This window comes from Pseudonaja textilis, chromosome 10 (genome assembly GCF_049901715.1).
Source record: "Pseudonaja textilis isolate UNSWEBS1 chromosome 10, rPseTex1.2, whole genome shotgun sequence".
NCBI classification, from domain to species: domain Eukaryota; kingdom Metazoa; phylum Chordata; class Lepidosauria; order Squamata; family Elapidae; genus Pseudonaja; species Pseudonaja textilis.
In genome coordinates, this window is record NC_141999.1 from 16471412 (window position 1) to 16525117 (window position 53706).

The following is a 53706-nucleotide window of genomic DNA, read 5'->3' on the forward strand; positions in this document are numbered from 1 at the left end:
ACCAAGGACAGTTGGAACTGTGAACTCTTGAGCTGCTTATATTCTCTTGACCAACCTCCATTTATTTATCTTCCTGCCTCCATGAACCATGCATCAATCAATCAATTAATCAATCAGTCCAACAGCAGGGAAGCTGCCCCCGAAATCGAGGGCAGGAAGGACCTATATTAAGGTCCGAGCCCACTTCGCTCGGCGACTATCCTCCGCCCCGGGGACCTTTTCCGCTTTCTGGGAAGCCAAGCGCGCAATTACATGCGGGCAGTTTCAAACCGGCGTTTTGCGCCCACCCTGCCCGCGCGGCGCTACCCCGTCAGTTCCCGCTGCGGTCGGCTTGCAGGGGGGCGGGGGCGGCATTGGGAGGGGGGCAAGCTGGGCCGGGTGGGCGAGAGGGAGACCCCACCCCGGCGGGGGAAGCTGATTTTCACCCAATATTGGACCCTTCTTCAAGATATCGGGGTGGCTCCTGCTCTGCAACCGAAAGTAGGCGGATCCGGGATGGACCCGTTGGGAGAGCGGGGTGGGGTGGGGTGGGGGTAAACCCGAAGGGAGCCCCCCCCGCAAGAGGAGGAGGCAGAGAAGGGGATTCCCACCCCAACCCGCGAACGGCAACGGCCAAGGGAAGCGGCGGCGGCGGGCGATCTCTCCGCGGTCTCCCAGCCCCGCCTCCCAACGCCAGGCAACGGCGGGCTGCCACCTTCGCCCTCCGCACAGCCCCCGCTGCCCCCCACCGAGGGGTACCGAGGTTCTCCCGCCCTCGCAGCCACTCCACACACACCTCAAGGCCCGCCCGGGAACGTCCTTTTCCTCCCCACCCCCTCCCAGGCTTACCTGACAGAACCCTCGGCAATAGGCGCTGGAAGAGGCCGCCCCCGCCGCCTCCTGCTCGCGCAGCTCCGCCTGCAACTGCCCCAGCCGGGAGCGGAGGCCAGCGGCCAGCCGCTGCATCTCCGGCGGCAGGGCCGCGTCAACCTCGGCGTCCGCCATCTGCACCCGGCCCCACTGCGCGTAGGCAACGGATCACGTGACCCCCTCCAGTCGCTGACCACATCGGCGGGGACGCGTCACGTGACTTTCAGCCGGCCCCGCCCTCCTCGGGCCCCGCCCATCGGGAACCCGCCAGCGGGTAGGTCTCATTGGCCGCTGCTCGCTCTCGAAACCGTGACGTAAACACATCGCGCGGGGCGTTCCCTTTCCTTGGAGCGGCGGGGCGGGGCTCCTGCTTCAGGGCGATGGTTCGGGAAGCCTGGGCCGTGGGGCTGCAGCAAAAGGGTCTAATGCGATCCACCGTTTTATTTTATTTTTTAATTTGTTTTAATGTTTGTGGGTTGGTTTTTTTTACCATTTGGAATAGGTTAAGCTATGATTTCTGATCCGGATGTGGTATACGGTAATTAGTGTGTGTGTGTATATTTATACACACACACACTAATACATATGTGTGTGTGTGTGTGTATGTATGTATGTATATATACACACACACACACACACACACACACACACACACACACACACACTAATTACTAGATAGATAAACACACATAAATGGAACTGTACAAAAATATTTTTATTTTTCAAATAAGTGTTTCAACTTTAAGGCTTTAACTACAGCCTTATTTTTTGCCTTTTTCTACTACCAATTGTTTTAAGTTTTTAGGAGAATGTGTTTTTTTTTGCTGATTTCTGAAAATCTTTGCTATTGAGTAATTTAAAAATAAAACCTTTTGCCCAAGGATCTCTACCAGGTGTGTCAGAGTAGTACCAGCCAGGATCGGAACCCTAATCTATATAAAAGAAAGTCGCTGTAACCACTGGACTATCCTACTATATTATTCTAGGTAACAGAAGCAAAAGTATTTAGAAAACCCTTTTAAAATGCAAGGCAAAGCAAAAGTTTTTAGAAAACCCTTTTAAAATGCAAGAGAATAAAATATCAAATGTTTAATATAAGTATATACTGTTTCCTATGCCAAAGTATTTCATAATGATTTACAATTAAAATAGTAAAATAAACAATACATTAAAATGATATGAAACAATATTTAGTAAATAAAATATTTATTAAAACACTGGAGAGGGCAAATGTTCTTAAAATATTCATAACAGGAAGGCCTGAATGAAGAGATGGATTTTTAACAGGTAACTAAAAAATTATATAGCAAACACCTTCCAAATTTCAGAAGGGAGATAATTCCACATTAGTAGTACATAACAAACACTACCAATGAAATACTAGCAAAACTATTTTTAAATAAATATTTAAAAAAAACCTCTTTCTACATGGTATTAAGAATATAATACATATATTAAGAATATATGTGTATTGCATAGTTCTGAAATTTGTTTTTGGCAGCAAGTCTAGAAGCAGATCATGTTAAGCCATGATAGTTTATTTTGTTGCAGAAGGGAGGGAGCATAGGATGTTTCTTAATTTGAGTGATAGCTTTAGTTTATTGTATGAATCAACCACTGAATGTTAATCTTGTGGACAGACAGTTAATCATAAATTTTAAATCAAATTTATAGGATTTAAAAAAATAAGAATAATTAGGGCGGAAGAAATAATAATTAACTCAAAGCCAGAATAAAGGCCTAACCCTTCCTGTGTTGAGATCCTGAAGCTGATTCATGCAATGAGAGGATCTCTTACCACTTTACCTAAAAACAGCAGGGGGCAGGGGGGAATGAATTTCCCCATAAATACAATTTTGCTGGACCTTATTTATGAGTATTTTCTCGTTTTCCTAATGATGCAGGCTCAATATGGTATGCAAAATGAGAAAACATGTTCCAGGCTGATTCCAAGCTTCGAGTTTCAAGTCACTCATGAAACAATCTTAAGCCTCATATTCCATTCCTATATTTTTATTCTGAAACCAGGCCATCACCCAGCTAATCCTCTCTTTACCTTCTGACTCACTGAAGTGCTTTGTAGTAATGGTTCAGTGAGAAGGGTTTGATGCAATCCAATAGGAAAATTGAAAGCTTTAGGGTAGTCAATACAGAGATGTATTCATTCCTTTGTTAACTATGCACTTTTGAACAGTGGCAGCAGGCATTACATTAAATTTCCTTTGTTGGTTGCTTTGCCATGTTATCACGGAATAGTTCCTGAACAGCGTTGTTCCTGATCTTCATGGGAAAGGGTGCTGTAGCTAACATTGCTACAGGTGTATGTCAGTCATTTTGGAACAATACAAGAAATGTAGCAGTAAGTGATCTGTAAACACCTATAAAATGGTCCGGCTTAAGAAAACATTGAATAAAAAATTAAGACCAAATTAAAATGTGGCTATAAAACAGCCTGACTTGAACCCATAAGTGTACAGTAATCCAATCTATGTTTGATTATAAGTGAAATAATAGCTAAAATTACATAAAATGTAATATCTAGTTACAGTTAGAGTTACAATTACAGAAAAACCTTGGTGGCACAGTGGTTAGAGTGCAGTTACTGCAGGCTACTTCTGCTGCCTGCCGGCTGCCTGCAGTTTGGCAATTCAAATCTCACCAGGCTCAGGGTTGACCCCAGCCTTCCATCCTTCCGAGGTGTTAATGAGAACCCAAATTGTTGTGGGGTAATAGGCTGACTCTAAACCGCTTAGAGAGGACTGTAAAGCACTGTAAAGCAGTATATAAGTCTAAGTGCTATTGCTACATAAACTGTATGTAGTAGGAATTTGAGCTGTCAAGATCCGGTGGATTTTTCATACTGCTGTGCAAAATCTAGCTGTACGTACTGAAGTGTATATACACTTCATTGCACTCCTTGGCCAGTGTGTATACTTATACCAGGGATCCCCAAACATGGCAACTTTAAGACTTGTGACCTTCAACTACCATAGCTGGCTGAGGAATTCTGGGAGTTGAAGTCCAAAAGGTTTAAAGTTGCCAAGTTTGGAGACCTCTGACTTATACACATATATAAACATTTTATACACATCACAAAAAATAACACTTTAAAGAGTTTAAAAGAAAAGGAAATTAATAGGAAAATTTTAAGTATTACAGAAATGCAGTTTTATTGATGGTGCTTATTGCCTCATTCTTGTAGCAGCAAGACAAAATTTGGCTACATTATAGTTGAGAGTGGTCTTATTTTCTGCTGAATTTATGTTTAAATTTTTTACCCCCAGGCCTCCTTCCCACTTTAAAAAACAATGGAGGAGCTTTTGTATGTAATATTTATGGATATTTGTTGTATTAAAATTTAAAATTTACACAATTGTGGAGTATTTATTGAATCATGTAAAAATAACAATGTAGTATTAAAACCTCTAGATTAGGGAGGTTCAATCTTGGCAATTTTAAGACTTCTGGACTTCAATATCTTGGCTGGGGAATTCTGAGATTGAAGTCCACAAATCTTAAAGTTGCCAAGGTTGGATACCCTTTTACTAGATATTAATGTAAATGAAATATTGGGAAAATAGTATTTTTAACAAATGAAAAATAATACGTGACATTGTTTTAAATGTTTCCAAATACCTTCAATATCTGGCAAATAATTTTGATTTTGCAAACCTCTCAAATGGGCTTGGGGGATCCCCAAATGTCCTCAAACCATAGTTATGGTAGCTAGATGCTCCTATGGTTGCCTCTTTCTAGAAATTCCTTTATGAGGGGCTGAATTAGTTCCTCACAGGTTCAAGTAGAAATGACAGTGCAACTGGATGTAATAACAAATGGTAGTTCACCTCTAAGGAGAACCTGGGCCTAGGCTGAGGGTGAGAAATCACTGTATCTGATGGTCAGAAGGGGGACAAACCTGGTTCAAATTTCTGTAAAAGGAGCAACAAAGAAATAGATTTTCTGTGGTTTTCAGAATCAGAGACACAGCCTGTCAGACATGACTATTTGATAACTGCCATCCCAAACTGCAAATGGGAGAAATGTGACATTGAGCAAGTGATGGCTAGGTGTTTCTAGCTGTGAGCCAGTAGCACGGTGCCTCAAAAGGGAGAGGCAACAAATTCAGAACAATTTATGTTCAAAGCAGTTTTTAAGGAAACTGAAAAATTCTGCTATTTTAGAAACCAGACAGTAGTTTGAATCTCAGTAAGGAGAAGACAACTCTTACTTGTCAAAGAGCAATAGTAACATACATGTAACAAAATCCTTAGTTTCAGCATCAGCCAAACATTTCTTGACGATGCTTGACTTCTTTTGAACAAGAGGCTGATCTGAAACTGAACTCAGAAGGGAGGCATGGAGACTCCTACATGAATCATCTACCCCTGGTAGAAATTATTCTGCAGGGAAAAAAATATACACAAAAGAATTCTGAATTACCTTTCAACTTTCCCCTTCAAGTTAGTCAATTTTCTGCTTGCGGGGGGAAACAATCGCCAAATTCGGAGAGTTCAGAGGACCCAATGAATTTTTGTTGTCTGGGGACAGTTTTGTGTTGTTCATTTTATTGATTGTATTTTTGTATTGATCAACGATCAAAATAAAGCTCTGTTATTTGTCATACGCTTTATTTATTTTATTTATATTTCATATTTCTTAAGCCTCCCACCTCCCTCAAGAGATTTTCTCAATAAATCATAGGTGAGCCAACCAAGGTTTTAGTTGGTTTAGCGCAACTGATGAGCCTGGTTACTGTTGACTTTCTAGATCAGGGGTCTCCAACCCTGGCAACTTAAAGATTTATGGACTTCAACTCCCAGAATTCATCAGCCAGCAAAAAGTTGAACTGCCTGTAGAGGTGATGTGTGAAGATGGGGAACAACAAGAAGACAAGGAAACGGGTCATCTACCACTCCAGCCTTGAACTCCTTTCCATGAAGGATGTGACTAGAGGCCACCCTTAACCTCATGGCTGCAATCACCACTTTGGGAACAGCAGCACTGCACAGAAAGCAACCTTCCTCACAACTTCCTCCCTCCAGATGTGTGGGCTTCTCCACAATTCCCAGCCAAGAGCAGCAAAGGCTGAACAAGGAGGAAGGGGCCTGAAGCCCAACACACCTAAGAAGGCAAGGGAAGGACAGCACAGAAGGTGGTTCCTGCCCTTTTAGTACAAACACACGGACAGAAACCACCAAACGCAGCTGGGAATCCAATGACGTTTGCAAGATGGCTGCCCACGAATCATCACCCTTGCCCATCCTGCCGGAACTCATGGTCCAGCAACTGGGATAGGAGCACACTGCTTCCCAACTCCCTGATCTATGCAATTCATTCTTAAGAATCTTTTTTTTTTAAAGAAATCCCATCCCACCTGACCAGGAAAATGAGGACATAAAAAGAGGGAGTTCAGAAGTCTATTGTCCTCCCAATCCAGCTTGCTTTCCTTGAGTTCTCCTCTGCTTCTAATCCAGCCTCTGGCTTTTCCCCCTCCAACAAAGCCTTCTGCAGGCGGTTGGTTTTGCCAATGGCCAGCTTAGGGAGTCCACGGTTGAGTCCCTCCAGCAGCACACAAGCTTTGCAAAGGGGCTGGCTAGAGAAGTAACCGCACCGCCGGCAAGTGCCCTGAATGGGCAAGCAAACATCCTTGCGGATAGCCAGACGCTCCCCCGAGTGCACCAGGTCAGCCACTGAGCTGGGCCTGATAGCCTCTAGGTCTTTCAGCAGGGCGCGGACATGGCCCCGGTAGGCGTTGGGGGCATACACGCACTCGGTGCTGAAGTAGTCCAAGCCTTGGAAGTAGGCATAGAGCACAATCTCTTTTTCATAAGCGTGCTTCAGTGGCTTACAGCGAGGCAGGGTTCCTTCGCCACCCGTCAGGATTTCGGCACAGCGTTGAAGCCGGCCAACGTCACCCCGCAGGAAATTCATCAAGATTGTCTCGGCCACGTCGTCAGCGTTATGACCTAGGAAGCAAAGAGAAGTGTAATAGGGGGGATGAAATGGAGCAAATGGGCCAGGGGTTTCCAAACTTGGCAACTTTAAGACTTGTAAGCTTCAACTCCCAGAATTCTATGCTGGCTGGAGAATTATGGGAGTAGAAGTCCACAAGTCTTAAAGTTGCCAAGTTTGGGGACCCCTGAAATAGGCTTTGGGGTTTTCTTTTACGGAGTCATCAAATAAGTTAGTAAAGTACAATAGAACAAAATTTGGGAAAAACAAAAACAAAACAAAACAAAAAAAAACAGAAAATCAAAAACCAACTCCCCTCCCGCTCCCTGACCAGGGCAGATCACACTGGCCACCTGATGGGCTCCATCCTCTCTGGGTTCCCCAGGCCCGCTGGCAAAACCAGGTCTTCGGTGACTTTTGGAAGAGACCTAGAGTGGGGGGCCATTCTAATCTCTGGGGGAATGATGTTCGGGAGAGATGGAGCCACCATGGAGAAGGCCCTTCTTCTCGGTCCCACCAGGTGTATCTCCCTCAGAGGTGAGACTCGCATCATTCCCTGCCTCCTTGCTCTAATGGCGCGGGTGGATGTGATTGACAAGAGATGTTTCCTTAGATAACCCAGACCCAAACCATGAAGGGCTTTAAAGGGGATAACCAGCACCTTGAATTGCATCTGGATTGAATTGAACTGCACAACGCTACCAAAGTTAACGTTCCCCATTATTATCCTTCCAAAAGCTTTAGGGCAGAAGAGGTCTTCAAACTTGACAGCTTGAAGATTTGTGGACTTCAACTCCCAGAATTCCTCCTCCAGACATGTTAGCTCAGAAATTCTGGGAGTTGAAGTCCACAAGCCTTAAACTTGCTAAGTTTGAAGACCCTTGACTTAACAGGTCTTTAAAAAACAGGGAAGGGGGCAAAACTCCCCTAGCAACTCCCTTAGCAACAGAAAGGTTGGGCTCCACTGTGATCGTAAATCGAGGACTACCTAACATTGATTTCCACCGGCGTTTTTGTACCCTTGTCCGCTACCACCGTCCCCGGGCTCAAGCCCTCCTTATACCTGTGGCGATCTTGTCCGCCCCTAAGAGAACGGCGCCCCGGTCCAGCGCCTGCCTCCGGAAGACGCCGCAGAAGGTGCAGTTGTTCTTGGCGCCGGTGTGCTGGACGATGCGGTCCATGCTCCAGCCGTAAAGCTCCCGGTAGGAGACCACGTGCAAGGGCAGGCCCAGGCGGCCCCGGTTGCGCTGGACGGCGGCCAGCGAGTCGTCCCGGTAGCCCGCGATGCCCTCGTCCACGGAGAGCAGCAGGAGGCGCAGGCCGTAGCCGTGGCGCTGGTTCAGCAGGCGCAGCACGTGCGCTAGCACCGTGGAATCCTTCCCGCCCGACGCCCCGATGGCCACCGTCTCGCCCGGCTGGAAAAGCCGCGCCGACACGATGGTGTCGTGCACCTCCGCTTCGAAGGCGGCCGCGAAGCAGCTCCGGCACAGCGCCTGGCCGGTTTTGGGGCGACGGAGCGCGGCGCGCTGAGCCCCGCAGCTCCCGCAAAGGACGGGCCCCGGCGGCGGCGGCGGCATCTCGCCAGCCGGAAGAAATGGGCCCCGGCTGCCCGGCTGGTTGACGCCCGCGAGGCAAGGACGGACTACGACTCCCGGCATGCTCCGCTTTTCCCGCTGCCCTTGGTTCTCACGGTGCTCAGAACTTTGCTCAGAACTTAAGTTCCCACGAGGGGCTGAGTTGATGCACCGTCCGTCCCAGCTGTTGGGGTTCGCGCACCGTGGTGGTTGGGGGCTGCTGGCCGTGTGGTTGGCAAGACGGCTTACTGAAGGTCCCTCCCCACCCGCCCAGAAAACCGGGGTTAAATCGATCGGCCTAGATGATCTCCAAGGTCCCTTCCAACTCTGATGTTCTATGTTTTCCAGCCCGGGGATCCTAACAGACAATGAACCAATGGAACAAGCTTGCTTTCAGACGTTGTGGGTGCTTCGCCTCTGGAGCTTTTTTAAGAAACGCCTGGACAGCCACTTGTCTGAAAGCATAGGATGGTCCTGCTCGAGCAGGGGGCTGGACTAGAAGACCTCCAAGGGCCCTTCCAGCTCTGTTCTGATTCTGGGGTTAAGTTGGAATGGGTAAACCGAGCACTACATGCCTCCTAGGAACAGCTGATCCATTAGAACAGGTTAATGAAAGTGTAGTCCCAGGAGTACACTTAATAATACAAGAGAGCCAGTTTGGGGTAGAAACAAGGATGCTGCAAGTTCTTTTGTTGTAGGCATTTTTTACTGAGTTACCAAGTATTACAAAATACAAAATACAAAAGTAAATAGAAGAGCAGTAGGGGGGAAGAGGAGTGAGGAAAGAAAAAGAAGCATTTACTTTTGACTCTCTTTGTTGCAGTAAAATAGGCATCAACATCATATCACAACTTTTTGCTGTTCCATAATAGTATAAACAAGCCATTTCTGTAAAGATCTATCAGTCTAATCTGTAAAACTCAAAGTCAGACTTTTATTCTTTTCCACATCTAGCACAAAGTTCAGAAGCGGTTTCCACATGGAAACAAAAGTATTTATGTTCTTTTCCTTAAATCAAAGTAGTCAGATTTTTCTATTTCAGCCAACTCTCATCAACTTCTGCAACGGGAGGCTGAGTTCTAATCTTACCTTAGGCATAAAGCCATCTGGGTAACTTTGGGCCAGGCACCCTGTCTCAACCCTAGGAAGAAGGCAAGAGCAAACCACTTCAGAAAGAAGTCTGAAAACTGCAGGCATTCCCATGTAGTTAACACTGATTCAAAGGCACCCATATACAGGCTTAATACAGCCCAGACTATGTCCTCTTTATCCAGGATGCGTTTAAGTACTTCTTTATTTATTGGAGATTTAAAGTTGTCCCGCTTTGAAAAGCCTCTGGATGGCTGTTGATGTTGCTATTGTTCAGTCACTGTGTTTGACTCTTCGTGATCCCGTGGACTATAGCACACTAGGCTTCCCTGTCCTCTCGTCTCCTGAAGTTTGTCCAAATTCACGTTCATTACATTGATGACACTAACCACCTTGTCCTCTGCCCTTACCTTTTGCCTTCCATCTTTCCCAACATCAAGATCTCCTCCAATGAGTCCCCTCTTCTCATTAGGCAGCCAAAATATTTGAGCTGCAGCTTCACGATCTGTCCTTCCAAAAAAACAGTGAAGGCTGATTTCCTTTAGGATTGACCAAAGTGATCTTCTTGCAGTCAAGAGTCTTCTCCAACACCACAATTCGAAAGCGCTCTGGACTGTATATTTCATATACAACATTTAAAAACATGGTTAGAAACATAATAAAAACAAGACAATATTAAAAAAACCTCCATAAACAATAACCCTAGGCCAGGAAACAGTCTTAAAAGATTTCTGGAGCACATGGAGAGTGATATTTCTGGCACTCTGGTTTTAAAAACTGCATCATTCTCAGCTCATTCAGCTGCTTTGTTTCTGCAGTAACTATGGTGTGCAATTATGACTTTGGTTCTTAAAAGCAAATTGTAAAATGCTGCCAATTTTCTCCCTAGTGATTTCTGAACTCTCCTAAGCACTGCTTAACTAGAGTATTGTTGTGATTTAACAGTAAGCACCATCACAAAGATAAGAGAGCCAGTTTGGTCTAGTAGTTAAGGCCCCAGGCTATAAGCTAGGAAACTCTTGAGTTCTAGTCCTGCCTTAAGCACGAAAACTAAGCCAGTCACTTTCTTTCAGGCCAACTCACCTCACAGGGTTGTTGTTATGGAGAAAAAATAGGATGAAAGAGTATTAGGTATGTTTGCCACTTTGAATTATTTGATAAAAATGGAGGTTGGAGAAGTATAAATAAAATAAGTTGGGTGATACTATTAATCCCAGCCAAAACCTTTTGCCCATCTAATGCTTCATTCGGATGATGAGACACTGCCACAAGGGGGCAGACTCATCTTAAGCATCTTCTGGAACATGGACTTCTCAGAAGATTATGGAACCTCTCACCTTTGCTGAACACTTAATGATTTTATTTACTTATTTATTTTATTTTGTCAAGTGATTATAAGATAACAGGTATAAGTATAAACATAGTTATGAATACATGAAATGGATACAAATAAGAAAAAAAGAAACAATACCAATCATACCTACTGTCTCTGTCCTATTGCTTCTTTTTTTTAATTTATACATATCCATTTCATGTATTCATAACTATGTTTATACTTATACCTGTTATCTTGTAAGCGATTGACAAATCAAATAAATAAATAAATAGGACAGGGACAGTAGGCACATTGGTGCGCTTATGCACACCCCCTACAGACCACTTAGGAAAGGGGTGAGGTCAATAGTAGACAGTCTAAGATTAAAGTTTTTGGGGTTTGGGGAAGAAACCACAGAGTCAGGTAGAGTATTCCAGACATTGACCACTCTGTTGCTGAAGTCGTATTTCCTGCAATCAAGTTTGGTGCGGTTTACCTTGAGTTTGCATCTATTGTGTGCTCTTGTATTGTTATGGTTGAAGCTGAAGTATTCATTGACAGGTAGGACATTGCAATGTATAATTTTATGTACTATATTTAGATCAGACCGAAGGTGACGTAGTTCTAGATTTTCTAGGTCTAGAATTTCAAGTCTGGTGGCATAAGGTATTCTACAACAAGTAGAGGAGTGGAGAACTCTTCTTGTGAAATATTTCTGGACTTTCTCCACTGTATTAATTCTGATGACCCAACAACAGATTAGGTGACATTGGGGAAGAGACCCCTGTGACATCCAATGTTTGTGCTCTGTCTAGCTCTGGTTTGCACTTGCCCTGTCATGGTTGTTTAACCTATAGCAAGGGTCTCCAAACTTGGCAACTTTAAGACTTGTGGACTTCAACTTCTAGAATTCCTCAGCCAGCCATGCTCTCTAGGGAATTCTGGGAGTTGAAGTCCCCAATTGTTAAAGTTGCCAAGTTTGGAGGGCCCCTGACCTATAGAAATGTATTATGTAGGAAAGTAGATGGGCTCAGCTGCAAAATCTGCTTCCTGTTATTTTTCCATCATTCTTTGCCTGGGTTCAGAAGAATTTAATTTCCTGTCTTCTTTGCAACTGCATTCCCAAAGAGGCCCAGGGAAACCATTCTGATCAAATAACTTTTCTATTTTTTTTCTCAAGTACTGTGATGTTGGAAAAGGAGAGCTAGTTTATTCAATTTCTGGAAAAATTTAAATATAACAAAACAAGGAAATTAAGAAGGAATAAATGGGAAGGGGAAAATACAAAGTGAAAAGAAAAAAAAAGGTAACGTCTAACTTTCTTCAATACAGTTACAGATGTAAAACAATCTTTTGATCTAAAATTCAATATTGTTTGGTATTGCTATAATCTGAAACAATTCAAACAACCAGACCTCAACATATAGCATTTATTTCAGCATCAAGCAAGAAATCCAAAAGTGGTTTCCATGTAGAACAGGGGTGTCAAACTCACAGCCCATGGGCTGGATGCCTCACATGCTGGCCCCTCCCCCTCCCGGTTTAGCGAAGGGGGAAAAAGTCCTGATACGCCAGGGGACGATGCTGTGATGTGAGTTTGACACTCCTGATGTAGAAAGAAAGCTAAACAAAGTATTTTATTTCATTAAGGTAATTTCATTAAGATAGTAACATTGCAGTCTCAACTTTTTATTTTTACATACTCATATATGCTAGCCATTTCTATAACAAGAAGCTTATCTAATCAGCAAAACCCAAGTTTCATTTTTTCCCCATCTCAAGCATAAAGTCCAGAAGCTGTTTCCAAGCAGAAACAAAATTGGGCATGTTCTTGTCTTTGTTTAAAGCAGTCAATTTAGGCATCGCTGCTAGTTCCATCTGTTTTTCTAGCCATTCATCCATTGTGGAAAGTAAAGTATCTTTCCATTTTTGTGCATAAAGTATTCTTGCTGCTGACAACAATACAGATATGATATTGCTTAACTAACACCCTCAGTGTCTCCTGCCAATAGCCATATTTGCCTGGTCTTTCAGTACATCCTGATGGACAATACATCCTTGTTGGTAAAGTGCGGGCATTTCCCTTTCTGTGATTCTCTACAATTGTCAGCACTGTATAGAAGGTGTCACGTGAACATAACTTTCTCTCCTACAGCCTTAAATATTTCCTATTTGATCAATTTTAAAATTTAAAATGACAGGTGCTGCAAGTACCCTACAAATTTGGCACGTCTGTTATGTATTTCTTTAGTCCCTTAAGTAAAATAAATAAAATTTGATCCTGACATTTCCTTATATTGAATTCTTGTTCCTGTTCTTCCGGATTTCTGGCCTGGGAAATGTGTCTCTTATTCTCACCTCAGGAGATAATATTATTCTCACCTTTACACTTCTAACTATCCTTGTTCTTTAGCTACTTTGGGATACTTCGATCTCTAAATGAAGGAAGGAAACAAAAAAAAAAGTTTCTCCAGAACTTCCACAAAACTTGGGAAAGGTTGCATTCTGGGGAATCTTAAGAAAGAAATCTATTTTTAAAGAATTGTACATAAGCACTGCAGGTAGTCTTCAACTTATGACCACAATTGAGCCCAAAATTTTCATTGCTAAGCAAGGCAGTTGTTAAGTGAGTTTTGCCCCATTTTATGCCCTTTCTCGCCATAATTGTTAAGCTAATTACTGCATTTGTTAAGTTAGTAGCACCTTTGTTAAGTGAATCTGGCTTCCCCATAGACTTCACTTGTCAGAAGATCAAAAAAGAGGATCACACTGCAACCAACATAAGTATGAACCAGTTGCCAAGCATCTGAATTTTGATCACACGACCATGGGGATGCTCCAGTGGTCATCAGTATGAAAAATGGTCATAAGTAACTTTTTTTCAGTGCTGTTGTATCTTCAAATGGACACTAAACAGATAACAGATAATCAGAGTTGGAAGGGACCTTGTACGTCATCTAGTCCAACCCCCTGCCCAAGCGGGAGGCCCTACACCATTTCTGACAAATGGCAGCCCAATCTCTTCTTGAAAGTCTCAACTGATGGCTCTCCCATAACTTCCGAGGGCAACTTCTGTTCCATTGGCTGATTGTTCTCACTGTCAGAAAGTTTCTCCTTATTTCCTGATTAAATTTCTCCTTGTTCAGTTTCCGTCCATTGTTCCTTGTCTGGGCTTCAGGTGCTTTAGAAAATAGCTTGACCCCCTCCTCTATGTGGCAGCCCCTCAAACATTGGGACATTGCTATCGTGTCTCCCCTGGTCCTTCTCTTTACTAGACTAGCCATGACCAGTTCCTGTAGCCATTCTTCATATGTTTTGGTCTCCAGTCCCCTAATCATCCTGGTTCCTCTTCTCTGTACTTTTTCTAGAGTCTCAACATCTTTTTTATAGTCTGGTGACCAAAACTGGATGCAGTACTCTAGATGTGGTCTTACTAAGTCTTTATAGAGTGGTATTAGTACCTCACTTGATGTTGATTGTATCCCTCTGTTAATGCAATTTAGGATTGCATTAGCTTTTTTGACTGCTGCTGCACACTGCTGGCTCATATTTAGCTGGTTGTCACTAAGACTCCAAGATCCCTCTCACAGTTACTGCTGTTAAGTCTGGTTTCACCCAGTCTATATGCGTACTTTTGGTTTTTCTTGCCTAAGTGTAGAACTTTACTTTTCTCTACATTGAAGTTCATTTTGTTAAATACGAATGGTTGTAAATTGAGGACTAGCTGTACGCCCTTTAAAACTCTTCAAATTCTCTTGTCCAGTTCTGGAAGGCAGTTATGAACATTCCATGCCTATGCAGTCCTTAAGAATATGTCAGAATTAAAAGCTTTGATATCCTCTGATGGAAAATTATGTAGCAGAAATTCACCAGACAACTCTGGGCTAATTAATTTAATTTAATTAATCCAACCAGGGGACAATCACTCATTCAAGGATCCTGTATCTCAGTGTCTGATATGCTCTTTCTTAAGACAGCATTTCCCCCCAACAACATGAATTTTGTTGTCACCAATGTGGGTTTGTTTTAGTTCATTATACTGAGCTACATGCATTCCAGACCAGCAGTTTCGTGGCAATTTCTACCACTTATAAAGTGTTCTTAAAAGTTGTAGATCTAGTTTTGTAACATTCCATCATTGTTATTTTTGACCAGATGGCAATGGGAAATCCTGATATATTGTTTTCAACTTCCTTCTCTTTCAAGGTGAGGCTGAGGTTTTTGGGATAGGTGAAGGAGGACAGCATGGTTTCTAGCACTTTTAATAAACTGAACTACATCTTAGAATTTAAAATATAATTTGTTGGTTTTATTTATTTATTAAATATTTATGCCACCCATCTCCCCTTTAAGGTGGCTCTGGGTAACTTACATATGAAAGATAAAAGGAAAAATAATTAACATTAAAACTGCAAATTACAATTTTAGAACTATATGGTATGCAGTTTGCAACATACCTTGGTATGTTTAACCTGATCAGCTACAAATCTGTGATTTGCTACAGTACCTTAACCATTAATTAATTCTGTGCTTGGATATTCTGCAAGCAGGTTAAATGTCTGTGTAAATTCAGCCCTATTGCTTTGAATGATGTGTGCCATCCATCATGCTTCTTCTGGTTGATATAGTTCATCTGGAATTGCCGTAGTGGAAAAAGTGACTTTAAGTGACTCAACTTCAAGCTAATCCCAGATCTCTAATTAAACATTAAGTAGTGCAGAAAGGAACATTTCAGTTTAATCAGGAACACTGTCACGTTTACCCAACGTTTAATGGTGCAAACATAAAAATGTTTACACAGAAATAAATCTTGCTAATATCAAAGGCTGGTAGTGCCAATCCAATTGTTAAAAATATGAGTTATGTTTTATAAAGGTTTGCCTTTACCATCACATCCTGATCACATATCATTTGAAGCAAAAAATAAAAAAGATATTTGCTTATACTTGAGCCCTTTCTAGGCTATATTAACTTCTCAACATCTACTGGGGAGGCACCAACACCTCAGAGTAATACATTTTGTATTACAAGTATGTGCTCTGCTCCTGAAAAAGAACCTTTATTGAAATTTAAACTGCTGGGAAAGTTGTACAGAGTTTAGGCCCCTTAGTAGGCTTAATAATAATTTTAATTATGTAGCAGCAAAGCCCTTGATGACTTAAATGCACACATTGGGGGCTGAGAAATTTATTTTTTATTTATTAAAGAAATATATATGCCTGCCTAACTAACAGTGATTCCAGTGGCTCACAGCAATAAAATCTCAAATTAAAAAAAACAATACCCACCCTCCACTGCCTTGGCGACAACGTTCCAACAAACCATTTGATGCGCTCCATATCCACCTGGGATCCTCCAGGCCTGCTGGCAAAACTTCATGACCTTTTAGAAGAGCATCAAGGTGAAGGCCAGTCTTGTCTCCACAGGGATGATGTTCCATAGGGAGGAAGCCATGACAGAAAAGACCCTTCTTCTTGATCCCACTAGATCAGAGGTGGGCAATCATGGCCCCTTCATGACTTGTGGACTTCAACTCCCAGAATTCTTGAGCCAGCATGGCTTCTTGTTGTTGTTAGTCACCAAGTCATGTCCAACCCATCGTGGCCCCAGGGACAACGTTCCTCCAGGCCTTCCTGTCCTCTACCATCCTCCAGAGTCCATTTAAGCTCACACCAACTGCTTCAGTGACTCCATCCAGCCACCTCCTTCTCTGCCATCCCCTTCTTCTTCTTTTGTCCTCAATCTTCCCCAGCATTAGCCTCTTCTGCAGCGAGCCCTTCCTTCCTTCATATTAGGTGGCCAAAGTCTTTTGAGTTTCCTCTTCAGGATTTGGCCTTCTAAAGAGCAGTCAGGGTTGATCTCCTCTAGGACTGACTGGTTGGATCGCCTTGCAGTCCAAGGGACTCACATAGGAGTCTTCTCCAGCACCATAGTTCAAAGGCCTCAATTCAGCCTTCCTTATGGTCCAGCTTTCACAGCCATACATTGCAACTGGGAAAACCCGAGTCTGACACCCCCGATCTAGTGAAATGGTAAATGGTATAGCATGGCTGGCTCAGGAATTCTGGGAATTGAAGACAAACAAGTCATAAAAGGACCATCGTTCCCTACCCCTGCACTAAGAATCCGACTAGAGCTGGAAGGGACCTTAAAGTTCTTCTAGTCCAGCCCCTTGCTTAAGCAGGACAACCTATACCATTTCACTAGATCAGGGGTGTCAAACTCGCATTGTCACATCATCACATGATGTGTTGCGACTTTTTTCCTCTTTGCTAAAGTGGAAGTGGGCGTGGCCAGCGTGTAACGCATCCAGCCCATGAGCTGCAGGTTTGACACCCCTGGACTAGATGGACGTCCTTGCTGGAGGGATCCATAAGATACCCTGTCTCCCTAATCTGATGGATTGATAGATGTACTTGGGTTTTATTGAAGTTTAAAAACAGTTTAGTTTAAAAACAGTTTAGTGGAATAATGAAGGTGCTGGCCCAGAAACCAGGAAATCATGTGTTCTAGGCCCCGCCTGGAGGAAAAATGGGATTAACTAAATAAAATAAATCTGCACTTGATATGCCATCTTAAATGAGTCCTGAAGGTGTTCTGAGGGCTACAGCCATTCTCCATTCCAAGTAACTTTTTCTGGCCAGATTTGGCTTCAATTTTTTTTAAAACAAATAGGAAGGCTCTGATATCCAGATCCAAAGCAAATGATAGCAAGAGTCATTTTTCTGCTGTGGCATTTGCGGATAGATAAGAAACCAAAAAGGCGAAAGATGTTGATATCTTGCCAATTGTTATGCATTGATTGTTTGGTTTAATAAGTGGGTTAGAATTGGGATAAGTTATCTTTCTCAAAACAAAGATTAAATAAACGTCAGCTGTATGACTTTGAGCCAATTCCCCTCACAGCCCTGCCTCCACCTCACACAGTTTTTGTTGTGGGGAAAAAAATAGGAAGAGGAAGGAATATTAGGTACAGTATGTTTACCACCGTGTGCAATTTATAAAAAGTAATAAAAGTGGGATAAACACTAATTCAAAAGCAGCCAATGAACTCCATCTTCTGAAGTAATTTACTGAGGATTATCAATGTCTCATATTCCCAGGATGTACAGCTGTAGAGTTGTAATTGCAGGAATGTTCCTATCTTGGATGGCAAACCTCAGATAAAGAATGTTTACAAGCAAATACAACTCAGGCAAACGAAGTCACTAATCTAAAGGAGGATTAGAGAGAGGAAGTAAACATATGTTAGACTTTAACTAGAGATAATTAATTGTGTTAATTACTATTATGCTAAACAGCAATGAAAGTTAAGCAGTAACCAAAGTTAACCAATGTTGGAGGATTACTAAAAATGTGTATAAATGCAAGACTAGACTCCAATAAAGTTCATCATGATTCAGTTGATCATGATCAAACACCTCGACTGCCTCGTCATTACAACATACAGCTAGTCCTCAGTTTACAGGAGTTTGTTTAGTGATCATTCAAAGTCACAAGGGTGCTGAAAAAAGGGACCTACGATCATTTTTCACACTAATGACGGTTGCAGGATTCCCATGGTTACGTGCACAAAATTCAGAGGCTTGGCAACTGACTCTCTTTTATGACAGTTGCAGTGTCCCAGAGTTATGCAATCACCTTTTGCAACCTTCTGACTAACCAGCGGGGAAACCAGATTCACTTCACAACCAGAGTTAGTATTCAGCAGGTTCTGATCAGTTCTGGAGAATCGGTAGTGGAGTAGTTCGGAGAGCTGGCAAATCCCACCTCTGACTGACCCGCCCCCATCTATTCTCTGCCTCCTGAGTCCAAGCTGAACAGCTGGCTCTTCTTTGGTTGCCCTGCACAGGAGAATGGAGCTGGAAAGCAGGCTAGTGGGGTGGGGAGGGAATGCAGATTTTGCAGTATATCCTTCCCCTGCCACCTAGCCACGCCCACCAAGCCACACCCACAGAACCGGTAGTAAAAAAATTTGAATCCCACCACTGTTCACAACCATATTAAAAACTGTAGTATTATAGATGAACTGTAATTCACTTAGCAACTGTGGCAAGAAACATCATAAAATGGGGCTAAACTCACTTAATGTCACTTAATGTCTCGCTCAACAACATAAATTTTGGACTCAGTTGTAGTCATAAGTCGAGGACTACCTGTATTGCTTTTCCTTTAAATCTAGTGTGAAAACTGACCAGCAGAATCTGCTTTGATTAATATTGGAATCTTTTGAGATCCTCTAACTCATACATAGGTTGTGTTTGCCCAACATTTTCTTGGGTTTATGCAATATGCTAAGCCCTAAACAAACCTTGCAATTTCCTGCTGAGTTTGTTCAGAAAACTTCCGGATTAATAGAAAAGAATGTTCATTATTCTGGATTGAACTGTAGAGTCCAGGGTGTGCTCCAATTGCTTGCAGATGTTTTATTACCCAACTAGATTATATCATCAGTGGTGTTACCTAGCCAGGTAATGAAAAGTCTGCAAGCAAACCCAAAGGTGCTTTTTTCAGGAGGCTGCAAGCAAACAAATCTCACATAATAGAATAGAATAACAGAGTTGGAAGGGACCTTGGAGGTCTTCTAGTCCAACCCGCTGCTTAGGCAGGAAACCCTACACCTCTTCAGGCAAACGGTTATCCAACTTCTTTTTAAAAAGCTTCCAGTGTTGGAGCATTTACAATTTCTGGAGACAAATTGTTCCACTGATTAATTGTTCTGTCAGGACATTTCTCCTTAATTCTAAATTGCTTCTCTCCTTGATTAGTTTCCACCCGTTGCTTCTTGTCCTGCTCTGCCCCTTTGAACAGACAGGCGAACCCATTCACTCAAGCTAGTAAATCAAGATTTTGGGGAGAGGCTTGGTTTCACCCCATTGCTCGGCCAACACACCACAGGTAAACCATAATCCTCAAAGCAGAGAGACGGAGGCACTAACTAACTAACCCCGCTTCCCGCCCCCACCCGGCCAGCGGCCCCGCCCTCTTTCCCGGGTTTTGTGAATTTGCCACCACTCTACGCCCAATGACGTCAGAGCGTTCGGGCTCCGATTGGCCGGCCTGGGCGCGCCTCCGCCCCCCTCTCTCGCGTGGCCCGCCCCTTTTTCTCGCCTCGGAGGGCGATTGGTCGAGGCGTGCGATTCAAGCCCCCCCCCCAACCCCCGTTTGCGTTCGGAGGCGGGGAGAGGGGCGGGGGCGAGGGCGGGTCTTGAGGCGCGCCGTTGCTCCGGCGCCGCCTCGCCTTCTCTGGGCTTCGGAGCGTCGCCTCTCAGACCGTTGTCGCGAGGGCCGCCCACTCCGTCAGTTGACGATCGCGGAGCCGCCGGCGGGAGCGGCGACCCAGAGGCGGCGCGGGGGGACCCAGCAGCAGCAGCAGGAGGCAGCGAGCAGCGCCGGATCTTCCCAAGGGGAGGCGTCGCTCCGGCTGTAAGTGCGGGCTTCCTCGCAAGGAAACCCCCGGGCCGTCGGAAGGGGCTGGTCTCTCGGCTGTTGCGGCCGCGCGGCGCCGGATGGAGGACGGGGGATTCTTCGGAAGGCGATAGCCGGGGGTAGCGGCGCCGACTTTCCCCGGGATTCACCACCCCGACTGGCCGCGCTTGTGCAACAGGCTGAACAGGAGCCCACCCACTCAACCCATCCATCGCCGCGCTGGGTTCGCACGAGCATCCTCCAGACACGCGTGTCCGGCTTCTTGGCGTGTTGTGAGAACCCGCCGACGCGCGCGTGTGTGTGGGGGGGGGTCCTTTAGGCTTCTCTCCGCCTTTTCCCCTCTCAACCCGTGTCCCGTCCCTCCCCGAGAGAGCGGAAGGTCCCGGCACCCTCCCGTCGTCTCCCAACCCCACAAGTCGTGGGGAAGAAACCTCTCCCTCGTTGGGGAGCGGGGATTAAAAAGGGTGGGTTGATTATCCCCCCCTCGCAAGTATTCATTTCCTACCCTCTTTAAGCGAACATAGGGCAGATGCTTTTGGCCGGAGGAAGAATTGGACTTTTGGGGGAAAATGGGCTACTTTCCCAATTAAGGAAGAGAATAATAATAATAATAATATTTTTTAAATGTAGAATTGTGGTGGGGATCTAGTGATGTGGAGACATATGAGTTCTCAGCTTATTTTTTTTAAAAAAGAAAGAAAAAATCGGTACCAGTAGAAGAAGAAGAAAAACGAAGAAAAATTGTTGCTGGCAATCCTAAGAGGAGGAAATTGGTCAAAGTTGGCAGGTTTCTCTCTTGTTGCTTATTATGGGATGGCGACACCTGCAGATTTCTGTACAGTGGTAGGTTTTTTTTAAAGATGTGGCATTGTTCTTTCTTCTTCTAAACTACTTGTAAACCTAGAGAGAGAAGAAAAAAGAAACAACAATTTGACACCTTTGATGTGTTGTGTTCACAAATGGTACGGGTGGAAAAGAGGAAGGAGAGTGGCATCTTCCTAAGGGATTGATAATCCGCATTCACACAATATGTTCACCCAGCTTTTCCCACACTGGGCCTCTTTTAGTTGTACAGATTTCATCTCTTGGAATTTTTTTTTGCTGTGGTTGTGATGGACAGGGAGTTAGAAACAAAGCCAGACGGATGGTGTGCTGGCCTAGAGACACCAGGAGATGGGTGAGTTCTAGTCCTATTTTAGGCATGAAAGTTAGCTTAGTCACACTGGTCCAGTCGCTCTCAGCCCAACCCACCTCCCAGGAGTGTTGTGTGGAAACTAGGAAGAGGAAGGGAAAGCAATAAAGGCAGGACAATCTAATTGCAATCTAATGGCATGTATTTGAAGACTTCCCAGATAGCAGAAGACAATGCTATCAATTTAACCTAGGTAGCTAAAGGTATGCAAGATTTATTTTAAGAAAAAATTTAGGTACTAAACTACATATTAAACAGATACAAAACTGTATTTGCTGGCAGCACTGATACATGCTACAAACTGAAAAATCGTATTTCAATGTATGAATCCAACCAGGATTTATAATCATGAAAGCTGCACTTGGGGCTCCCTAAGACTTGGATTTTTCCTTTCCGATTCAAGGGAAATCATTGATCCTTACCTCAAATATTATGAAATGCTTGCATCTTATCTATTGCACAGGTAGGACTCATATTTTAGGGTACCTCTTCCATCCACTGGAAACATGTTTGCTCTGGAAAGGTAGTTCTGAAACACCATAAATGGAAAAGCCGTTCCATCCTTACTGGCTGTTGGCTATGGAAGTTGAAGCCCCTATGTTGGCAGGTCTGGTATAGAAAGTATGTGAAAGCTTTTATGTCATGCAGAATCGTAATATGGGTTGCTTGTTTGGGATTTTATGTGTTCAGTCACCAAAACAATTGTTGCTTATTCCACAATTATAGGTAATACACAAAACTTGCACAATGAGTCATCCAGTTTCTGAGCCTTGTTGGGAATTTTTAATACAAGATAGATTGTAACCTTTCATTTTTTACCTAAGCATCCAAGATTTCCAGATTATATAAATGTTCTTCATAATTGAAGAGCTTTTTTGGCTCATTCAAATCCTCCTTAAATGAATGCATCTTTTTCTTGTTTTATCTTGGAGGTTTTCAGCAAAGACAGTCTTGACTTTTCTTACAGTATATTTCAAACTTGAATGTTTAGTACTTTTCAAGGCTGAAATCCTATGCTGTAAGGTAAAAGAAAATAGATTTTTGTTTCTTGTAAGCCTTCATTTGTATATTATTAGAGGCTGCAGATTGCCATTCCTTTTGCGAATAGAATAGAATAGGTAGCAATAGGTAGCAATAGGTAGCAATAGATAACAATAGAATATATAGTAATAGCACTTAGACATATATATTGCTTTATGGTGCTTTACAGCAGCCTCTAAGCGATTTACAGATTCAGCATATTTCCTCCAACAATCTGGCTTCTCATTTTACTGACCTCGGAAGGATGGAAAGCTGAGTGGGTCAGGATCGAACTGCTAGCAGTCAGCAGATTTCGCCTGCAATTCTGCATTGTAACCAGTGCACCATCACGACTAATGAGAATAAGAATAGAATTCTTTATTGGCCAAATGAGATTGGACATGCAAGGAATTTGTCTCCGATGCATAAGCTCTCAAAGTACATGCAAACAACAAGGTAATACAATCATAAGTTACCAATAGGAGAAGGTAATAGGAAGGATGGGAAGGATAATAGCATTACAGCCCTACTACATGAGTAAATATCTGTAGGCATAAGTCTGCTGTGGGAGTTGGGTGATGGCATGGGGGAAAAATCTGTCTTTGTGTCTGGCAGTTTTGGCATGCAATGCCCTGTAGCCTCATCCCTAGGGGAGGAGTTGAGACGGTTTATGTCCAGGATGTGAGGGTGGTCTGTAGACATTTTCTGAGCCCTCTTTCTATCTCGTGCAGTATACAAGTCCTCAGTGGAAGGCAGGTTGGTTGCAGTTGTTTTTTTCTGCAGTCCTAACTGTCAGTTGGCGGTTTGTAAGGTACAACATTCTTTACATGCATTCTGTAATGCTCAGTTATTTCCCTTTTGTCTGCCAATTCTTAATATTGGCTTTTGGATGGAGCTTTTCTGAACAACATAAAAACTAATTTCTCAGAGATTTTTGTCTGTATGGATGCAGTCCATGCCTAGGACTCTCACCCAACATAAGCCCCCATAGATCCAATAAGGCAGTGATATTCCAATTGGATCATGGCTTGCATTATAGCAGTTTATTTTGTAATTCTAAGTAGAAGAAGTGTGTATATACTGGAGTGGGGTTTCCATGTCAGTTGTGAGTTACTCTTGCAGCTAAGCTGTTTGTTGTCATGCTGGTTCGTAAGTACAGATAATCTGTGACTTACGACTGACTGTTCATTTAGCCAAACGTTTAAAATTACACTGGGGCTGAAAAACAATAATGGCGTAGGACCCATCTTCAAAGCTTACGACTGTTGCAGTGTCTCTGCAGTAATTTGATAACAATCCAGGCACTTGGCAAATGGTTGCATTTATGACAGTGGGAGCACCCTGGAATCACGTGGTTGCCAATTGTGGCCCTCCTAGTCAGCAATGGGGAAGCCAGCAGGGAAGCATCTAAATTGGCATCATGTGATGCCTTGCTTCATGACCACAGCAAAAATATCGTAAAATCGGGTACAATTTCATGTGATGTCTTGCTTAACAATCACAATGTTTACCTACTGACGAATTAGCTGATCAATTACCAGTCAACGACTGCCTGTATCCCAGTGAACAGTTTATAGGTATTATAGAAGTATGAAAAGAGGCTGTTTTGCAAATATATTTTTTTTGTTTCTTTACATTTCCTCCCCTTCTCCCCCCCTCCAAATTTGTTTCATTGTAAGAAGGAAATATGTTGGTTAATTTTAGACTTGAGTCTGTGGGCAGAGAACTATCACTCTTGGTTTTACTGTGCAGCACCTCATAATTTTAGATGCTTTATAAATAAAATAGCATGATGGCTTCAGCTGTTGGGCTTGAAAGGGTTTTTTTTTTTTTTGGTCTGATCGTTCAGGCTTCCTAACCTTCAACCTGACCAGATTGTTAAAATAAAGGGGGGATAAAACAACAGCAAAAAGAAAATGTCAGGGATGGGGAGAGAATAATATTTCTTTTTCTGACTTTCTCCTGAAGTCTTGGAAGTAATTTCCCTGCTTTGTTTCTTCTAAAGTATCCCGTTAAGAGTGACCTCAAAGTCAGTAAAAGGCAAAAATTTCACAAACTGGGCTTAATTGATTACTTCACTGGTTCTCATCCTGTGGAGCCCTGGGACGTTTTGAAGGTTTGAAATCTTGTTATGATTTAAATCTCAAGCCTTGGGGTGTTTGTGGCCATGGTCGGTGGCCACAAAAGGCATTTAAAGGAGTGAAAAAAGTGAGTTATGACCATTTTTCACACTTAACAACCATAGCAGCATCCCCAGGGTTACATGATCAAAATTTGGACGCTTGGCAACTAGTTCATGCTTATGACAGTCGCAGTGTCCTGGGATTATGTGATTCCCCTTTGCGACCAGATTCACTTAAAAACCGTGTGACTAACTTAACAATAGTGGTGGTTCACTTAACAGCTGTGGCAAGAAAGATCGTAAAATGAGGCAAAACTCGCTGAATAAATGTCCTGCTTAGCAACAGAAATTTCAGGCTCCATTGTGGTTGTAAGTCGAGGACTACCTGTAATTCCTGGATAGCTCCTTGATACTGGGAACAGCACAGAAGCTGTTTGCCGTTGCCTTCTTTCTAATGCAGGTTTTGTTTTGTTTTTCATGTACCAAACTAAGACGCAGGTCTGGGATTTTGAGATAGCGTTTAATCTCCCATCCAAATGCAAGTGAAGTCTGAGCCCTCCTTAGAGTCAGCCTTCCCTCCTTGCTGGGGAGAAAACCACAGAAGTGTGCATTTCACTTATGAACTCTGGACTGGCAAACTTTCCAAAAGCTAAGGTTTATAAGCTTGATGGTCCGAAGTTCAGAAGCAAGATGCACACTCCCGTGGTTTTCTCCCAACAGTTGTATTTTAATGACTGCTTCTGTTGGAACAATTTTACACTCCGCCTGTTTTTAATGGCGGTAAACTGCCTCAAAGTTTATTCTGAACAGAAAGGCAAGGATGTAAATTCAGTAATTAATTTTAAAAAAAGTAACTCTGAACATAGACTTTGTGTTTTGTGGTGGTGGCCATGGCAGCAGATGAGTTTTGCTCCATTAATTTCAGTCTTTCCTCTGTTCTCTCGTCTGTTTACCTTTGAAAGTTACCAAAGTCTGTGGCCATTGCCATTCCTGATGATAGCAAATTGCATTGGATATAACTTTTGCATTGCACGAAGAAACACATATGTAATTTGTTTTGCATCTCTAACCAATCATTTTTCTTTGGGTGATTCTGAATGGTTATTATAGTAACAGGAAATTCTCTCTAGCTTCCTTCAATTCTATTTCAGAATAGAATAGAATAGAATAGAATAGAATAGAATAGAATAGAATAGAATAGAATAGAATAGAATAGAATAGAATAGAATTCTTTTACTGGCAAAGTGTGATTGGACACACAAGGAATCTGTCTTGGTGTGTATGCTCTCAGTGTACATAAAAGAAAGCCACTATCTTATTCCCTTTTCCCAAGGAAAAGTAAGACACATTTTAGCATTCCCCGCATAAAAATCTATTTTAACACTTGGATCAGCTTGGTTAATCATTTTCTGTATGGTTTCTAATCTCTGAACCAGGATAGACAAAACTTAGGTTCGATTGTGAAGTCCCTTTGTTCTGGTGAGCATGTGCATGTCCGTACATATACTTTTTAATAGCTAACTCAGATTTATGGTCTTTTTTTCTTCTGTGCAGATTGCAACAGTTCTTTTCCACAGATACACAAACAAAACTGTGTTTCATTACTATTTCATTGCTGTGCTTTAGGACCAGAGCCCAGGAGAGAGAAATGGAAGGAAAGCAGTTTTTAACTAAAATTTAAGGGGAAGAAAACCAAGGGGAATTGGTTGACAGGAATTCATCTTTAGAAATTTGGAGGAGTGTTCCTTTGTTTAGCACTATTTAAATAAAGCCTGGAATGCCATTGCATTCCGCTCCTGTATGAACAGAATAACAAAGTTGGAAGGGACCTTGGAGGTTTTCCACCCACCCTGTACCACTGATGGTGAACCTACGGCATGTGTGCCACAGGTGGCACGCAGAGCTATTTGTGCGGGCCATGCCAAACTTACCTGCACTGCACACGTGTGTGCCTCCCAGCTGATTTTCGGCTCGTTTGAGGCCATTTTCGCCCTCCTGGATGCTCAAGGGAAGCCTTTGCAGCCTTGGGAGGCTGAAAAACGGGCCTTCTGGAAATACCAGAAGTGCCGAAATGGGCCTGTTTTCAGCCTCTTGCGGCTCCAGTGGGGCGAAAATGGCCTCAAAAATCAGCTGGGACGTGTACACATGCGCAGTGCAGGTAAGGGGGGGCGAGGTTGTTGCATGTGCATGTGCAGGGGGCATTGCATTGTGGGTGGGTGTGCTTAGATGATCTCTAAGATAGCTTCTCCTGTAACATCTAAAGGACTTGGCAGAATGAAGGGTGAAATGAATTACGTTGTAGAACAAAAATTACATGATCCCAACACAGGCACCATGGCCTCATGTTTTAAGAGAATGAGTAAGGGTGTACTTGAGAGCATGGGGTATATGAAGTGGTAGGATTCAACTGTTACAATCAAATCAAATACAAATAGGAAGAGAATGAAATAGGAAGAGACTGTTGCTCCTGTAAAGAGCTTAAGAAACTATTAGAAAGCAAGCCTTCCTTTTTCCTTAACAATTTCCATGATGATATTAATTGTCCCTATTTACTATGGCAACTTCCTATTTTGAATGAATGGCACACAAGCAATGTTATCTTGAGTTAGCCTGTTCAGAAATAATCGTGAGGATGTCACCCTTGTTTGTAAAGATGGATTGTTGAGCAAGAGTCCTTTTTGACTCTTCTTAGAAACCATACAGATTTTAAAGATTGGAAGACTTTAAAATGACCTCTGGATAACTCTTAAGGGACTTTGGAGTGGCTTTTTCTAGATTATATTTAGAATATAATTTGGGGTCACTTACTACAGGTATAGTACATGCCTTCTGAGTGTTGTGTGGGGACTGGATTCTAAAAAGGAGTGGTTATTTTATTTTGGTTAAAATTGCAGCGAATTTACCATATTATTTACTCTGCAATCATATTTGTATACTTTCTCCTGTTACATTAAAAATGACAGTTCAGTGTGTGTCAACAAATGATTTGGGGATTCATACTGTGTTAACTATGGTTCTTATTTATCCTAGCTTGAAGTTTTGAATTTTTTTGGTTCCTTAACCCTATTCAATTATTCATAATTAATGATGTATGGAAATTATAACCACTGACAGGTTTTTAAATCTCCTGTATGTTTATCTCTTGTATATTTATTTACCTTTTAAAATTCTCGTCATTTTTTTGATCTGTAAAAAAAAGTAAAACTTTTACATGAAAAAAACAAGCAAATGCAAAATTACATTGCAGCCACTTTTAAAGAAGTGGAGTCTCTCTAAAAGCCTTTCAGAGTTGCATGCTCTTCTGGGAGAATTTTAAAAAAAAGTTCCTAGAAGAATTCACGGATTCAGATGAAGCCACTGGATTGTCTTTTGAAAGCATTAAATCAAGATCAGTGGACTTCAAAAAAAAAGTGCATTACACATATCCTTGAATATAAGTTGTCAAAATGTATTGGATGTTGTTTGCAAGCTGGGCCTTTCTTTCTTTCTTTCTTTCTTCCTTCCTTCCTTCCTTCCTTCCTTCCTTCCTTCTTTCTTTCCTTCCTTCCTTCCTTCCTTCCTTCCTCCCTCCCTCCCTCCCTCCCTCCCTCCCTTCGTTTTAAAAAAAAAACCCTTCTTTGAGATCAGATAGCCCTTTAAGAAAAACTAGATCCAAGAGTGGAATCTTGGTAACCTATCGTTGTCTAAGCAACGTTGTTGTATAATCTAAGCAAAGTCTGCTCTGGGGGATTGGAGTTAATGAGCCATTGCTTAACTCTCCTATGGCTTTTGTGTTTTTCCCTAGAGAATAATAAGTAAAATAGGCAGCCAAGAATTAGTCTAGGAGCTACAGAAAAGCTTCCAAGTAATGGTTGGGTTCTTGAGAAGGATTTTCTTGTTTTGTTGTTCGAGTTGAGTTGAGTATCACTCCATCCGTGTTATTGTAGTGAATGCCGGGCTCATCTTCAGGGGGAAAAAAATTGGGAACATTTAGCAAATGATACGAGCTGGTTCAGAGAACTGTTATCTGTTGGAGAAAGTGACATCTGGTATTGACTAAGTTCTACCCTTCTTCTGAAGGCACTACACATTCTGGACGTGTTTCCCCACTCCTCCCCCCCCCCTCCTCCCTCCCTTCCATCCACCCACCCTTCCGATTTCCTGGTTTTGCTCTGCACCAGCAGCGTTCCATTTCCTGTTTAAATTGGCTGAATACTATTGGCTCGAAAGGGCTATATATTACTCTGAGTAAATGCCAACTTTTCCCGGTCTGCCTTAGGGGGTTGCTAGTCTGGCTGCATGCCCCAGTTCTAAGTTGTCCCATCTTTTTAGTGTCCTCTGATTCACGGCAGAAACTCTATTGAAATTGGAATCAGACAAATCCTGCACTCCAGGAAATGAGGTTTTACCATAGTTCTGCTGAATAAACAAAGCTGCCCTTAATGTGAGTCAGGCTGCCATATACATTTGCTTAATAAATAAATGTATATATTTTTATATATGTTGGCACAGTATTTTTTTAAAAAGATTTCTCAGGTGGCCACGTAGCCGAGGAATTAACAAGCTGGATAGGTCCCGTTTCTCTCTGAAGACCAGCAATTTCAGGTATTATTATTTTTTTGGTACAGTATTGCTTTATCCTTAATGTGAAGCGCTTCTAATTTCTGAATGAACTGATGGGAGACTTGGAAAAATGCTGTCCTCAAATTAAAGAGCCAAGGTGCTTCTTCAGGTGTGAACTGAAAGGTTGATTCATGGCAGTCTCTCTGCCCAATATGGACTCCAGGAAACTTTGCCCTGTATCCCAGAAGGCACCTAACTTTAGACATGAATGCAGAGCTGTAAGTTAAGAATTGGACCCTTCTGTGTTCAGCCGTAAGGAACCACAGCAATATACTTTCCAGGTTTTGCAATCTTAAGCTGGCTGGGATGTGTGATGACTTGGGGTATGACACAAAAGCAACGAAGTCACAAAAGTAGGTAAAGTCCCCTTAATACCTCCAACTTGGCCCCCAATGTCCAGTTATCATCAGCTGGAGAAAAAACTCTCCCAAGGGCAGTTTTTAAAAGGAAGAAATTCAGTCCAAACCCAAAGTACATCTAAATTATAAATGAAAACCAACACAAATCATGCTGCAGCAATTAATGAGACAGGGCAGGATAAGGAATTGCAGACTTCAAAAGATAATGAAACACACACAGTTGGGAGGACACCATAACCCAGATAAGATTTGACAAGCAAAGATAATTCATGCTTTGCTTCCAGCAAAGTGCTGTACGCAAATGCCCCTTTTAAATCCTGTTTTCCCAGCTGCAGTTAATGAAGGAAATCAGAGCCCTTTTCTCCCCTGTAACTCACGTTGCTCCCTTCTCCATTCCTCCCTGCGTGCCCTAGGATGAAGAGGAAGTGGGCCTGGGTCTTCCTCTGAATGCCCAGCCAGACTGTGCCCTTCCCCAGTTTCCTCCACAGCCACCGGAGCCACACTCCCACTCCCTGTCAGCTGCTCAACCTCCCCCTCAGAATCAGATTCCAACAGAGGCATGACAGGATGCAACTGATAAAGTTGGCTAAAAATGCCAGGTTGATTTCATTCGATGGTAGTCAGTAAGGCAGTTTATGGTGCACATTAATTGTTAGAGGGGGAAAAATCCCCTCAGTCTTGTCAATGCAGAGTGTTTCCTTGAAAGTCATCTCAGCTTTGAAATGGGGACTGCTTAGAGTAGAGTTGGGGTCTCTGTTTAGGGTTCTTTTTGTCTTCTGAACATTAAAAGTCAGAGAATGGGGTCAACCTATTCTCCAGAGCACCTGAAGGCAGGACAAGTAGAAATGGGATAGAAACTAATCAAAGAGGGAACCAACCTAGAACTAAGGAGACATTTCCTGACAATTAGAACTATTAATCAGTGAAAAGATTTGGCTCCAGAAGCTGTGGGTGCTTCATCACTGGAAGCTTTTAAGAAGAAATTGGACAACTATTTGTCTGAAATGGTATAGGGCAGTGGTGGCTAGCCTTTTTGGACTCCTGTGCCAAAAATTGTGTGTGTGTGTGTGTGTGTGCACAGAAGTGCCAGCACCCAGAAGGCAATGCGCCCCCCACTCCTTGCGCATGCATGCACAATCCCCCCTGCCGTCCCCTTATCTGCACTGTACCTCCTAGCTGATTTTCGGCCTGTTTGAGGCCTTTTTCAGCCTCCCAGAGGCTTGAGGACAGCTTCTGCAGCCTTTGCAGGCTGAAAAATAGGCCCATTTCGTCACTTCCGGTATTATAGGAAGTGATGAAACTGGCCTATTTTTTCAGCCTGCAAAGGCTGCAGAAGCTGTCCTCAAGCCTCTGGGAGGCCGAAAATCACCTGGGAGACATGCACATGCGCAGTAAGGTAAGTTTACCTGTGGCTTGCATGCCGGCACAAATAGCTTTGCATGCCACCTGTGATGTATGCCATAGGTTCACCATCACAGGTATAGGGTTTTCTGCCTGAGCAGGGGGTTGGACTAGAAGACCTCCAAGGTCCCTTCCAACTCTGTTATTCTATTGTTCTATTGGCATTGGGTGATATGGTCTTAATAGAAACTCTATATATATATTGACTATTCATCAGGGAATTCAGATGATTCTTTGCATTCCTAGATTTCCTCCTTTATATTATTGAGGATACTTGCATCTCCTTTTCAAAACATGGAAAGCTATTTAGGTTTTTAAGAAGTAGATATATGGGTATTTCTGCATGTTGTGAGGGAAATGTTTTACTGGATAACTAGCATTACCTGACTGGGCTTTATAAGAATAAATGTCTAGGATGTAGCTCAGTGAAAACCCATGACGTTCAGGTCTTCTGTAAACCCAAAATAATATTTACTAAGGTCTCAATGACAATTTGCCCATCTCTTAAAAGTAGCTACGTTACTTTTTATTTGTAGAAACTGTTTTCTTCATTACAGATAAAAAAATTCATCTACAGTAGATGAAGAGATCTTCAGGAACGGTTGTTATTTTTACAAATGGTGCAGATATTGATGTACCAACTTTCTAAGGGATTAATTATATGCTGTTTATTCTTCCCCGTTATTTGTAAACAGACATGGACAGGTTAATTAAACCGAAACACTATTTACACTAGTTTACAGATCCATGTTCGTGTTGCAACTCTTGCATGTAGTTCTTACCCATATGTTTACATGTGGATTTTTTTTTAAATAAAGTTTTATTTGGGTTTTCACACATACAAAATACAAGTAAAATATCTTTTTTGAAAATAGCATGGTCCCAGGTTGAACTTCTTTATACAGATACAAAACTCAATTTCATGCTCCTTTTTGTATTCTATTCCATATCTTATATTATTTTACATTTTCTATATAGTAAATAGTTTTTCCCCTCTTTTAATTTTCTCAATTTTATTTTGATGATCTCATCTCAATTCAAATCATTATATTTATACTTTTGTCTGTTCTATTTCAATTTCATATTATCATTTCTCATTAAACAAATTTTCTCCTGTAGTTACTAATTGGAGTATGACGCCTTTATATCTTTTAATTACATCCAACTCTTATTTAAACTTCAATATATACCTTAAGTTTATGACCTTCAATATAATACATAATACATAACTTCCAATCGAATTCTGCTTGGTACATTCTTATAATACACACTATATTCTTTAAAAAAAAAGAAAGATTGTAAATATATGTAATTATAAACCCTCATTCCATTCCAGTTCAGTTCTATCATTAATAATCATTAAAATCTTAACATCTTTAATGCTACTTTTCAATTAAACATCATACTTCCTTAAAAACATATATAATCTCCATAATTAATTTTTCCCTTATTTCTCTTCACATATGTTCTATAAATCATTAAATATACCTTTTGTTACATTTATTTTTTGATTACATATGGATTTAAGGCACATCTATGCAATGCTTCCTGTGTGTTTTACTTTCTTGTTTGTTGGTAGATTGGATGGTTTCATTCTCGCCTGCTGGATGTATGAAATAGTTCCTTGGTAGGGGCAGAATTGTAGGGAATATCTTTTTTTAACAACCGGAGGGCAGCATTTGGGTTTGCAAAATCATTATTATTGTTAGTTGCACAATCAGCCAAATACTCAGACTGGATTTGGCATTTTTATCTACCTATCAAGTAGAGTCTTTGGAGATGTTCAGTCATCCAAGTCATGGTTGTCCCAGAGGTGCTTTTTCAAGGGGCATCTGGGCTTTGTTTTTCCTTGAAGAGTTTCGTTTCTCATCCAAGAAGCTTCCTCAGTTCTGACTGAATGATGGAGAATGGAAGGATTTATATTCCTTGCAGTCATCTGGTCATTTGCACTCCTTTTGGGACTACCTGTCAAGTCCTTTCAAAAGACCTGGGATAGGGAGATATTGTTTGGTGGTGTTAAAAGGGATCATTGCAGGATGTAAGCTGTTCCAAGTAAAATTTTTGCTTTTTGCAATTGACTGGTTTTTTTTCAATGCCAAAGATATTCAAGTGGTACTCCAAATTTCTTAGGATTGCAGCCAAAATGTATTGGTACTATCTTTGCTTTCTTTTGCCACAATCATTCTACTTCTATTTGCAGGTCTTTGACAAGTTGTGATTTTTATCTTGTATTCTGCTGTCTCCAGGTTCTGTCACACCACTGTTCAGACTTTTTTGCCTTTCTGGTCAACAGTTGTTAAGTCTGGGGTGTTATGTGGCAAGTGCCTATCCGTTTGAATTCTAAAGGAGACAGATGCTATTTCTTGCAGATATTCTAATTGACCATTGTTGTAACCTTGTCATACTGTTGTTCATAGTCATTACTGCCAATATGTTCATAAAACCGGAATTGTATGACCAACCAACTCAAACTGGCATTCAATTGGTAAAGAGTGAATGAATCAGCTATTAATCTACACAAGCTCATACAGAAATCAGAAGGAGTCTGGCAGCACCTTTTCAAACTGACAAATTTTATTAAAAGCCATAGTGGTTGGTGAACTGCTCACTTCATTAACTTCAGGGCCATGGAACTGTAGTTTTTAATAAATAACCTTTAATAAACTCTATTACAGTAGTTTGAAAAGATGCCACAGGACTCCCGATTTTTGATGACCATAGAGTAATGTGTCCCCCTACAAAACTGCTGGAGATATGAACCACATACAAACCGTGAGTGTATATGCATAGGTTACTTCCCAGCTACCACTTAGTTGATCTCCCTGCCTCCTCCCACTCTCAATGGTTTAGGAAGTCTTGCCAAGCAGAAATAAAGGCCTTTCATAGTGAAAGAGTAACCTTAAAACATTCCTATGGGGATTAGCCAAATCCCAAGCAGAACAGCCTTTTCCATAAGAATTAGATTGAATTGCATACCATCAAAGAAACATGATCATTAAAAAAATTACAAGAAGGATACTCTTGGCCTAGCCTTTGGGAGCTGGGTCCTTCAGATCTTGTTTCTCTTCTAGTGGAGGGAGAAATGGATCAGGCGCTGCTCCAGCGGGTGAAAAATCTCTTATTTTGCAATTTTCATTCCTTAAGGATGATGTGTTTGAACCGGGAAGGACTATCTGTCAAATAGTTTTGGTTTTACACTTTTGAGTTCATCCTTTCTTGCTCACTGATTAAAGAAGGCTGTCAGGATTGGGCAATCACTGTTTTTTTTAACCCCCAGGGGAAAACTTTATCCCTAAACTTTATGCCCCTTATTAGTCTTTTCCCAATATTACCTCTACTTGGAGACTCAGAATGTGAGTTCAAGGAATAAGATCTCCTTAACAGGGCTGGCCTATGTTCTGGACACTTTTTTTGATGGCGGTTGGATTGATGTTCTTGTGGAGAGCCCAGGAAGAAGCGGGCAAAGGGGTTGGCTTTGGGGATTTTCAAGGAGTTTTAGATATTGTGACCGTTCTACCTGGTGGCTGCATGTTTAGAGAGCAGGGGAAGAAGGTTGGGGAGATAAATGCAGATTAGGAAGGTCAGCATGAACACAGGTCCATGAAGCAATTTCTCAAGCCTTTGTCTTAACTTGGGTAGCAGACCTATTGGGACTTTATTAATTTATTACCAGTTAATGAGCTATATCTTGTTCTATTGATCAGTTTTATTTCACAAAGACCAACACGTTTCCTCAATTTTATGAGGCCATTGTAAATTCCACACCAAAGTCCAACATGGGCCTTGACTAATCGGTTTTGGGTGTGATATTATAGGATGAGAAGTTTTCGGGGAGCTTGGAGTAATAGAGGAATTCAGTGCCACAAATATTGGATTTCATTCCTCCATGTGAAGGAAGGAACACAGTTTATTGCTTTCATGAGCCAAAGGATTGAAGTCTTCAAAATAAAAAAATATTTTCTTCTGTTCTGTTCTGAAAGAGGAAGAAGTTGCTTTCTCCAACTTGAAGGTTTTCTCCCCCGGTGTCTCTTTTTCTGAATCTCAGGGTTTCTCTTAGGTATGTTCTGTTTCAGTGATAGCACTTGAGATCATCTTCATCGAACATTGATCAGTTTAAATGACTTAAGGGAGCCTTTGTCTTTTCTAATGTCAGCATTCCAACTAACAAACTCCAAACCAATAAACTCCGAGGCAGGCATTTTCTCAAAGTTCCATTTTATGAGAGTTGTCACATTGGCACATCTGGGAAAACCCAAATCTGAGAGTCCCGGGTTGTCCCTTCCCCATAGAAATTCAAAGATCCATCCTCTGCATCCATCAGTCCATCACGTGGTCCAATCAAACATTGCCCCAACTGGAGACATTCCCCTGGACACTCCTCTCCAGGTGCAGGGCAACATGTCCTTAACTTCTAAGAAAGAATGTTGTTGAACATTCAACAGTCCAACTCTCTATGAATCCCCCCTCCCAAATTCCCAGGCACTAAATGTGGCAGCCTCAAAGCTTCTAAGTGAAATATGGCTTCCGAGGCTGACATCTTTATTAGCAGCCCAGACTTGGGTAGCATTATTTGATTTGTATCTATTCCTCGCTGGCTTTGCTGATCAGCACTACCTTACTTGCATCCTGTTCCTCTCTCTGCTTTTGAAAGTGTGGATTAGGGATTTCACTGTGCTGTAGACAGGAAGCTATGTCAGGGCACAGAGCAAAGTTGAATAGACTGTGCAAAAAAGCTGGATGCTCAACATTTTGCATTTCAATACCCGGCTACAACCTTCCATTCCTTTTTCTGGGGCATGAACCAAGATTACATGTAGGAGAAAAGAGAGAGGGGGAGAGAGAGAGGGAGAGGGAGAGAGAGGGAAAGGGAGAGGGAGAGAGACAGAGAGAGTGATCCACATCCCTGCAGGATCTCTACTGATCTTTTTCACCTAACATTTTTGTTATTAGTTGGGAAGTCATGTCCGACCCACTGCAACTTCATAGATAACGTTCCTCCAGGCCTTCCTGTCCTCTACCAACAGTTAGGCTCCAAAAATTACTCATTAATTACCCCACTTCAAGTACTGGAGTTGCCGTTTCCAAAAGGAACTCTGTGAAAGTGGAATTTATTTTGGATTATTGTTCCAAATGACTTGACACATGACATAGGCAGATAAAAGTTTATCTCGACTGTTAATGAATGAAAAGCTATTCTTTCCTAATTGGCAATAAGATGAAAAGCTGTTTTGCAATACATATACAGTAAATACATCCCTAATATAGAAGCAAATAATTTTCTGTATTTGCATACCAACTATAAAGTCAGTTTATGCTTTTTTTTTCTGGTTATGAAGGAAATCATGTATTTGCATATTAATGCTGGAACATTTTTTTTTAAAAAAAAAAAGACTAAAAGCAGACAAAGGTGTAACATTCTGCAGAAGTCTAGCTTGGGATAGCATTGCAATTTTTGAAGATGAAAAAAGGATCTTGTTGGAATTAAAGAAGTTTCTTCGTATGCTAAGTTCCTTACTAAGTTTGGAACGCAGCTGCTTTCTTACTAGAGGCTTAGAGTCAGGAATTGTGTGAGAGATCTCCAAACAGCTGACAAGCTTTCTATAGCAAACTCTTACTACAGGTAATATTCTTCCTAAGGGAACAAGCCTTTTAGACATACTCATTCTTTTTGTTCCCCACATAATCCTGTGACGTCTTACTCAGAAATCTTTCGTGCCATTTCCTTGTTCCTTCTTAGTTGTTGCAAACTGGGCATGGTGTCAGGACACCTATTGTGTCCAGCAGGGTAGGTGTAACCATGCAATCCTAGTGGGTCTCTTTGAACAGAAAAACAACACTGATGCTTGCAGCCAAGGAATTTGTCCTCCTTCCGTGTTGCAATCCAGTCCTTTGAGTAGAAACCTTGTCGTTTCCCTGGACTCCTGCAACTGGGCAAGCAAGGATTGTAGTCAAGAGCTTCGTATGGAAGGGTTGATCCTAAAGAACCCGAACTGCAACTAGGGGAAATCCAGAAGCAAACAAGTGTAGACTGCGCAAAGTAGGGTGCTAGGAAATATGACCCCCAAAGAACCAAGGTTTTCTGTTCCTTGGCCATTTAGCATCCCTTCCCCTCTTCGGTGCACATATTCAGGGGTGGGACTGCTGGGGGTTTGCAGGGGTTCGGGAGAACCCCTAGCTTAAGATTCTGTGCAGTTTGGAGAACCCCCCAAATCCCACTCCTGGCTGGCCCCAACTCAGCCCTCCCCTCCCAGGAGCCCCCACATGGCCCGTTTTGGATGCAGGTAAGTGCAGGGCGTGTGTGGAGGCTCAGGGAGGGTGAAAAACGGGCCTCCCGGAAGTTCAGGAAGGCCGGAAATGGGCCTGTTTCCAACTTCCAGAGAGCCTCCGGAGCCCAGGGAGGCCATTTTCCCCCTCTTGGAGGCTCGAGGAAAGCCTCGGGAGCCCGGGGAGGGCAAAAACACCTCCCCCCCGCTGTGATGCAGGAGGCTGACCAGCCCACGCCCACCATAGCCACGCCCACCCAGCAACCGGGCAGAGAACCCATTGCTAAAATTTGTGAAGCCCACCCCTGTACATGTTTGCAATCATGTGTTTGTCTGTCCATTTCCACCCTCCTCTCTTTTCCTGTGGGCATTTGGCATTTGACAAAGCAAAAAAGACACTTCAGCCACGTGCCTCCTTCCCTCAAGCGTGCTCTGAGGAGATTTCATCTCATCGGTAACATAATATTGCTGTTTTAAGGATGGACTGGGATTGCAGCAGGAACCCCAAGGATAGGAAGCGCAGAATAAAGGACTTTTTATGGTTGAAGTCCAACTGAAGTCGTTATCTGATACGAATCCAACTGTTTTAATTAGGGCCAATTAAAGAAGACAATGAAATGATCAAATCTCCATAAATTTTCTCCTAAGAAAAATTAATTGGTAAGTGGAAGGAGGGAATCTGTTTTTGGGTAATGTGAGCATGTACTGTGGTCTATTATCTTCTGACTGGAGGCTTTCCGGTTGTTTGAGGAGCGGGTGCCTCTCATAACAGATGCTTAATTACAATATGTCACCATCCATCCTCATTTTAGCCATTGTCTATCCACTGCAGGATAGCAATAGTAATAGCACTTATATACAGCTTCACAGTGCTTTACAGCCCTCTCTAAGCGATTTACAGAGTCAGCCTATTGCCCCAACAATCTGGGTCTTCATTTTACCCACCTCGGAAGGATGGAAGCCTGATTCAACCCTGAGCCTGGGGAGATTCGAACTGCCAAATTGCAGTCAGACGGCAGCCAGCAGAAGGAGCCTGCAGTACTGCACTCTAACCACTGTGCCACCACGGCTCTTATGAAGGCGTCTTCCACATGTTTCCAACCAATATGGTCCTAAGCTTTCCTTTGCCAATTGGGCCCACAATACCTGCTGATGTTGTTGATCCATCTTGTTTTAGGTATCTTTTGGGGATGCTTTTTATCAATCCTGCATAGCTTTTTCTCCGGTAATATCACTCTACTAACCAGAGCATATAAAACATTTGCTGGACCAATACTTGAATACAGCTCATCAGTCTGGAACCCACATTACATATCTGATATTAATACAATTGAGAAAGTCCAGAAATATTTTACGAGAAGAATCCTCCACTCCTCTACTTGTTGTAGAATACCTTATGCCACCAGACTTGAAATTTTAGACCTAGACAACTTAGAACTATGCTGCCTTCGGTTCGATCTAGGTATAGTATATAAAATTATATATTGCAATGTCCTACCTATCAATGTATACTTCAGCTTCAACCAAAACAGTACAAGAGCACTAAATAGATACAAACTAAAGATAAACCGCACCAAACTTGATTGCAGGAAATACGACTTCAGCAACAGAGTAGTCAATGTCTAGAATACTCTACCTGACTTGGTAGTTTCTTCCCCAAACCCCAAAAACTTTAACCTTAGACTGTCTACTATTGACCTCACCCATTTCCTAAGAGATCTGTAGCGGGCCTGCATAAGCGCACCAAAACATGTCTACCATCCCTGTCCTATTGTTTCTTTTTTTTCTTATTTGTATCTATTTCATATATTGATAACCATGTTTATACTTATACTTGTTATCTAATAATTGTTTGACAAAATAAATAAATCAATAAATAAAATAAGTGGGATCCATTCTATGACTGCCTTGGTCCACCTGCCCTCAGTTCTTCTTGCTATGTGACCAACCCATTTCCATTTCCATTCTTTTACTCTCTTGATGATACCATATACTTTTGTTTGTCCTCTAATCCATGTGCAGGTCTTTCTAGCTTGTCTTGTGATGCCGAGCATGTATCTTTCCGTGGCTCTTTTGAGGCCACTCGTAGCTTTTGTATTGATTGTGAGGTTAATGTCCACGTTTCACCAACATATGTCAGAGCAGACAGCACACACTGATCGAAAACTTTTCAGGCAGAGGGGGAGGCTGTTCTTGAAAATTATGCTTAGCTTGTTGAATGCCTCATGGACCCACACAAACTCCTTCGCCTCGTCAAGGCTCCAATCATACAAGGAGAATTAATATAAAGAGAGAGAGAGAGTGATAGATAGAAAGAGAGATAGAGAGATTAAATTCGATAGATTCGATAGATATAGATTATATATATATATATATACATATGTGTGTGTGTGTGTGTGTTTTCTTAAGTTTTCGCGGGTACTTACATGTATGGCATTCAGCTTCGTTTGGGTATTTTCGCACGTCATTGTAGTTGTGCTTTTAAAGTTGTAGCAACGTTTTGGCAGAATCTCATCTGCCATCATCAGGCTTCTGTATAGGCTTCTATTTATATATATATATATATATATATATATATATATATATATATATATATATATATATATATATATATATATATATATATATGGGATCTTTGGTTGTTCGGGTTTTCTCCCGCGTAAGATTCGAAGTATCTAGGCAACGTTTCGATGAAGTCTCATTCATCATCTTCAGGCTTCTGTCTCGGCTCTGTGCTTTTCAGAGTAATGTGAGATTGCAGCTGCTTCCTCCTTTTAACTGCCAGTGGGGTGGGACTTGATTGGGTGGGGGCTTGGCTGTGTTCTGATTGGGTGGGGGTGTGTTCTCATTGGTAGGGGGTTTGGTTGTGTTCTGATTGGTTGGGGGTTAGCCGTGTTCTGATTGGTTGGAGCGTGTTCTGTTCAGGTGGGGGCTTGGCTGTGCTCGGTTAGTCTTAGTTGCTGGGGATTTGAGCTGGTGAGTTGTGATCTTGCTGTTTGGCTTCTAGTTCGTGGTCCTGTTGCATCTTCATAGTGGGTGTCGGTTTGCTTCATGTATGGCTCGGAGGGGTTTGAAGTGGGTAGTGATGCAGCTGTAGTGCAGCTTATGGTCCATGGTCGTGTCTCATCTTCTGAGTGGGTGAGAGTCTGTTTTCTACATGGAAGTGTGGTGGTGGCATCTTGTGTGGCTCTCATGGGTGTGGGTCTGGTGTCCTTCTTCATGTTAGGTACTCGTCTGTTCATGAGGGCGGGTTTCCAAATGGCTGGAAGGCGGGAAGTGTCATCTCGTTTGTTCATGCTGTGTGGGCGTTTTTCTATCTCTATGGCTTCTCTGATTATTCTGCTGTTGAAGTGTTCGGTTTTGGCGATAGTTCTGGTGTTTTTAAAATCAATTTCATGTCCTGTGGCTTTGAGGTGTTGGACCAGGGAAGAGGTCGTTTCTTCTTTTTGATTGAGTTCTTATGTTCTTCAATGCGTGCATTTATTCTTCTGTTAGTTTGTCCAATGTATGTGGTAGGGCAGGCAGTGCAGGGGATTTCGTATACTCCTTGGTTTTCTAATTCGATTTTGTCTTTGGGGTTTCTTAGGATGGTGGATATTTTTCTGTTTGTGCAGAATGCTGTTTTGATGTTGTGTTTTTGGAGGATCTTGCTGATTTTGTCTGTAGTGCCTTTTATATATGGGAGGAGGGCTTTGCCGTTTTCTTGTTCTCTGTCTTGGATTTTGGTTGGGGTTTCTTTTTGGATTAGGTGGGTAATCTTCTTTCTTTGGAATCCATTGGCTGTAAGTACGTTGGTGAGAGTGTGTAGTTCAGTTTTTGGTGTTGTTCATCGGCTAAGCATTTTGTTCTGGAGATGAGTGTCTTGGCTACGGAATTGATCTGTGCTGGGTGGTGGTGTGAGAGTGCATGTAGATAGCGGTTAGTGTGTGTTTTCTTCTGGTAGATGGTGTGTCCTAGGAGCCATTGGATCTTTTGTATACCAAGACATCTAGGAAGGGAAGTTGGTTGTTGGCTTCTGTTTCCATGGTGAATTGTATTTTGGGGTGTAGGCTGTTGAGGTGTGTGAGGAAGTTGTTCAGTTTTTCTTTCCCATGTGGCCAGATTATGAAGGTGTCATCTACGTATCTGAGCCAGAGTTTGGGTTTGTGGTCGTATTTTTCTAGAGCTTGTGTTTCAAAGTGTTCCATGTAGAGGTTAGCGATGACAGGTGAGAGGGGTGATCCCATGGGTGCTCCTTCTATTTGTTTGTATTTTTGTCCATTGTAGGTGAAGTATGTATTGGATAGGCAGTGGTTGGTTAGATCTAGGATGTGCCATATCCCTCTTCACCCAAGTGCCAATAAAAGAAGCCTTGACAGCCATCCAAAACAAATACAACCCCCCCAAGCACATCCTAGATCTAACCAACCACTGCCTATCAATACATACTTCACCTACAATGGACAAAAATACAAACAAATAGAAGGAGCACCCATGGGATCACCCTCTCACCTGTCATCGCTAACCTCTACATGGAACACTTTGAAACACAAGCTCTAGAAAAATACGACCACAAACCCAAACTCTGGCTCAGATACGTAGATGACACCTTCATAATCTGGCCACATGGGAAAGAAAAACTGAACAACTTCCTCACACACCTCAACAGCCTACACCCCAAAATACAATTCACCATGGAAACAGAAGCCAACAACCAACTTCCTTCCTAGATGTCTTGGTATACAAAAGATCCAATGGCTCCCTAGGACACACCATCTACCAGAAGAAAACACACACTAACCGCTATCTACATGCACTCTCACACCACCACCCAGCACAGATCAATTCCGTAGCCAAGACACTCATCTCCAGAACAAAATGCTTAGCCGATGAACAACACCAAAAAACTGAACTACACACTCTCACCAACGTACTTACAGCCAATGGATTCCAAAGAAAGAAGATTACCCACCTAATCCAAAAGAAACCCCAACCAAAATCCAAGACAGAGAACAAGAAAGCGGCAAAGCCCTCCTCCCATATATAAAAGGCACTACAGACAAAATCAGCAAGATCCTCCAAAAACACAACATCAAAACAGCATTCTGCACAAACAGAAAAATATCCACCATCCTAAGAAACCCCAAAGACAAAATCGAATTAGAAAACCAAGGAGTATACGAAATCCCCTGCACTGCCTGCCCTACCACATACATTGGACAAACTAACAGAAGAATAAATGCACGCATTGAAGAACATAAGAACTCAATCAAAAAAGAAGAAAGCGACCTCTTCCCTGGTCCAACACCTCAAAGCCACAGGACATGAAATTGATTTTAAAAACACCAGAACTATCGCCAAACCGAACACTTCAACAGCAGAATAATCAGAGAAGCCATAGAGATAGAAAAGCGCCACACAGCATGAACAAACGAGATGACACTTCCCGCCTTCCAGCCATTTGGAAACCCGCCCTCATGAACAGACGAGTACCTAACATGAAGAAGGACACCAGACCCACACCCATGAGAGCCACACAAGATGCCACCACCACACTTCCATGTAGAAAACAGACTCTCACCCACTCAGAAGATGAGACACGACCATGGACCATAAGCTGCACTACAGCTGCATCACTACCCACTTCAAACCCCTCCGAGCCATACATGAAGCAAACCGACACCCACTATGAAGATGCAACAGGACCACGAACTAGAAGCCAAACAGCAAGATCACAACTCACCAGCTCAAATCCCCAGCAACTAAGACTAACCGGAGCACAGCCAAGCCCCCACCTGAACAGAACACGCCTCCAACCAATCAGAACACGGCTAACCCCCAACCAATCAGAACACAACCAAACCCCTACCAATGAGAACACACCCCCACCCAATCAGAACACAGCCAAGCCCCCACCCAATCAAGTCCCACCCCCACTGGCAGTTAAAAGGAGGAAGCAGCTGCAATCTCACATTACTCTGAAAAGCACAGAGCCGGAGACAGAAGCCTGAAGATGATGAATGAGACTTCATCGAAACGTTGCCTAGATACTTCGAATCTTACGCGGGAGAAAACCCGAACAACCAAAGATCCACATACAAATACCCGCGAGAACCTCAGAAAACACACACACACACACACACACACACACACACACACACACACACACATATATATATATATATATATATATATAGAGAGAGAGAGAGAGAGAGAGAGAGAGAGAGAGAGAGAGATGGATATGTATGTGTATACAGTATATATGTATGTATATGTATATTTTTGTGTATGTGTCAGAGATGGTATTCAGCAGGTTCTGACCAGTTCTGGAGAATCGGTTGCGTAAATTTTGAGTGGTTTGGAGAACCGGCCAATACCACTTATGATTGGCCCCACCCCCATCTCTTCTCCGCCTCCCATTGAGTCCCAGCTGATTGGCTGGGTCTCCTTTGGTTGCCCTGCACAGGAGAACGGAGCTGGAAAGCAGGTTAGTGGGGTGGGAAAAGAATGGAGATTTTACAGTATCCTGCTGCCACGCCCACCAAGCCACACCCACAGAACTTGTAGTAAAAAAAAATTGAATCCCACCATTGGTATGTGTATATGTATATGTTTGTGTGTGTGTGTGTGTGTGTGTGTGTGTGTATGAATAATTCATATATATTTAAATCTGAGAGTGCTTCAGTAGGAAGCAACCTTTACTTTCTTCAAACGTGGATGCATTTTTAACGGGCGATTCACTTAATTCACTCTTTTCCTCTCCCAACAGGTTGGTTTTTCCTCCGCCTTCCCAATTGCTGCCCCCGCATTTCAGCCCAGGGACGCCATGGACAGATGATCTTGGCTCTGCGCCGCCATGCTACAGATGCGTGGCCGCTACCTGCTCCTTTTCCTGGGAGTGCAGCTGGTGGTGATGGCCCTGCTGTACCGTGAGGGCTACCGGAAGCGCGTGGCTTATTTCTTAGGGATTTTTTGCAAAGGGGGCACTTGGACTATGCCGGATGGCTTCCCCAACGCGTCACTGCCAGGGGATGTCTACGCTAACCTCAGCCTGATTGCTCGGCCTCCTCTGCCCCCCGAGGAACTTCCTTACTGCCCCGAAGTCTCACCTTTTCTTGGTAAGTGAGCCAAAAATTCTGCAATGTTCAGTTCTCGTGACCTTCGGACCTAGAATTTTTGTTGCGAGGCTTAAAGTTTGTGGGCAAACAGAAAACTCCAGCTTCCTTGAAAATGAGCCATAGTCCTCGACTATACTCGGGGCTGGCTAAGTTTAAAGGTTGCTTTGTTGAAAGAGCAGCTATGGGGGTTGGATAAGAAAAAGGTGGAGGGAGAGGCAGGTGCCACAGCCAATATAAGAAGACCACGAGAAGCCTGCACAGGAACCGCCCTGTTGGAATTACTCATGTCAAGATCTGTGTAAACAGACTCCCCGCATCCTTCTACGCTCCCTGCCTCGGACCCAGGTTATTTTTCAGGCACAGAGTACAATATTGGAAATCCTTGTTTAAAAGGAAAAAAAAAAGAGCCCAAACGCTCATATGTTAACGCTGGGCCACTTCCTTGAGTTTGCTTGTCATGCCCTTGCTAAAGTGGGACTCTGATGGAGAGGAGGAACAGCGGTAGGGAATGGAGGTGTGCCTTTGGATGTTGTGGAGGAGGCTGGGGAAGGGCAGAGGCCAGAGGAAGAACCAGGCCCATCCCCTCTGCATCCTAGAACATGCAGGGAGGAACAGAGAAGGAAACAACTTGGCTTATGAGAGAGGAAGCGGCCATGATCCCCCTCATTGGTTGCAGCTGGGGAGAATAGTATATAAGAGAGATGGTTAAAACACAGCATTGCCAGAAGCAAAGCACCCATCCCCTATCCATCCTAGGGCAGGCAGGGAGGAGAGGATAAGGGAGAGATGTCGTCTACTCGGGAGGAGAGGGCCTTGGTCCTCTTCATGGGATGCAGGTGTGACAAAACTGAATAAGAGTTTGGACCTGCATACTGGCAAACACTGGAAACAAAGTGTGTTTTATTTTGGGCTGAAGTTATCTTGGTTGGCGTCCTTCCAACAGACTCTGCCTTGTTATCTCCTTGCAGCTGGTAATTACTTATCCTGGTCTGTTGTGGAATTTCCTTCATTGTAGTTTGTTTTGTGTTTTTATTTCACCTCTATCTGCTCATTAAGTTCGGACTGTATTGCTTTCTTTTGAAGACTATTTTTGAATACGTTTTATCTCCAATTGAGAATTATTGAACAGTGAGGCCAAGTTGGAGGCATTAAAGGACATTTATTTACATTTTGGAATTTTGTTACATTTGTGTTACACTCCGGGTCATCACACTGCTGGTTCAAAGAGAGGATAGTAAACCTCACCCTGCTGCAGCCTGACACATTTTCTTCCTTGGTGTGTTGGCTAGGAATTCTGGGAGTTGAAGTCCAGTTGCAAGTTTGGAAAACGCTGCTCTAATTCACTGATTTATGGGGCAGTAGGAGAGAAACGGACTAATCCATCTCTGCTCGCGTGCAGGAGGGCCCATTCGAGTGACACTTCCCCTCGGATTGACGCTTGAAGCAGTCCTACGGAGGAATCCCTATGTGACCAAAGGGGGGCGTTACCACCCCCCCGACTGTGACGCCACTCACAAAACGGCTGTCATCATTCCTCACCGTAACCGGGAGCAACACCTCAAGTACCTGCTGTATTATTTGCACCCTTTCCTGCAACGACAGCAGCTCAGTTATGGCATCTATATCATCCATCAGGTATGGCATGGGTTCAGAGGTGAAGCCGGGAACAAACTCTCCTACGTTTGTCAGCAGAGTTCTTGAAAGGAGACAAACGTTTGGAGACGAAAGCAAGTAAATGGAGAGCAGGGATATGGAGTAGGTGGAGCCATCACCATTTTTCCTGCTGTGGAAAACTGGCAGTCGCAGTCTCCAGTTCAATGTGTGGGCTACACCTGTGACCCAGGATTCTGTGCCTCAATCAATGTCCACCAGACATTCTCACCTAGTAATAGGGAGGAGGACCATTACCAAGAGTAGCAAAAGCACTTAGGCTTATATACCATTTCATAGTGCTTTACAGCCCTCTAAGCCAAGGGTCTTCAAACTTGGCAAGTTGAAGACTTGTGGACTTCAACTTCCAGAATTCCTGAGCTAACATGACTGGAGGTGGAATTCTGGGAGTTGAAGTCCCGAAGCCTTAAAGTCTGTCAAGTTTGAAGACCTCTGCTCTAAGCAAGTCAGTCAGACAGAGTCAGTCTCTTACCCCCCAACGATCTGGGTCCTCATTTTTACCAACCTCAGAAGGATGGAAGGCTGACTCTACCTCGAGCCGGTCGGGATAGAAATGCCAAAGCTGTTGGCAGCCAGCAGTCAGCAGAAGTAGCCTGCAATACTGCATTCTAACCACTGTGCCAGCACTGATCTAAGATTCCTTCGTGCTGGGCACAGAGGAAGTATGAAAAGGAGATTAGTAACTCGGCTTTAATTTTGCTAGGTCAGTGTTTCTCAACTTTGGCAGCTTTATAATATTAGCTGGAGAATTCTAGGAGCTGAAGCCCTTATATCTTAAAGCTGCCAAGGCTGAGAAGCACAAGTTGATCTGGAAAGGCTTTCCACCCTACTAGCCATAAATATTGTTCTAGAAATCCAACTACTTCCTGAATTTTCAGCCTTGAAGGACTTGACAGTTGGAAATAAGAGTTCACACAAAGCTGCTTGTATAAGATTAGGCTGCAATGAGAGGTAATAGCAGAAGATTGCAGGAGTTACTCCTCTGAACCCCAAAGTGTATGATGCTTTTCTGCTCTGCAGAACTTTTAACAACTTAGTTGTTAAAAAAAAACTAGAACCAAACAAAGATTCCAAGGGAAATCAGGAATCAGAATTAAGATTACACATCCAAATTTTAAATAAAGGAGAACTGAGACTAGGAACTGAAAAACAAGGTGTGACCAGTATCTAGTACAGTGGTACGTCGGTACTCAATGTTAATTTGTTCTGGGAGACACAACGAGTACCGACAATGAGGAGTAGCAAAAAAAAAAAATTCCCATAAGGAATAATGTGGTGAGTCACAAGGAACTGAAGACAGAGCTTAAATATGGCCGATGGATATGTGACTGATCCGATCTGATGCAAAGCCTATTGGCTGTTGGACTAGATGCACGATTCAATCCCTCTTAAGGAAACCCCATTAATCTCAATTGCTGGTCCATGTCAATTGTTTGGTTACCCTCTCTTTCTCCCAGACTGAAAGTTATACTTTTAATCGGGCCAAGCTTTTGAATGTGGGCTTCAAGGAAGCTATGAAAGACGAGGATTGGGACTGCATATTCTTCCACGATGTGGATCTCATTCCGGAGGATGACCGAAATATTTATACGTGCGATCAATTTCCGAAACATGTGGCTGTTGCCATGGACAAGTTTGGCTACAAGTAAGCGTTAAGCTTAAGGCTAGTGATATTTCTTTCCTAAATAGGGAGCCGCTTCCCCTTCCCCTGTTCTAATACTCTTTTTGGAAACAAAATTGTATTCAGAAAGGGAGCTTTCTTTCAAATTCCACCTAGAAATAAGGTGCAATTTCAGTGATTAAAGATCAGGAAACCCTGAGTTTAAATCTTTCCTGAAGCCATAGAACTTGGTGGCTGGAAGTCATTGTTTCCCCAGCTTATTTCATTTCTTGTTTTTTTCTTTAAATTCCTTTCCATTTCTATTTTGGAAATAGGGTGCAATTTGAGTGACTAAGGCCCAGAAAACCCTGGGTTTATATCCTTGCTCAACCATAAAATGTACCCGCTGGCAGTCATTTGTTTCCCAGCTTATTTCTTTTGCTTGATTCTTTTTACTTTATTTGGCTTCCCATGAAAATGGATGCTTGACAGTCCAGCCCCCAAATCCAGGAACACAGCCGTGAACTCGGGACCTTGCAAAAAACACCAATAGAGTTAGGAGTAAACTGATGTCCACAAGGAGTGTCTTCCACAGGGCAGGTACAACCACAGAAAAGGCTCATTTCCTGGTCCCGCCAGATCATATTCCTTAGCTGCTGGATCTGTAAAGGGCCTCTTCAGCGGGTCAGAGGAGGAGCCGCTGAGGGACAGAGATGACAGTTGTTCTAAACATTTATTATTTAAATCGAGTTGATTCAAATCAAGCCTTTTTACTAGTGATTCAAATTATGATTTAAATCGGCTTGATTTAAATCAAATCCACCCTGCATAGGAACCATTGGTATAGCCTTGAACTCTAGAGGAAAGGTGATAAAAACGCCTCGTTAGATGGGAAATCTTGTCGACTGTATTGGCTTGTCTGACTAGCAGAGAGGAAAAGGAAGGTGCTTTCCATCAAACAAGTGGAGGAGGGATTTTTAGATATCCTGGAATATGAGTTATCAGCCTATCCATCTTACGATCAATCCCAAGACAGGGGACAGTCGGAAGCAAGTGCCGTTTATGATTGGCAGCGTATGATGAGACTGCCTTGAAGGCCACGATGGTACAAACGCCGGCCGGGCCTTTCCCTTTTATCCCTTTGGTGGGAACCAAGTCTCAGTGAACCTTCTCACTAACAAAATTGTGAGTTGGGGTGGGAATGTCAGCCCACAGGTTGCTGTGCCGGTTCTAAGGTTTTGCAAAGACTCTCCTTGTTGTGCGGAATGCTGCCTCTTGTAAGCTGATGTTCTCCTTCATTGTTCTTCTGGCAGGCTTCCCTACAAGACGTATTTTGGAGGGGTTTCGGCACTTAGTCCAGAGCAATATATGAAGATGAATGGATTTCCTAACAACTACTGGGGCTGGGGTGGTGAAGATGATGACATCGCTGTCAGGTATGACTTTTATTGACAGGTCGGTTGCAATCTGGGCTGGAAGCAGTAATTCCAAGGAAGGACAATAGCAATAGCACTTAGACATTCATATCACTTGACAGTGCTTCACAGCCCTCTCTAAGCAGTTTAGAGGGTCAGCCTACTGCCCCCAACAATCTGGGTCCTCATTTTACCCACCTGGGAAGGACGGAAGGCTGAGTCAACCTTGAGCCTGGTGGGATTTGAACTGCCAAATTGCAGTCAGTCAGCAGAAATAGCCTACAGTACTGCACTCTAACCACTGCGCCACTGTGGCTCATCCCCAAACACTATTAAGAGGTTAACGGTGATTAATAAGATACATCAATGCGCAGAAATGATTAAACTATTTTATTAAAAACAGGGAAGAAGAATATTTTACAATGTGGAATATATGGTATAACTGGTTATAGATGGTATAACTGTTTGCTCCCATTCTTCCTAGGCAGATTAAAAAGCCAGTTTCCATCTGGTGGTGTGCTAGTGGAGTAATCCCTGGGTGGTATCTTTGATTCTAGAAGCAGCCATGCCTGTTGCGATCACTTGCTAGCCTCTGCTAATGTTGATCCTTCCCCTCCTTCAGGGTAGCCCTAAGTGGGATGGTGATCTCTCGCCCGTCTATTCAGTATGGCCGTTATCGCATGATCAAACATGGGCATGACAAGGGCAATGAACAGAATCCCAAGAGGTGAGTAGAAAGAAATATTGAAGAAGAATTTGTAGACGGAAACTGCTCCCAGCATCAGATGCAGTTCGCCTGTTCCATACTATTCCTCCTCTTCTTTTTCTGTTGCTCTGCCATTCTTCTGTTCATAACAGCCATGACACTTGCAGAATCTTCTAGGCCTGGATATAGACCTCACTATAGAGGTACTAGAGGGATGCGGTGGCTCAGTGGCTGGGACGCTGAGCTTGTTGATCAGAAACCTCGGCAGTTCGGTGGTTTGAATCCCTAGCACCGCGCAATGGAGTGAGCTCCCGTTACTTATCCCAGCTTCTGCCAACCTAGCAGTTCGAAAGCATATAAAAAATGCAAGTAGAAAAATAGGCGGTGGGAAGGTAACAGTGTTCTATGCGCCTTTGGCGTTTAGTCCTGCCGGCCACATGACCACGGAGACGTCTTCGGACAGCGTGGCTCTTCGGCTTTGTAACAGAGATGAGCACCATCACCTACAGCCAGAAATGAGTAGCACGTATGTGCGAGAACTTTTACCTTTACCTTTACCTTTACCTTATAGAGGTTCTACCGTGAATAACTTTCAGAGAACAATTTTGTTGGGTAGATGTAGCAGTCAAGGGAACTGGTCAGGTTGCCCCCCAAATTCAGTTGTTCATTTATCTTAAGTCCGTACTCTCTGATGGAAAGTTGTCAGCTTGTCAGGAATTGAAGTATCACATAAGGGTAAACTGACACCACGAAAAAATCTGCAGAGAAATGGAAGGACAAGAAAATACAGCGTAGTCAGATTTTTTTTTGAGGCTCCCTTGATTGTTAATATATTTCTTGCAGAGCAGATCTTGCCAGAATGCTTTTCTTGTGCAAAATAATATGGACTAGAAACCTATAGCCATTAGAATAGCAAATGTAAAAATTTAAAACTTTGGCCTTCTTTGTCTTTTTTGCCTATTGTAATAGAAGCCATAATTGGTAGTAATCATCTGTCTGGTTCTAAAAGCAGTAACCCTATAGCCATCTTTCTGCTCCATTTGCAATATTGCATAATCCCTTCTATCTATCGGTCTGGTTTGTTGTTTGGCCCCCGTTTCTTTCCCCCTTGAATTCTTTGTCTTTACCAGTACAGGTGATCCTTGTTTAGTGACTGCCCTGTCTAGTGACTGTTCACAGTTATAGCAATATAGCACTAGCACTAGCATTTAGACTTATATATCGCTTCACAGTGCTTTACAGCCCTCTCTAAGCAGTTTACAGAGTCAGCCTATTGCCCCCAACAATCTGGGTCCTCATTTTATCAGAAGGATAGATGGAACTTTATGGCTGATGCTCACATTTACAATTTTTATGGGTCAAAAAAAAAAAAAAAAAAGCAAAGCTGACGGAAGATAAACACAGTCGTGGTTTCACCTAGTGACCACTTCACATAATGACTGAATTGCCAGTCCCAATTAGGGTCATTTCACAAGGACTACCTGTAGCAGTTCTCCCACTTCCTAGCCATTGATTCCAACCCTTTCCTTATTTGTTCCTGAATTTTAGCTGTAATCTGTTTTCAGATTCCATACAGTTGTCTTTGGGGAGGTGGGGGGTGGGAATACTAACATGACTGGTTCGGGATTTATTGCTTAAAACGAACGTCTCTGTTCTCAGAGTTTGTTGCAAACTGTTAAAAGCATTAGGGATTTGTGATAGAGGATGCCTAAAGCCGTGATGGCAAGCCTGTGCCACGCAGAGCCATTTCTGCCGGCAAGCGAGCTATAAGCAAACTTACCTCACTACACATGCACGCATCTCACAGCTGATTTTCAGCCAGTTTGGGGCCTTTTTTGGCCTCTCAGAGGAAGGCTTCTGCAGGCTTTGCAGGCTGAAAACTAGGCCCTTCATTACTTGCTGTTTTTCCGGAAATACCAGAAGTGATGAAACGGGTCTAGTTTTTGGCCTGCAAAGCCTGCAGAAACCTTCCTCAAGTGTCTGGGAGGCCAGAAAAGGCCTCAAAACGGCGGAAAATCAGCTGTGAGGCACAGTGCAGGTAAGGGGGCAGGGTGGGTGGGGATTGCACGCGCATGCATAGGGGGCTTGGGTGGGCACGCATTGCCTTCTGGGTGCTGGCATGCAAGTGCGAGCATGCAAGCGCGCACACAGTTTTTGGCACAGGAGCCCAAAAAGGTTAGCCACCACTGGCCTAAAGCTTCTCTCAATTTGTAAATACGGGAAGCTGTTGATCGTAGACTCATATGGGGTGGGAGGGGCCTTGAAGGTGTTCTAGTCCCACCCCCTGTTCAAGGCAGGAGGCCTTACGTCAAATGGCCGTCCAGTCTTCTGGGGGGGGCGGGGCAGAGAGACGAGGGAGAAGGAAGAAGTTAAGGCCTCGATTCTTTCCATATGTCTTCTGCAGATTTAACTTGCTGGCCAAGACGAGGAGGACATGGAAACAAGATGGTATGAACACCCTGGAGTATCAGCTGCTCTCCAAGGAACTCCACCCTCTCTACACCAATATCACTGTGTTCATTGGGACTGAGAAAGGCATGCAACACACTACATGATGCATATCCGACAGAGTGGCCCTGGGGACAGGAGCCCCAGCCTGCCATTTCTTCTGGAGGGACCAAACCAAAGATTCCACCGAGGGATATTCTTGTCCAGAGTCGGGTGGCTGTATCATATTCTGACCGCAGAGTCCAGCTAGGATGCTGCGAGCAACAGCCCTGCAGTGACCGAATGAGGACTTTACACAGCCTCCCTCTCCCCCTCAGCTGCCCTACTCCTTTACTCCAATTTTGGGGTCCTTTTTAACCCTGGGGATTGAGGTGGCTTCTGACATTTCCTGGGATGCCTTCTGAACCTTGCCTTGGCGGAGCGGCACTGAAGTCACAAGGGGGCGGGGGGGGGGGGGCTCCCTTAAGCAATCTGAATTTTCAGAGCTGTTGTGCCAGGGTTGGCTTTTTTTCTTATTAAAGTGCAATTTATTTTAAATGTAATGGCCAAGTGGCAGTTTTTTTCCTCCACCCCTCTGGAATCTGGTTCTGGAAGGAAATAGCAATAGCACTTAGACTTATTTACCACTTTATAGTGCTTTACAGCCCTAAGTGGTTTACAGAGTTAGCCTATTGCCCCCAACAATTTTGGGTCCTCATCTTACCCACCTCGGTCGGATGGAAGGCTGAGTCAAACCTTGAGCCTGGTGAGATTCGAACTGCCAAACTGTAGGCAATCGGCAGTCAGCAGAAGTAGCCTGCAGTACCGCATTCTAACCACTGTGCCACCACGGCTCTTATGAAGGCCTCTTCCACATGTTTCCAACCAATATGGTCCTAAGCTTTCCTTTGCCAATTGTGCCTGCAATACTTGCTGATGTTGTCGATCCATCTTCTTTTAGGTCTCTTTTGTGGATGCTTTTTATCAAGCGGGATCCGTTCTATGACTGCCTTGGTCCACCTGCCCTCAGTTCTTCTTGCTACGTTTGAGGGAGTCTGATCTCCCGAACGAGGGATGCTCTTTGCCAGGAGAAGCTGGGCAGCGTTTAGCTAGAAGGCGAGACATCGTCTGAGAACCAGCACTAGTGGCTCCGTTTGTGGAGCTGACTGCAGGTGGACACATTAACACAAGGGTGGTGGTTTCTGCTGAAGCGTGGTGCTAGGGGAACAACAGGCTTGCTTTAGTAGGGTCCAGATCAGTGTTTCTCAAGGTCAACAACTTTACGTGGACCATGCTGGCTGGGGAATTCTGGGAGTTGAAGACCAGCCATTTTAAAATTGCTGCGGTTGAGAAATACTAGTCTAGATGAGCATGATAAAAAAGTAACACTAGCTTCAGCTTCTTGGTTTTATTGCAAACACGGTGGCTCTGAAAACACCTTCGTTTCTCATTCGTCTGTACCTGTGCTGAATATGGCACTCTGGTTTGGTTTTACCCCTTTCAGATAGTAATCCCAAAAGTGTTTTTTCAAGAGGTAGCTGGGCTTTCTGTTTTTTTTCTCCCCTTTGAAGACATTTCACTTCTCATCCAAGACGCTTCTTCAGCTCTGTCCTTGAAAAAGAG

At 43.1% G+C, this 53706-nt stretch overlaps 3 protein-coding genes across 4 annotated transcripts in view; 1 reads left to right on the forward strand and 2 right to left on the reverse strand.

Annotated features, from left to right (window-relative positions):
* RLF (RLF zinc finger) overlaps positions 1-1039 on the reverse strand; it is a 19688-nt gene extending 18649 nt beyond the window's left edge. The window contains exon 1 of the mRNA XM_026702408.2: positions 829-1039. Coding sequence (XP_026558193.2) covers positions 829-984 — 156 coding nt within the window. The 5' untranslated portion in view covers positions 985-1039. The remainder of the gene's footprint in view (positions 1-828) is intronic.
* A 4417-nt stretch (positions 1040-5456) lies between these two features.
* Positions 5457-10109, reverse strand: CTU1 (cytosolic thiouridylase subunit 1). The gene is made up of 2 exons (XM_026702407.2): positions 7865-10109; positions 5457-6815 (listed from the first exon to the last, which is right to left on the reverse strand). The coding sequence occupies exons 1-2, from the start codon at positions 8457-8459 to the stop codon at positions 6259-6261; spliced, it is 1152 nt and encodes a 383-aa protein (XP_026558192.2). The 5' UTR covers positions 8460-10109; the 3' UTR covers positions 5457-6258.
* Positions 10110-19965: 9856 nt separating this feature from the next.
* On the forward strand, positions 19966-52641 carry LOC113437428 (beta-1,4-galactosyltransferase 3-like). Of its 2 annotated transcripts, XM_087939901.1 has the most exons (8): positions 20043-20205; positions 29049-29126; positions 43916-44264; positions 45664-45899; positions 47393-47580; positions 48849-48971; positions 49573-49677; positions 52061-52641. In XM_087939901.1, exons 3-8 carry the CDS (start codon positions 44003-44005, stop codon positions 52209-52211), a joined length of 1065 nt encoding a protein of 354 aa, XP_087796027.1. In that variant the 5' UTR covers positions 20043-20205; positions 29049-29126; positions 43916-44002; the 3' UTR covers positions 52212-52641. The 2 variants fall into 2 exon arrangements, with proteins under 2 accessions (XP_026558191.1, XP_087796027.1); XM_026702406.2 differs by lacking the exon at positions 29049-29126 and having other exon boundaries at positions 19966-20205.
* Positions 52642-53706: the final 1065 nt, after the last annotated feature.

What these genes read in the sequence shown, in the direction of transcription:
- CTU1 (XM_026702407.2), bottom strand. Translation starts at nt 8,459, where the DNA reads ATGCCGGGAGTCGTAGTCCGTCCTTGCCTCGCGGGCGTCAACCAGCCG. An exon ending in GGCGGACAAGATCGCCACAG is followed by an intron (nt 6,816 to 7,864) that starts GTATAAGGAGGG and finishes TTTGCTTCCTAG; the next exon opens with GTCATAACGCTGACGACGTG.
- LOC113437428 (XM_026702406.2), top strand. Translation starts at nt 44,003, where the DNA reads ATGCTACAGATGCGTGGCCGCTACCTGCTCCTTTTCCTGGGAGTGCAG. An exon ending in CGAAGTCTCACCTTTTCTTG is followed by an intron (nt 44,265 to 45,663) that starts GTAAGTGAGCCA and finishes GCTCGCGTGCAG; the next exon opens with GAGGGCCCATTCGAGTGACA. An exon ending in ATGGACAAGTTTGGCTACAA is followed by an intron (nt 47,581 to 48,848) that starts GTAAGCGTTAAG and finishes TTCTTCTGGCAG; the next exon opens with GCTTCCCTACAAGACGTATT.